Here is a 70,226-nt window from a genome sequence, read left to right on the forward strand (position 1 = left end):
TTAATTACATTGACTTGGCCGAGATGGGCATTGGTGAAAAGTGGTGACCCCTCACACTCAAACTGTCTGCAGTTGTGTTAAGTCTGCGCAGTCTAAAGTCTGTCAAAAACACCCTGCTGAGTTTTCAAAGAATGTTTGCATTGTAATCATTATATTCATCACAAAACATTCCGGGTTCCAGAAAGCCTTCTAAATGACACTTTAGACCAGAAGAACGAAACATAAGGAAGGAGCTCAATCAGAAATCACTTCAGTATCATCTGTTCAGACAGGAGACACAGAAAGACACTTCAAGTGCTTGGAATTAGCAATAACAAAAAACTTCACACAACAACATGTCGCTTCCATCTCTGAGAGAGATACACCTGCAGTCGACTGGGACCTCCAGTCAGACAGGTGAGAGAGACTAAACGTGAAAAGTCCAGATCCTGCTGTAAATGTTAAGGTACTTATTTGTGATGAAATTCATGCTATTTTTGGTTCATGTTAGTCAAGCCAGTGGGATTTTGTACAGTGAACTGGTACATAGAAAGGGAGGAGTCTGCAGTATTAAATAAGCACAAAGTGCTGATTCATTTGCTCAAATAAATACCAGGAAGGCTATGAGATTAGATCAGTTTGAGACATATGTTGCAAAATTGACCTGAATGCAGATGAAACTCTTGTGTTTGAGCCTGTTTTATCAACAAACAAAAAAAACAACAACTAAAGACTTGAGTTACAGTGAGAAACTTGATCTTAACAAAATAATTATATTAAAGTATCATGAAATATTGAAGCATCAGTAATGTACTTTGAGTGCATGGTCGCAGATGTTTCTCATCCACTTCATCCTTTTGAATAATCATTTGAAGGATCTTGACATCCTCTGGATTGTTACTCATCCGATAATTCAACGTATCCTCATACAAAAAGTAATTAAAAATGTTTCCGTGCATTTCTCTTTTAGGCATGAACGGTGAATGAGAACGACCTGGATAGTTGAGTTTTATGTCTGTGCACGCTGTGTAGAGCTCCCCACCCCCTCCCGCCTTCAAGTTTCCGACTTTGAGGTACAACCCTGGGATGTGCTGAAGGAGAGACGCGGCAACTGTCTCTCTCTTCTGGAAATTAGACTCATTGGGCAACAGGTACCTGATCCCTCTTGCACCAATGCAAACATGTTGTCTTGCATATTTAACACTCATCAATGCATCTCTATTTCTGCTTCCGCCCTTTGCAGCTGCTCACCGCACTCGAGTCTCTGAAGACCGCCGGTGTTGTTCATACGAATATCAAACCACAAAACATCATGTTGACAAGGCAAAAGCACCTCAGAGTCAAACTCATTGGCTTTGGTTCAGCCATCGGAACCGCTGAAGTTCAGCCAGGCGCTATCATGCAGCCTGCCGCATACAGGTGGGTTTTTCATTCGTCATTTATCTGTCTTTCTGACCTCGTGCCACCATGGTTATCGTTCTAATAATAGATGCTTGTCTCCCTCCCTCAGGTCTTCGGATGTAATTCTGGGCCTTCCCGTCTCAGAAGCAGTAGGCATGTGGTCTCTGGGTGGCGTTTTGGCGACCATGTTCCTCGGCAGCCTGCCATTCCCTCAGCGGCGCCAGTATCATCAGGTATGTCATCTGCTGCGCTTGGATTGAAGACAGCTTTGTGTTGAATACCCAAATGGAAACTCAATCTTTTTTTTTGCCGGATGTAATTCCATGTTCATTTATTCTTCATCCAGGTGAAAACTATGGTGGAGAAGCTGGGTCAACCGGAGGACACACTCCTAAGTGAAGAACCAGGTCTCCACAAGGCCGGCATGGAGGCTCAACGTACGTTACACTATATTGCGCTGCGTCAAGCTTGATGCATAATTATATAGTGTATAATGCAGGGTATATGCATTATAACGCATTATAACATAAGTGTGTTAATATGCATAATAGACATTGTTTTATAGAACGTATTACAGATTTTTCTAAATTTGGCTGCAACTCATGCAACTGTTAAAGAAACAGGTCTCAAATATATTCTGTTCCGTTTTAGACGGCTGAGAAGTACAAAGCACAAAAACACAGAGGCAGCTCAACCAGGTTCAACTGTCTGAATGACCGGGAATGACCGGAGGAGATTAGTCAGCCTCCTGAGTGCGATGCTGCGCCTGAATCCTCAGAAGAGAATACCGCCAAGTGATGGTCTGCACCACCCGTTTATAACTCTGACCGAGCCGGATGGTGAGGAAGTGGTAGCCCCTGCTGCCGACGAATCAAGCAGCTCTGATGTCGAAGGCCTACCTGCTGTTTGCTCCAATGCCGCCTCAGATGGTGCCGCTGTTTCAGCGCAAGCCCATTCAGGCGACGCTCCCGCGATGGATGTCGTTAATGACGTTTCAGCTGGTTACGAGGCCTCGGAGAGCACTGCCTCTGAACGTAAAACTTTTACAAGCGAGTTTGTGAGAGCAGTTTCAGCTCCTGCTGGCGGAGACCCAGACGCCGGTGCCTCGTACGATCGAGTCACAGATGCCGCCGCTGGTCCAGCTGGTGATGACGATGAAGCTGCGGTCTCTCCTTTGGCCACCCCTGTGGCGACTGACCTGTATGACGCTGTTTCAGTTGACGAAGCTTCGACCGCGCCGCCCATGACCGAATCGGACGAGCGTGCAGTCGCTAGTCCCTCTGAGTTAGGGGTGTCAAGTAACGAAGTACAAATACTTTGTTACCTTACTTAAGTAGAAATGTTGGGTATCTATACTTTACTGGAGTATTTATTTTTCAGATGACTTTTTACTTCTACTCCTTACATTTTCACGCAAATATCTGTACTTTCTACTCCCTACATTTTAAAAATAGCCTCGTTACTATTTCATTTTGGTTTGTTTTCACTCCGGCTTGTCATCGTTCAAAAACACACACACACAAAAAACCTCTCCGCCCCGTCGCCCACAGATACGTGCGCGCGCACAGGTGAGCGCTGAGCACACACACCAGCGGACAGAGCGCATCGAAAAATATGTCGCGTGAAAAGTAGACCGCTATATCTGCGTTTTAAACGCTCCCAGGGTGAAGATGGCAACAGCAGCTCTCCTGTGAGGAGCAGCGAAGTTCTCCTCGCACCGGAGCAGCTCTCTGAACCCGGAGCAGCTCTCTGAACCCGGAGCAGCTCTCTGAACCCGGAGCAGCTCTCCTGCTCCAGGTGCTCTCGTGTCTTCTACCATCAATTATTGTTATTATTATTGTTAGTAGCAACTAAATATGAGTAATTGTTTGCACAGATAGAACTTACACAAAACATTGTCTGATGGGGCAATCTGATTTACTTGAAAGTGATTGCAATTTTCTTTATTCTGTTATTTATAAAAGCACAGATGAGTCACACAATTATGTTATTTACAGAAAAAGTTTAAGAACCACAGCTTTAAGTGTTTGTGTTGGAGTCGCCGCCACCGCCGCCTATTTTGCACTGTTACAATACTTATAGGCAACTAGTTATCATGTCTTCCGCTCCATGAAACGCATGTTAATGCTCAGTAGTACACATATGGTACTTTAATGTATTTGCATTGTAATAAAATGTGATCATTTTAAATGGGCATATATGCAGCTGAAACGGGTAGCCTAGTGCATCCCACATTTTTCAACATAACATTTTAAAACAATATAGTCATTATGGCCTTTATAAAAATGATTGTTTCGGGGGAGGTGGGGTAGTGCACTATAGGCCCCTGAGACGTGGCTTAAGAGTTTGTCCTTAGTGGAAAAAAAACATTCCCCTTACATTACTTTTACTTTTATACTTTTAAGTAGTTTTTAAACCAGTACTTTTACACTTTTACTTAAGTAAAAAGCTTGAGTTGATACTTCAACTTTTACAGAAGTATTTTTAAAACCTAGTAGCTATACTTCTACTTGAGTAATGAATGTGAATACTTTTGACACCTCTGCTCTGAGTCCACCGACGCCAACGTCGGCTCTGATGGAGTCTCAGCCACCGGGTCCAGAAAACCGACGGGGGTCAGAAGATTCTTCGGCAGGATGTTTGGTCTGGATGGAGTCTCTGGCAGGCTTGTGTCTTCTGTTGGAGGAGTTTTAAGATGGGAGCGGAGCTGAGATATGTGACGTGTTTTGTCATTAGTCCCGACTTGTCTGACTCAAACCAAAGAATAGGTCAAATAGGGGCATTTGCATGTTTTTTTGCTAACGAGAGCGGGCATATTTTCTAATTACGAGGGCTGTGCCGAATAGTTCAAAGCTTCATTCATAACATTGACATTATAATTATTATTAATAACCTACAGAAACATTGCATCAATCCATATTTGTGTGACTTGTTTTACTACATTTCCACTGTGGTCAAGGACGGTTTCCTCTCTCGCACAAACCTTTAATGACAGGGCAATCTAACAGCACCATAAATTAACCACAAAAACACAAAAGCAGACGAATGCCATCACGTTGTTATTTTTCATTTTGATACTATATATAACAATGAGGTGAAGCAGGGAGGAAGCAAGCAAAAAAAGAGAGAGAGAGACTGAATATCACACAAAATTCCCAACAGGCGTTGCATATTTGGACACGAGAGGACCATTACGGTGGACAACCAGTCTCACGTTGAATCATAATCTTATCTATTGCATATTATAGGAAGGGGGTTTATTTTTCTTCCATTGGGACACGGTGTCCTCTAATGCAATTTAATAAAAAAAGTAGATAACAAAAATACTAATAGACATTTTTGGGTAAGCAGGTTGGAGAGGAGAGGAGGCACCTAATATACCAACCATATGAGTGCTGCTTCTAATCTCAGAGTGGTCTACTCTTTTTCATTTGCTCGAACTTGTGCTGTTGCCGTCCCAAAATAAACTGATTGCAGAAGGATTTAGACCCGTCACGAGTGTCACTGAAAGCCAAATATTTGCATTTATGTCTGCATTACATCAGCGCCCTGTAACATTATCCCCAAAAACCCGAAGGAGCATTAACATTTGATTGCGGCACAGTATTAACGGGCTGCACAGGGTCACGCGGCGAGTCCACGAGGAGACAGTGTCCTGCCATCATCTTCACTTTATAAAAAAAAAAAGTAAGCGGCCCCGAGCGCAAGTGGAAAACCACACCACCTCTCTTTCCGGGGCGTGATCACGGTGGTGATCAGCTCAAGCTGCTAATGTGTTGCTTCTGATCGGTACGGGAATATAACTTTTTGATTTAACCCGGGCCACACCCTCCCCTCCCTCCCTCTTCCCTCTCACCAGCGAGCTGTGTGCAGCTACTGACCCTAATCCCGAAACCGCTGCTGTCACTTCTGCTTAGCCACTGCCTCTGATTACTCTCTAGGGGTAGGCCGTAAAAACCCACTTTCTCCATTTTCCCCAGCTCAACACATGAAGCGGACTGCCGGTGAAATGTGATATCAGAGATTTCAAGAACATAGATTTTCCTTCTACCGCTGCTGCTGACACTCTTTGCCCTTACCCCCCTCGTGTGCTGCGTTCACTGACAATTTCAACAGCATCTGTGGGGCAACAAAGACGCCATATGAATTCCACAGGTGTGGAATTGCTTTCTGTGTTGTCGGGGGCATTTTTACTTTTTTTTTCTCCGTCTCTTGGCATTTCACACTTTTCTGTGTCTCACATGGAAGGAGCCATTTTGAAAGGTTCTTTATGAAAAAATTACATAGGCGTGAAAGATACTGTCACCTCCAGCAACCTTGAATATGTCTTTGAATTGTATGAGAATAAGTCGGTGGATTCAAAATTCCACGAAAACTTTCCTCTGTTAAAACGCGTTGCCTTGATCTCCATCATGGCACCATGTCTCGCGACAACAGTTTCACTTTATGCAGAAAAGCTTTTAAATTAAATAAAAGCTGGGAAAATGTCATATTTGTTTCGGGCCCTCAAGTTCCCTGACAAATAAAGAAGAAACCCAGGCTGATCAAAAACCACCCAACCATCGAGAGCATCTTTTTGACTGTGTGCCTTTTTTCCTTCTCAAGTCTTTAAAAGGGTCTTCTTAGTTAAACATAATCAAACTTTAAGAGTTTGATGATGCCGGGGGATCAAACAGATCAGGATATGTTCGGTAAACACTCAAGAGGAAGTTACCACAAAGCGGACTGAAAGCTGGAGGACTGTTTTTATCTCCTCAGTTTGCCTATGATGAATCATGGGAAACAACACTTAGAGGCAGAAAATAGTAGCCAATGACTGTATGCTTAATGGGAAGTAATGGTCTGTGTGTGTGTGTGTGTGTGTGTGTGTGTGTGTGTGTGTGTGTGTGTGTGTGTGTGTGTGTGTGTGTGTGTGTGTGTGTGTGTGTGTGTGCGTGCTAGGACTACATAACTTATATCCATTTGCACTAGTGCTCTAATGTAGAATGTATAATAACGTCCTTATGTCTAGACTCCATGTGCCTTCATCGGTCTAGTTTTAGCAGAAATGCAATGCATGGAGGAATTCACTGGAAACAGGATATCATGTCGCCGAAATTGGTGAGGCAATTTTTGCTCCAAGAGAAAAACTATATGAACAACAGGGCTGCGGCAGCATGGCTCCGGCTCTAACAGAGCTTCGAAATAAAAGAACCTTGAAGATTTTCGTTGGCAACACAGTTTAAGTTCTGTGAAGAAACATTTATAAGAAAACATACATATTTAAGGTCTCACTTTTAAAAGCCTGAGTGTCTTTTCTTGCTGCGATAACATCACAGCACCACGTTCCGTTAACATTAAGAGATTAGGTTATCTTCAGCGTCACGATCCAAATCCTATCCAACCTTAACTAGGGCTAAGTAAATAGTCCCAAGCTTCGTTAATCATGTTGACATTCCAATAACTGTTATTCATAACTTACAGAAACTCTTTTCACTCTCAAACACACAGAGACTGACCATATACTTGTGTTTCTTCCATTGAGGCTGATGACATCATTTTGGTTGGGGCGATTCAATGATATAATTAATAACAAAAAGATGTTGATTTGAGTAACATCCACCTGCATATTGCGCCAGTGATGAAATCAACCCATGTCATGACCATTTTAAGTTTTAAGTCAAGTCAACTTAATTAAAATACGGATTCTCCAGACCATGGAAAGAGTTGCCATAACGTACAGTGATTGAATTAATCTGTGTCACAGAAATGGATAAATTATTCAATAGATTAATGGACCAAAGTAAGTAATACAATAAATAATTAATCGATAAAAAAGCAATTTGTTTGGTGCAGCCCAAGACAAAAAAGACCAGTGGTTCTGAGACTCACTCCGTACTGGAACTAAAAGTGAAGATATTTTGGTCTTTGCTGCTTCAATTTGGTCTGTCCTATTTTAAATCTCTCTCTCTCGCACATCCCACAACTTAAAAAAAAGTACCATTGCAGTACCATTGCTGAAGCACCTCTTTAAATCCCTACCTAAAGCCACATTTTTGTCTGAGGTTGTAACATGGTCCTCAGGTGTGTGTGTGTGTGTGTGTGTGTGTGTGTGTGTGTGTGTGTGTGTGTGTGTGTGTGTTTTAAGGTGCTAAGACAGGCACAGGCTGAAATCCAAGGAGCTTTAAGCTTATTGCTTTTCCCCTACAGTGCAGTCATATTGCATATTGTTACAGCAAGTTCACGAGGCAGTGTGTGTCCTACACCAGAGACCCGGGGCGCCTCATGTTCAAATACACCCGGTTTGTTTTTTACATGCAACCGAGAGTCGACCGCCCGGCATTATTCGTGGACTGCATTGTGTATTGTGTGGGAACAGAAGGAACCCCGGCTCCTCCACGCCTTCTGTCGATGGAGGCCGCGCGCAATAAAACTCCCAGCGAGGCTCATGGGTAACAGTTCTCTCCTGTATTCACTTCTGAATGCGTAGTATCACAGAGTTCAAACCCAACATTGATCGGGGGAGCGGCAGGAAATTTGTTTAAGATGACAAAAAGAGCCTCGCCACCCCAGCTCCCAATCTAAACAGTTTCCAGGGTCGTTGTCACGACTACATAGCCGGCGCGAGAGGAAAAAGAGTGAGTGAAAAAAATAAAAGGATTTTTAAGAAAGGGTTTGCTGAGGGAAGTAACTAAAATATACATCACAGCATGCTGTGCTTTTGAGATCCCGCTGCAGTCTCGGGAGGTGCAGGGTGTGGGAGAATGGAAAACACACTCTTTAGTCACAGAGAGGCGAAACGCAAATGCTGCCGAGGCGAGGGATGGCGAGGGGCGTATGTACGGCGGCGGATACGGAACTAACGTAGTGGTGGTGCTGGGTGGCGGCGGGCCTTTTCGGTCACAGCGCCGAGTGGGATGAATCAGGCATGTGGCGGGCTCTTGAAATATTCCGGCAACCCCAAAAAATGTGCATAAGATCACAGGAACATCACAGTGCTGCATATTACCGAGATCAGGGTGCGACAATGAGATAATCTGCTTCCGGGGACGAGACGTTAATATGAATAACAATGTCTCTGAGTGTGCGTGAGCGCCGGCGTGCCCATGAATATTCTCTTTTGTTAATTGGGAGGTATTGCTTGTCAGCTTGCACCTTCTTAAATACGTTCACCTTTGAAAACACTTCGCCTGCTGCAATGCCTCTCTAGCTCACTCTGAAATGCACGCACACACACACACACACACACACACACACACATACACACACACACACACACACACACTTGAGTATCGTGCTACTTGTGAATCTCTCCTCCAATCAGTTTCCCCGCTCCCTTGTCTCCCGCATGTGTACGTGTGTTGCTCAAAACCACCGGAGCTGCTCTGTATTCCCGGCTCCCCACTGTGATGCAGAGGCTCCAGACTGAGCTATGACTCATCTGAGGGTGCTCAGCGAGATCTCCGAGGTCAGACACAAAAGAAATACAGTCAGACGGAGCGGCGGAGAGAGACACGCCAAGCGGAATAGGCTTAACGAGCGCGTAAACTGAAATCCACCGCCGGGGTCGTGGCCGCCACGCTAACACAACCTCGACACGATATCCCACTAAAAGAGGGCGAAGACGCAGAGGATGGAAGAGACCGAGAGAGGGTGGGAAAAAAGGCATTTATAGGGAAGTAAAGCATGCAGCATCGAGGTTCAAAGCTACCTGACCATACAAACTTCCCACTGTTTGCTTGGTGCCGCCCCGAAAACGATTTATTGTGGCCACCGTCAAAAATGTGGCCGCTGCTGCTGCATCGGAGCCTCAAGGGGGGGGAGCAAGAGACTTTAAAAAAGACGGACGTTGGTTGCTATCGCATGAAATGCCTGTTACATAAACAAGCTTCCAATTTGAGCCCAATTACACAGTGCTCACAAGGCCACAGGGAGAAAGACAGATCTCAGGGGGCAGATTAGGGATCACGGCAGCACGCCCAGCGCTCTCAGTAGACGCTGAACGCTGCCCTGTGATGTCGCAGATGGGCAAGGTGTGTGTGTGTGTGTGTGTGTGTGTGGCAGAGGTTTGTCTGTCACACACACACACACACAACGAGCGGGGGAACGCGCATTCGATACGATTCTGTGCTGTAGAGCCACATCTGATAAGGCTGTTGTGGTTGATCGTGGGGAACTGCGGGAAGGGAAGATAGCCGCAGTAGAGATTAAAAAAACGCTAAAAATGCTATTAGCCTTGATCCCCCTGCGACGATCATGAGCCATGTTGGACTTGAAGTCAGGACAACTGTCTCCACGGTCGATGACCGGTGTTTTAGACAACTGAGAGCTCAGAAATGAGATCCAAACGCAGATCCTACTTTCAAAATCTGGGGAACTCCATCTACCTCGAATTCACGAAGAAGCAGCAATGTGTGACGTCTTGCACATTTCATGCACATTGTACATGAAACTGCAGGGCAATGTGAATTATATTTGCATGGATTTAATTCATATAATACATACTATCAAATTGTACAAACCTGACATGTTCAATCAGTATGTACTGTGCACTAAATTAGCAAATAAGTATGTCATTACCAGCTGACGGTTCATGGGGAAGTGAACCCAAACGTAATTATGCGACAGCAGATGTAATTGAGCTACTTCCTGTTTTTCCTACAATGGCAAGTGATTACATGACAGTATCCGATCTCCACGTTGCCGCTCTCTTAGCTACGGCGTTGTATGAAAATTGTTGACCACAAATGCAGCGTTACCTCTTCCACTCATATATATATTATTACATATATTATATTTTCTAGTATTATTTTAAGGGAAATGAAACGTATTGTACCCCTTGGCTACGAGGCGTCATCTTGCTTGTTGCCATTTATTAGCGGACAGGCTACTGTGGGCCGGAGCCTACGACAACACAACAGTCAACACAGCTAATCGTTCTATTCACAGGCTGAACAATCTGCTCAACAACACTCGCTCTGCCAATCCCAAGCAAGTACGCTCATGTGTGCCACCCACCCCCCTAGTGAGTGACAGGTTTTACAGCTTCACAGGTCATGAGACCTTTAATGACCTCCTGAACTCAGTAAATGCAATGACCAATCTTCTCTTCTTGTCTAGAATAACGTCTTCCTGTCAACACAAGAACACTTATGGCTTCTCGTAAGTCATGATCTGACCTGACGCCGACCATTTTGCATAACTGTGGGCGACAAAGTGAGTGTGAATTACTGCAGGTGTGTATTCATCCGCTGGGTAAATAAAGTGTCGGCCAGAGCATCGGGTAAAAAAAAAGAACGTGGAAAAAGAGAGCTTGGCTGTCTTATCTTAACGCTGTCGGACAGTTTCATATGAAGCCGAGACTGGTTTTCAGCTTCATGTGAGGCTGCGTTTGTTGCTTTACGAAGCAAGATGAAGACAGAGAGGCGCCTTTCAATGGGTCTCTTGATTTATGGCGGAGAGTCTCCCGTGTGGGCGCAGCGGTGCGTTTGATAGCTCTGGGGAATGCTGGGAGTTGTCGCTTCTTGTCCAGCTTTTCTAATCAGATAATTCACATGTAAATGTGTAAATGCTTGGATGGAAACAGGCGAAAAGAGAGAGAGAGAGAGAGAGAGAGAGAGAGAGAGAGAGAGAGAGAGAGAGAGAGAGGCGGTGGATGCGCTTAGAGCAGACAGGTGTTGGTGATATTAACAGTAAAAGTAAAAGTTAGTAAATGTACAGTGCGGCGTCGGCCATGGAGGCAAAAACAACGTCTCCCCAGTGCCTCCAGAAATCAAATCAAACCAAGCCACCCCCCCTACATTCATTAACTGTCTTGAACGTTACATTAGGTCGGCCTACTCAACAGATTTAGTAAATCTGTGCAGCAGAGCGAGATGTGAAACATTGTTTCCGCAAACTATTTAAATATTAATTGGCACTCCTTTGCCAGCGATTGCAACGTTCTGATGAGCGGCCATTTAAATCAACAACATGGATTTAGGTTCAGTAGCGAAGGCAAACACAACAGCGTGGGACACAGAGAGAACAGACTCAAAATAGACAAATCAATTGTTAATTGCAATTATTTGTGTGGCAGTTAATTGTCACGCTACAATGCAACGCAATGCATCTTGGGGCAGTTGAGCATGTCCAGTGAACTAGCGCTGCGGTTTTTGAATTTATTTTTAGAATATTATTCAGTTGGAAAGCAACAAGTGACAAATGTTATGTCGTACATGTTCTACAGTTTAATCTGCAACGTGACTGGATGCTTCATATTACATTGCGAATGTTAAAGTGCTAATGTTATGGATAAAGTCTTGTTTGCCGTGGGCCCTATTTCTCGTACCTGGTTTACTGAGTAAGTGGGCTAATTTTCTAATTTGCTAAGATGGTGTAGGTCTGGCTTTTTGGTTTCTCGAAGCAAGTTTAGATAAATCACCATAGCAACACATCCACAGGGCAGGCTAATGAAATTCACTGGATAAGCTGGCCACTACCACCGAACAAAAAAGGCAGCTCACTTCCTCATTGATGAAGGAGCGATATTAGTTATATTAGTTTTATAGGGAGAGTTCTTCCAGATCGCCAAGATCCGTTCTCACATCCTCAGGACTTCCTGTACGCGGCGCAATAGATTTTTCACGCATCCTCCGTGGAGAAACCGAGTTAGTCTGACGTCAAACATCTCGCTAATTCAAACTGGATAATAGGACATTTGCTCGACTTTGTTGAGCCAGGTATGAGAAATAGGGCCCAGTAGTACCACTAATATCTTCAAGTGACACACCACAAATATCTTCAAGAGACATATATCTCCGCACCTCTCCACGCTACATGGATGAAGAAAAAACCCAGAGATACGGGGCTGTCCATCCTCAGGATCGTCCTCAAGGTTAAGGTTGAGCTTCAGGTGAATTTAAGCCAACTGGAGGAGAAGATCCAGTTACATAAATACTTACAGACTTAGATCTTCCAAGGCTATCAAACAGTATAAGGGAAAAGAAAATGTCCTCTCAGTAGAATCAGAAACAAAGGAACTAACTACGGTAAGAGAGGAGGGATAAATCAATGAACGAAGATGCAATTGCATTCTGCACCACTTGGCGTCTCTAATGCATGAAGATCCTTTCAATCCATAGTAGAATATTGCAAAACAGGTTCCTCAAGTCTGTGTCTTCGGCTATTCAAACCAAACTGGATCATTTATATGCAGCAACCTAAACTCAGGTTATATAATGATTCATTGATATTGGTAGGGAGCCTCGGAAAGCTTCTCAAGAAAAAACTGTGGAGAGTGTTAAACAGAGTGTACTAAACGCAGAGTGATTAAAAGGTTTGATTGAAATGTAATTTACGGGGTAATGCTCCCAATGGTCCACATTTGCAAAAAGCAAGGCAATCTGATTGACAGGGAAAGAGCCGTAAGAACATTATTATTAGCTGAGAGCAATTTTACTTTCATGTTTGAACCTAAATTTGAATAATTTCATTAAGGAGTAAGTACCATGTGTAACTTTCTCTCATACTGATATGTTTTCTAAACTTCAAACAAATCTAACAAATTGGTCTTATGATGTTAGCGAGGCACAGCAAACATTAAACCAAAATGAACCAGTTTTGATCGAATGTCATTTCAAATATAGAGGAATTAGCGCTTGTGCTACTGATTATACATTTTTTGTAATGTTCGCTTCAACAGCAATAATGCAATTGTAAAAATCTGATTTGGGGTAAAGCTTGTGAAGGTGATCCTTTGATACTATTTTTACCAGCAACAATGCTAAAGTTTGTCTCCATCTGTAAAACGTGTCATAAAAACAGTTCATGTTTATATTTAACTTAACACTCCCTGTTTACATTTTAATAATAAGAGCCACTAGCATCTTTAAGTGGACAGAATCCCTTCATTTGTTAACACAAGGCTTTATTCTGATACATTTCCAGGACTTGTGGAAAAAACAGCTTTTGATTATGGATTGTTCTTATTCACCAATGAACATATTTTAGTTTCTTCTGTTTTATGGACAGAACTGTACATATGATTGTGTGTCGGGGTGTGTGCAGTCAAAAGAGTCATCAAAAGAAAAAGTTTTGAAGAAAAATAAATTATTTTATGTATTTATTGGCAAGAATTCGTAGTTAGTTAGGATGAGATGTGATTTTAAAGTATATTTAATGTATCAGGTTGTGAAGGGTTATCTTGTAAAATATGCAAATGTATGCACATTTTATGAATAAACAGGAAACGGCGCAAAATTACAGATACATCTGTATATAACAGTATAGCATAAAAGGTTATGAAGTTACGGGTGAGAGTAAATGTACAGAAGAATGAGTGCCATCACACCAATTACAATGTTTATATTATCATCAGATATCGTTAACAATGCAGTCAATGAAACCTCAACTATTTCTTCAAAGCTACAATTGTATAATGTTCTTCTTTTGCATTATTCAGTAATGTTTTTTTTTTCATTCTGTATAACAACCGTAAATATTAGAATGCAAAATCAATCAATCACTCAGTTGATCAATGTTTTTGCCCCATCAGTTCAGTGAGGTGCAGCTTTACAATCTGTCTTTGCTGAAACAATCCAAGCTGAACCCTCATTTTAAAGAACATCCTCCTCGTCCACGTTTCTCCTCACATACAAGTCTCACACGTGCAATCCACTTAACACATTAAAAGAGAGGAGCGTCCTCGTGCATCATGTGAGGGAATGTCCTCGCTGTCTCCTGCTCTGCTGCTCGGTGCAGCTCCTTCGCACTGCGGTGGACTGGATCGCGTGTAATTGTGGGTCCACACCGCCATCTTGCGGTGACTCGCGGCAGCACAGTGTGCTTCGCGTGTTGCGGCATTGAAAGGGTTCAGAAAAAACCGTCTGAATAACTTGACGTTGCGGTGGGACTGTTTTACAGAAAGCACCGGCTCCGGACAGGTCAAACCTGTTTACCCCTCTAATGCAGTGTTTTTCAACCTTTTTTGAGCCGCGGCACATTTTCTACAATACAAAAATCCCGCAGCACACCAACAACCAAAAAGGTTACAAAATGTCACATTGTAGCATAATGCAGCATATATGGTAGGTCATTATTGCGCTGCCTACTGGCATGCAAGAGTATTTAATTACTAGACGAGACACTATATTGCAGGCTCAGACACTCATCAATAGCAAATTATTTGCGGCAACTAAATAATATTTTTTGGACCGATTAAGTGAAATTGGACATTTTCCCACGGCACACCTGATGATCTCTCACGGCACACTGGTGTGCCGCGGCTCAAAGGCAGCCACATGGCGCTTAGTGCCAGGGTGTGATGTGCAAAGCTGGAGGCACAAAGAAAGCAAGTGGGCAACATGGACAGACACAGAAGTATTTTCATATATTACGAAGTAAAAGTATAGCAATACTAGGAATACTGCATCTAAAATCTTAGTTTAGTACAGTACAAAAGTGTGTTCAAATATATTTAATGTACGAAACATGTACTTGACAAATTGGCCCGTTTTGGAATACGGTTATATATATATATATATATATATATATATATATATATATATATATATATATATATATATATATATATATATATATACATAAGTTTATATATATATATAACAACCGTTATATATATATATATATATATATATATATATATATATATATATATATATATATATATATATATATATATATGTATATATATATATATATATATATAATACATCATCATTTATGAAATAATTAGTATTTTGTATTATTCATCTAAAACTGCAAAGTACCTCAAGTAAAATGTACAATATTTGCCTCCAAAATGTAGTGGGGTAGACCTATAAAGCATCATTAAGTTGAAACAATTAAATACAATACCTAAAATTGCACACAGGTTCACAAACAAACTCCCTTGTGCGACCAGGTCCTCGCATGCTTTCGACAAAGTCTCATCAACTCCGTTTCAAAATCTCAAGGATTTTAGACTTCCATCTTCTTAGCAGGAGAGTAGTTCAACCTCTCAACCTTCTGCTACTGTCCATGTGATTGGACCACTATTGATATTCCATCAGGCTGTGAGAAGAAATGACATGACATTTTCACATTTCCTGTGCGGCGTTGCTAACGAGGCCGATGCTGTACAGAGTAACAGGCTCAGCAATAATACCGTCTGACCAGTTTTCACACAGAAACCATTGAATGAGTGCTTTTAAAATATCCAATGTTCCCTATTTAGTAATAGTGAGTAATGAAGTGTAAATCTGACATTATTTTATAACTTTGCGAAATTGTACCTTTGTCCTTACCGCACGTTTCAAATGCAAAACACTAAATAAATGCTCAGTCCTCGGAATAGCATTAGCACACAACGCTAACAGCTCCTTTGGTTGTGATGTCACGCATTAGCTCACTGTCCAGATTGGAGGGCCCGCGACTGGCAGTTTTCGGAAGCAACGACCACCAACACGGCTGCAATGACGCCGGTTTTGCGCAGTTTTTTCGGCTTTTCCAGCTAGCGCTACTTTGTAGTCCCTAAAATAACAATACATGAAAAATAAGTTAGAAATAGTCATAGGGAGACGGCGGCAGAAGGGAGTCAAACACCTCTGTCTTTAGTCTGCGAAGTCGACTTCAGCAATTACGATGTGTCTACTTCATTGTGTTTATTTTCTCCACCACTCTGTGAGAGAGTTTGGCAAATTAAAAAGTTGAACCAAGCTTAAACCCACGCAAATAGGCTGATGCAGGAGGGTTGGTTGTTTAATGACATTTCACATCTCATTTAACAAGTAACACTTTTGTAATTTCAAACTTTTGTAATTTCCAACTTTCCAAAGCATCTGAAGCTCCAACCATTTTGTGTTTTCATGGGTAAATTATTTCCTTACCACATGGTTCAATACGTCTGTATTCCATGCCTTTTCTGCATCAGGCTGTGGCGGAAATGTGTTTTTTTTTTTTTTAATTTTTACCCTGACCTTGGACTGTGGGAGTCCTAGCTAAAGCAATTAATATCAACTACCTGTTCATTTGCCTCTCTCTCCCTCTGCCTCAGTTACTGCTACTTCCTGCATGATTATAACAAGAGTCCCCATGTTAACCAGATAGGTAACCTAAAAACTTGTTCTCATCTCCGAATACACCAAATTGCCTCCTGTTCTATTGTTTGACAAAACGAAAAATGCCAAGTAGCTCATTAGCACACAACTAACAACTTACTTGGCTTTGTGACTCTTTGAGGGAGAGTGTCCAAATGTTGGACCTCTTCCCCATTTTTCCTCCTCCATGCTTATCAACCGTGCATGCCTCTCTATGAGTCACGATTCTTCAGAATAAAAGTCCTCTACTACTTTCATGTTTTACTGGGAGGGGCTACTGCATTAATGCAGCATGTTGGCTAAATGTCCGATGCACCCGGTGGAACCAAATATCTAACTGGGGTTTGTTGGAAACATTTAAAGGACTGAGCTTTCTCCGTAATTTGTTGAGATTGTGGAGCTTTGTCTTTAATATTCATATTCATTTCTTGCAGGGCATTGTTCCGAAATTTCCGAAAGCTGCTTGTAATTTTCATACTGGATGCTCTCAGGTGTTGCACTTTTGCCGGCCGTGCCTCTAGGCGAATGAGAGAACTGCAGGGATGCAGTCCTACACATATTGAGAGGGTGTGGACAACTTAGACAGTCCATTTATGATCAAAGCTGAGCAGAACACATTTCCAGTGGAGGATACTTGAAAAGGTGAAAAACCTGCACCTGTAATATGCGCTGGCCCCACTGATGAATTCTCCTTAAAGGGATTTCTGAATGAGATTGAATCAGATGAGGATCGGGATTTACAGCATGAGGATTATGTTGCAGCACCAGTATTTACACCCCTCTTTTCAATTTTGCCAAGAAAATGTTGTGACTCGAGGTTACGGGCTGAGGCTGTCTGACTTCACAATTAAGTTTCCTCCAGAGAAGAAAAAACAAATTAAACCATGTCCCTTGTGACGTTGACCTTTGTTTGGCCGATAATAAACGTGTGCAGCGCGTGCCACCAGTGGTTACTCTGATTCTACACTACTGTGGTACTTGCTGAAACAAGTGTGTCTTTGGTCTAAATATTTTATTAGATGTTCTTCTTGCTTTGTTTTGTTGCCACACACAGCAAAGCTTAAGGAATGCAAGTAGCCGTGAACCTGGCCTGTAAATAGTGAGACTGTCCAAGAACTCAAACAACTACAAATAATGAGCCCTTTTACAGCTGCAATCAGAGCTTTTCACCACCTCAACAAGAATACATGCAGTGAGTTCACTTATATCAGATTTCAAGTTAATGGAAAACCTCTGCTTCTTTTCAGATATGTGTGTGTTTACGATGATCTCAGATCATCCTCCCCTTTGGTATTCTGCTGACTCAGAGCTAAATGAACTCACATTCTGGGACACACATACACACACACCTGGCATGTCTGCAGTTTAGCTATGGTCCAACCCCGCTGCTCTTCTCATTCAAAAGTTGGATGATTAGGAGACTTTGAAACCTGCTTTGTTAAATCGTGATACAAACTATTGTCACAAATGAATCAGTCTTTACACACGTTAAACCTCTTTTATTGCTATCATCCATATTCATACACCTAATAAACATGCACAGTATTAGTATTTATTTACAACAGGTTAAGCGAAACCAATGCCTATATTAGCATGGCATATAAATACACTTCACATGAACATTTCCCAGGATCTGTGAGGTTGGCAGCCAACGTCACCTTGAGGCATTATCAGACACGTACCACAACGGAAAAAAAGGACAGTCCAACGGTAACCATTTTTCTGTTGCCCAAAGTTGCTCCACTTTATGCTCTGGCAATATTGCCCATAATGTTCTGTTTTGTGCAATGCGATATCACATCCAAGTTGCGACCGGGGAGCCGTAAGACAACTGATGCACTTGATCTTTCCGTGTGGATCAACTTCATCGCCCGAGGGAAAAAGACTTGGTTCTTGAGGTTCTTTGGCTCTGAATTGGCATTTGTTTCTCCTACCGTTCACTGGGAAGATGATCAAAATTACAACCATGGTGCTCTTTCGTGTAAAAACCTGACTGTTTTATCACAACCATTCAAAGGGTCAGCGCTCACCAACTTCCACCGAGCACTATGCAGCACGAAGGCAATCTGACACCGTCACCAATCGCTCGTACCTTCGATAAATTAGAACAACTGGAAATGAGAACAGAGGTTTGACCGTGCTCCCCGAATCAATTACAAATGGAAACTTTCAATAGCCTCAGTTTAGCATTTTATGATTTTTATTCTCCTCCATCATATTTAACTTAAATAAAATCAAGCAAAGCAGAGTAAATAAAAAGTTGCACTTGATAACCATGCGGGAAGAACAAAAACCAAAGTAAATCCTACTTTACTATTATAGTCAGGCAAGGAGAGCAATCAAAACGATCATGAGTTGATGACGTATTCCAACAAAAGGTAGATTAAAACATGAGAAACGATGCAGATAAAATATGAACGTAATCAGTTTAAAAGGCGATGGAAGATAAATAGATATTACCAATTTAGCTTATGTTCAATACACATCGAATGGTAGTTCTTGAAATTGAAATGGAGTGAGTGAGAGTGTGTGTGTGTGTGATTCTGATGTCACAGTAAGATAGAATACAGCAATAAATAAACATGCATCTCTGTTGTTGAAACTGAATCCTGTTTCCTGTCTGAAATGTAAAGTGTCATGTCCATTGACTGCATGCTATTTCAAAATGATCCTAACAACAAACATGATATTAACATTTGAAAACTAAAGGGGAAAAAAAGAGGAAATCAAATTGTAATCTTTGGCTCTTTGGTTTACATCACAGGTAGCAAACACACTGTTTGTCCTGAACTGACATACTCACAGCAAAAGATGGCATTGGCCTAAACAGCTGAGGAGACAAGTGATACCTCAAGCATATGCAGGGATTTCTTTTTCTCTATTTGGATAATGCACAGATGATGACATCCTGTTGAAATATTTGAGCAATTTCATTCATATTCAAATCACTCTACAATGTCTAACACATCTTGGTCTGACTACTGCTTTATGTTTTTACAAAAGCACAGTGAGAAACACAACCTGGCAGCCCATAAATAGCGCTGCATGCATCACTACTACATGGTACCTGTAAACCTATCAACAATGTGGCATCACACCTGCCCAATATTGAGACACAATGTGTTCAATACTAAATAAATAAATAAAACATAATGCAATACACAACAGTGAATAAATAAAGTGAAATGTATCACCTTAATAGACCGCAAAATTGGGAAATAGTTTAATTATAAAAATTCATCCTCTTACTAAGAAGAAATTAAAAAAAATTCTACGAACAGTTTTAAATGAGTAATTTTCTCGGTAATTTTAGAACATAATTAGAACAATTTAAAATGTCACTTAGTATTGACGATCACCTCGCAGGCAAGCAATGGCAGTCAGAGCTGTGCGAGCTTGCTAGCTAGCTCTTCTTAGCTAGAGGAACCAATGAGAACGTTTTTTACTTTACTCCGCAGGAACATTATAACAATAACCAGTGTTGGGGGTTACAAAGTCACGGATTACAGTAACGATATTACTATTACGGGGCTCTCAAGTTTTTAAGACAGGTAAGAGTGACATATCTCTCCCCCCCCCCCCCCCCCCCCCCCCCCGATGTGTGAAATACGATGTGTGGCGGGAGGGCGTGACTTAAAACCGAAATGCGTGACAGTCACGCTCAATACGTGACACTTGAGAGCCCTGCTATTATAGGTAACGAAGTAAAGCAACGCATTACACTCAAAATACTGGTAACTACACAACTTTACTAGACCTCAGTAACGCGCTTTCCTGCGTTACCCAAGACATTTTTACCAGTCCGAAAAGTTCTCTTTTATTGGCGTGCGAGTCACACGACACTTCCTGCATGAACAGTAGCAACAAGCTGCTAGCTAGCGCTGCTGCTGCTACTGCCCGCGACCCCTCTGCCCAAGTCGGGTGTCGAGCCTGGTCCCGCTACCTTCGGTGGTTTTCGGGGAGCTAGCAAATAAGTAAATAATCCATTCGTACCAACTATCCTAGTTGCTAACTGACGAGCATAATAGCGTTGTTAAACCATATAACAAGGAGAGGTTAGCTTCTGCTCTTTGCACTGTTCATTGCAGCAGCAGCGACCAGCGAGTTGGTTTTAAGACAAGTTTTAAGACAAGTTTTAAATCGACCACAGCGAGTTGGTCGATTTAAAATGACTTTAGCACAGTTTATGATCACGCCACCAGGAGCTTGCTGGTCGATTTTAGGGAATTTTAGCTGTAATTGAGAGAGGCTTTGCATTATTACATTATTAAATAAAAAGGGTGATTGTGGAAAATGTCCGTATGACATAAAAACAGAGGTTTGAAAAGTGTCATTCTGAAAAAATACAAATGTATGAAAACAAAAACCAAATAGTTTTATAATTGGCTACATTTTTTCACAACTTGTGATTTATATATTTCACTCTATTTAATCACATGATTAATAATCTCATGAAACCATATTAAACCGTGTAATTTATTCACATGTTGTAGCTTTGTTCCCTTCCTTGTGAAAGCACAGAGCAGATTTGTGAGATGGCAAGCGCCATAATACTGTTCAGGGTTGCCAGATTTCCAGAATAAAACGGGATCAAAGGCCACTACATTTATAGTGTCTATGAAAAAATAAATGCAAGCAAAGAGACACAGCACTGCTCAGTGAATTAAAAATAACTCGTAGAAGGACACAGAAGAAAGAGAGATTTCAGCGAGTGGAACGACCCTGGGAGACTGGTTTATAGATTTTTTAACACACTCTCCTTGAGTTATTTTTCCAGCTCCCTTGTCTCTCTCGTTCTTCCTTCCTCAGCCCTCCATTATTTTTGCTATTTCCCTCTAAATGTTGTACCTGCAGGCAGAAAGGGAAGATGAAGTCGTAAAGTGTCAATAATCATTCCATCACAACAGAGAATCAAAGTGGAATTTGCGCTCCCTCGGCCATGACGCCTTAAATTACAGCTCCATCTTCTGCACGTCCGACAGTAACGACCCGCACGAGAAACGAAAACACCACAGCGAAAAAGATGCAGACTGGACGATATGTTTCTGTGAGCGAAGTTCATTTCATCTCAAAGTGTATCAGCATTGATCGAATCTCACCCAGTCAGTGTCGGATGAGCCTATTATTTACCAGCTGTATAAAACTTGAAGCAATGACTCAGTTCGAGTACAAGATATTTAAAAATGGAGCTGTTACCCCCCCTCTGAAGACAGCCCGACGTGGGCAAGCTTTGCTCAATAATCTGAAAGCAGAAATTTGACTCACTCATCTCAAAACACACCGAAATAATGCTTATTGTACATACTGAACATACAGTAAAATACACCTCTTGGCAACACACACACTCTGTCTCGCCCTCTCTCTGGGACGCATGCTGCACTCTCGCGGATGCTAGAAGTACAGATAATAAGTCCAGTAGAGCAGGTTGACCATGACAAACGAGAGGGGGAAGGTGACTCTGGAGTAGTTGTCTATGTGGTGGGGGTTCTCCACGCGACAGCAATACAGGGCGTTGAGCACTTTGCGGACGGTGGCCAGAATGGTGCGGCACAAGTGGGGGCGCTTCGGGGGCGGCGCCTCAGGCTTAGGCTCGCTGCCCGTGGGGCTGGACGGGCTGACAGTGAGTTCTAGGGAGGTGGGCGCCGGGGTCGAGGCCACGGCGGCAGCGGCGGCGGCATCCATGCGTCTCTTGGCGCGGTTGTGATTGGAGATGGTGGTGATGATGCCGTTCATTTCGTCGTCTAGGTCGTGCATGTGGTGGCCGTACTGCAAGAGACCGGGAGCCAACCAAAAGAGTGAGTTTTGAACAGAGACACACAAGACACATCTGAGTGGGAGAGCGTGTGGCATCACTTGTTTTACACACCCCAGGTAGCTCGTGATGACACGACGATGACGATGACAATGAGCACCATTCGTGAAGACAATGACTGTGACCACAACACTTAACAATAACACAGCACATCCAGCGGGGGGGTCTCACCATGAGCATGTGCGCGTCCAGGTGAGAGAGGGAGCAGAAGTGGGCCACGGCGTACTCGATGAGTGCTCCGAAGATGAAGCTGAAGCAGATGCCCAGGTAAACGTCAATGGCCTTAATGAAGCAGTTGGCATTGGGCAGTGATGTCCGAGCTCCCATCATCAGCGTGGTCATGGTGAGTACTGTGGTGACTCCTGGCACGAAAGAAAAAACAGAGCGATTCGTTGCCAATTACGTGCGATTCTTTAAGAAGAAAAAAAGGTAATGTCACTTGAATCAAACAGTTGATGTGACAAATGTAATCAAACACACATAAATATGTAACGTTTAAGATTTAAATACTGCCTTATCCTTTGACATTCACAGAGAACTAATGGAGGTTTGTCACCCTGTATATAACTGTGTTTGAAAAGAATGACGACAGAGTGGGGTCCTCAAATAGATGGGGCTGCTGACAGAAATAGAAGAATCATTCTAGCCCTTTCTTGCCACGAGAGATGCACGACATTGCACGGCCTATTCATGACTCCAGTTTGTCCAACTCAATATACCATATCTGATCCTACAGCCCCAGATCAGTGTTTTCCAAACCCTTTTTTCTGGGAAGCCATTTTTTTTAAACCATCGTGACCCAATTCCCGACATTATCTAAACATCATGTGAAGAGCAAATTTGTGCATAAATGAACGTACCTGAGGATTTTTCCTTCATTTTCGCATCACCATATATTTTCTTGAACAGGTAAACCAGCCATTTTAAAAAGATTTGCATTTGATAGTTGTACGCCTCCGTTATTGAAACCTTCTACCCCTGTTAAAATACTAGTCGTAGTTCACAGGCTCAATCTCATTCCTTTCATTAACAATCATAATGTATGTTAGCTTTTCATATGTGATTCAGTGATATAAGTAGGCTACAATTATCACAACACATCACATGTGTACTGCAGATTTAATTAATTAATTAAAAGACGACGGAAGAAATTCTGCAAATGTATTTGGCGCCCCAAATGAAATCTCCCTTCGACCCACCAGTGGGTCCCGACTAGGGCTGTCAACGAATATTCGAAATTTGAATATATATTCGAATAGTTGTTAAAAACAGAATTTTGAAAGTGAAAATTAATATTCAAATGTAAAAAAGTATTTTGGAGGATAATTATCGTGAATCTGGCAACCCCGCCGCGACGAAGTGTCTTTTTCACAAACTCAAATCAGGTCGCCCTAGTTGACCTGCGTGGAAGATGGCGGAAAGTGCAAAACCCAGCTTGACCGCAGCAGAAAAAGTGATATTAACCCCGAAAAAGCTAAAGAGTGATGTCTGGAAACATTTCGGATTTTGGTCAGTTGATGGGAAACACTAAAGTAGTGTGTAAGCTATGTAAGCTAGAGTTAGCTTACCATTCAACGACAAGCAACTTGAGGCTATATCTCCAGAATGTGCACCCAAGAGAATATGGCATAAAATGTGGAACTACAGCGAAACAGCCACGTCTGGATACGTATTTTGCACCGTCTCAGCATTTGTCTCAGCATTAGTTTATTGTTGTCGTTCATTTAAACCGCTATACGCAGTGAGCGCGACGGTGCGGGAGAGAGAGAGACAGAGAGAGAGAAAGAAAGAGTGCGTGTGTGCGAGCGAGAGGCCGAGGTCTGTGGTCTTGGCCATTAGTTCATTTACTTATTTTTGTGTAGGTAATATGTTGTTTAAACTTAAATAAATTACCTAAACAATTAGTTATGTCTCGTTGTATTAATTTGTCCTGTTATTGACATGCCAAATGCGCAACCAGAAAGTCGAAGGGAATATTCGAACGGCATTTTTGAGCAATTTTGACAGCTTTAGTCCCGACCCATTCCTTTTGAACTACTACTAGAGATGACCAGAAATGAATACGGCCTCATCTGGAGTATCACGTATATCCTATGTCCGTACATATGAGACAAAAGTCCAGAATGCACGAAGAAACATAATTAAATAGCAGCAACAACACAAGAGACGAGGAGATAATCTGCACCGCCTCAACTGAAATCAAGCCCTTTACATCCGGTGTGCCACCAAGTCGGATATATAGTAGTTTTCTTTGTTTTTGACAACTTTGTGCCCCCTGAAGCCTACTGCAGTATAGCGGTGGATTTAATTCAATGCAACATCTATGTTTGGATGTCGCAACTCGATAACGACACGTGTCACAGATGCTCTCTTCAACCATAAGCCCTCGAAAAACCAAAACCCAAAGCAACATCTGTGATCATCTGTCTCTGTGTATTAGTGGTCATACAAATGACCGATGAAGGAGAGAAATAAGACAAACCACTCATCTCATGTACACAGCTCCTACGGTGACACACGGTATCGTCATACGGTGTGGTGCCAAAACAAAGCATTGTTTCGTACCTATACAGATACGAGCTGGAACGGAGGACAGGGAAATCCAGAAGGAAACCCATGAGAGGACAACGAGCAGGCTGGAGGGGACATAAGTCTCCAGGATGAAGTACAGAATGCTCCTCCTCAGCTCAAAGTGGAAGACCAGCTTCGGGTAATTGCCTTTGAGAAGGGGGAGAGAAGTCTGTCAGCGTACAGTACTTAATGACAGAAAACAACATTTAACAGCTGCTGTTAAAACATTAGTGTGGCCCTGGGGGTAACTCGTTACCGGTCTCATAAACGGCCTCTGAGACGGACGTGTAGTAGTCCTCCACTGTGTACTGAGCCAGCTGCAGGGTGTCTAAACCGCTGACGGACTCGTTTCCTCTGGTCCAGTAGAACATGACATCGTTGATGTTGTAACCCCCTGTAGGAGAAGGAGATTACATTTTTATTAGAGAAAAAGCTGCACTTTTATTTGATTAAAAGTGGCTCAAATGAATATGAATCAATATGTTTGATGTAAAGGACCCACGGAGAATTATCACCCAATTATTTGGTTCCCCTGCACAAAGACAGTCTGCTTTCAACTCATTGGTTTTGGTTTTATGGCCCTCAACTTTACTGTTTCGTTTCAGACTTATCGCTCTTATTAAGATTAGATATTCATTTTGAACATTGAAGAACAGAAGAACACAAATATTTATTATCTGTTTATAGTTTATTATGTAGAATATAAGAAAAAAAGACAAGAATAAACCAAAAATATAGGCTGTACAACAAACTCTCAATAACAATATAATTAAGCATTAAATATCCGAAGAAGGATTAGGAAGAGGTGAATACTAACTGTTTAATAATTAGTAAACGTATGAATAAAAAATATGCAAACCTTCACCAAACACACCCCAATCACATCAATCAAACCAAATGAGAATGAGGTTTGATTGATATGAAAGTTCCCCTCACCGACGACCCAAAAAAAAAAAAGTCTGATACAGCCAGTGTACATTACCATCCAAGCACCTAACAGCAGTCAGACCCTGTTAGTGGACACAGCAGAATATTTAGCGACTAAAGAGACAGATATGTCCCGGAGGAGTCGACCAGGCCTGCTAGAAGAACCGTGAATATCTGACTGATTGCCAATGTTTCTCTGACAGCCGTTTGCTGACAGGTTCACTATAAAACACTTCACCAGGTGATAAAACGCCAGTGTTATACATTAGATAGAACAAATACATTTACTCCTCCTGGAGCAGTTTCAGTGTTTGTGCAAGTGGAAACATGGCAAGCACTATTTGACTATTAGTCAAACTATACTACCACAATTATTGTGGTGATGGTGGTGGTGATGATGATGATGATGATGATGATGATGATGATGATGATGATGATGATGTAGAAACTGCATTAACAGTTTTTGCTAAACCCCAAAGTAGCAATTGAGGGAACAGCTGGGAATGTTAACGGCTTCAGCTATGCTAAAGTCTGGTCCTCTCATGGCTGAGTTGTTTGGGATTGCAACCCATAGTGGGTGGTAAATTCCCTTTGATGCTTCTTATCAGCACGAGAGAAGCATTTGGCAAGAACCAAGGGGAACGTGGAAACTCTTGAAAACCTAGTTGAAGGGGAGACACTGCAGGCAAAAAAATGTTATGCTCTGATCAGATGTTTTGGGGCTATTTTTTGCTTCCATAACGTGTCATCTTTCAGATTTGCGGAGAGAAAACTCCACAATCCACATTTAGGTCTTGATGTTGCTACACTTTGTCTGTTTGTGTCTTAAATTCACCAAAGTCATCATTAGGTAAGGCCTCATTTCCATATTTAAACGGAACATTTCAGAACTGAGAAATATATTAATATAAGTAATCAACTGTGGAGGTTTCATGGTGATATATATTAGTTACAATTTGACCCTATTATTGTTATTTTACAAAACATATCTATAAAGACTGTTTTTCTCTAAATTAGTTTTTTCTCAGATTCAGAATCTCCACAATTTACATACACCAAACTTTCCACTTTCATTCTTATCTACATTCTGAAAGTTTTTACAGAGGGGTGTGTTTATATATCATTCATAACCTGATTTAAACAACACGTTATTATTAGGAATACACATGGTGACATTTTTGTTGTATGGCTGTGCACAGTATGTTCTGATTAATGCATGATAAAATGAGATATCAAAATCCTCTCTGTAAAAACTTTTCACTGATATGTCACAAAATGAAACAATCATTTTCAACCTGTCTGTATCCAACATTCCGATTTGTTCTGGAAATGTATGCAAATTAGCACATACTTCATTAGATAATGCCTTATTAACATTTAAACATAACATACAATATAAAAAACAATTGTCAGTAATTTAAGTAATCAACGTTTCATGATAGTATTTGTGAGTTAAATTGTTAACCGCGTCCTGTCAGGTCTCCACCAACGCTAAAGTACCGCATGTTAGTGGTGAAAACAACACGACACTTTAAAGACTCTAAAATACGATGTTAATCTTTCATGTATGTAGCGACAGTCACAGTGGAAACAGAGCGGCCTCCGCTCTAACACAGCTTGACACGCAGAGATCCAAAAGGACTTTGCTAATGGAAACGCATTTGCGCTGCTCATGTTCACTTCTTCAAAGGGGGGTAGTGCAGAGAGTCCTGATGAGGAGCTTAACTCTCGCCTCGTGCCGTAACAGACTAATCATGCATATTGCACTGGGCCCCCGAGAGCCCTGATAACCCGAATAAATCTCGGAATGAGACGGCATGCAAAATGAATGAATGGTCAGAGACATGGCGGCGAAGTGTGGCAGAGCTTTTGATGGTACAGTGTCTCTCTATAATGATATTAATTTATATTTGTTGAGGATGGGGAAAAAAATAAGGAAAAAAAGGTGTGAGTCACAACCTCTTTGGTGTATTTTTCTCATTTATCTGCAGAGGGAGCAAGAGAATAAGAAACGCAAGCCGCAGCTGGAATAATACACCTCTCTAATGTGTTCTACAGGAAATGCTCATTTATGCTCCCGATTCCAACCCATATGGAGTCATGTGCTATTGACCGATGGTGAGCCATGGTGCTGGGAGCAAAGTCCCCTAATGAAGGCCAGTGGTGACTTAGTTGCTGACAGGTCCTGTGGCTTCACTGTCTTTTCTCTCTCATTGTACTTACTCGAAGAACTCATTATTCTCCTGACCTAAAGCCCTGACTGATTACTGTACAAATTAGAGACGCAAATGGTTCGGGACACGCTGTGCACTGGCGTGGAACGAGTCACACGGGGGGGGGTATGTTTGACCTTTCCATTGTCCCCTTAAAAACAAGTAGACACATCCATGATCAAAGAGAACAACAAGTTACAGTGAAGAGACGATCACAAAGAACTGAGACGACTGTCCTCTGACTTTTTTCTCTGTCATCAGAACGCAGTAAATATTTTACAACAATCTCAATCTAAACACGCCGCTCCCCCGCCCACGATGGCGCTCTCCTGTGCGCAGGATCCACTTTTGGCACAGCACTAAAAGAAAAATAAATCCTTCAATATGCATCTTCATAAAGAGACGGAGCAAAGAGGGAGGTAGAGATTGGAGAGAGAGAGAGAGAGCGAGAGAGAGAGAGAGACATAGAGAGAGAGAGAGAGACAGAGACATAGGGGAAAACATCAGAGATAGAGCAGCAGGATGAGAGAGAAAGAGAGAGAGAGAGAGAGAGAGAGAGAGAGAGAGAGAGAGAGAGAGAGAGAGAGACACGCAGATATTTAGCCTGGAATTATTGAAGCGGCAGAGGAAGGATCCATCATCCTCTCAGTTACCTAACTTTAACCTCCAGATGTCTTTTTGTCTGCTAAGTGGGACTGGAGCTGACTGGAGCTGCCGTTAAATGTTTTATTTGGCACTGAGGTCCTGGTGGGCTTCTGGCAGGGATCAGACTTAGCTTAGCCTGGCTGGCTGTCATTTAATAGCACAGAGCAAAAGCAAGCTGGGAAGCAAATACGGCAGATGAGGGATGGAGGCTGAGGAAGGTGGAGGGGGCTTTGTCTTCCTTCCATCCCTTGCACATCTCCCAAAATATTCTTGCCATGTTGCTCAATCTTAATTGCAATTTGCTTTACTTATAAACATATTACCTCTGCATTTCCACTTGAAGTCCTTGGCAACATGTCAAAATAAGACAAATCCCCCCACTTGTTTCAGGAAAATGTCAAGAAAAAAAAAACTTGGATCATTAAACGACTAATTCAGATTTTTTTTGGAGATATGCTTTCTGGCAGGAAGTTAGAAGATTGAGGGGTCTAGCTAACACCTATCTTTGACCCAGGAGTCCACTGTTTGTTATGTGAAACGGGAGGTCAACATTCATTTATTTGTCTCAAAACTTTGCGTATTTCACTAACAACACTTCTGTGGTTATTTGAACCCAAACAACGATATTTTCTGAAACTTAACTAAGTAGTTTAGTTCTCTAAACCTAACGTAGTATTTCACAACATTTTTCTCAACCTAACTAAGTAGCTATATTGTTTAAATCTAACGTAGTATTTTACGATCTTTTTCTAAATCTAATAAAGTAGGTACCTTTATTTTGAAATGAGTGGAACAGCACACGTGTTGCTGGCTTTCTTAGAGAAACACTCAACTATTTAGCGGTATCTTTTCGTAAGACATCACACGATTGATGAGGATTTGTTGCCAAATCCCATTGTATGCATTCTACAAGAGCCCATTAGCTTAGCTTAGCATAAAGACTGGGCGCAGGGCAGCTTGCCTCGCTGTTCCTTTAAGGGGGAGACAATTTTCCAATGTTCACGACTGTAATTTATGACAGACAAACCCACACAGGATGTTACTCCAACGTGACCGGATTTGCCCTTGCTATTTCATCCTGTGTGAAATATGCATGTAGTCTCTCTCTCACACACACACACACACACACACACACACACACACACACGCACGTACGCACACCACCAGCAGTTTAGAAGATGAGAGAAAGTGATCCTTTTGATCCTTCGGTTTGATCAGATTCATTTGACGTCGCTCCCACCCACCAAGTCACTGCCACAGCTTGAAGCTGCACAGTTAGGATTCTCTTTATTAAGTACGAAGTGTCCTTACAGCTCTCCAGTTGCAGCGTGCAGGTCTGCTTGTCCATGGGATACTTGGTCAGATCCATGTTGCATGCCACTGTGGTGGTGATCCTAAATAAAATAGAATGAAAAAGAAGTTGTTATTAAGGCAAGGCAAGGCAAGTTTATTTGTATAGCACATTTCAACAACAAGGTGATTCAAAGTGCTTCACATATAACCATTAAAAGCATCAAAACATAATGCAGAGAAAACAGGATTTAAAACAGTTAAGAAAATATTAAAACAGTCAAAAAGGGACATTCCATGTACGAGTATGGCTATAGTAAATATATGTTTATCTATAGATCTAGAACATTGGTTGCATTGTATAGATTGTTCATTATTTCCCTGCTTTCTGGTTGAAGTTCTGATGTGAATAATCGGCTGGTAAACATCTAGGAATTTAGACTTCTGACACGTGACTGCAGATATCACTTGTAAGGCTTTGCATTGCTTTAATGCTGTAAATCTGGCTTCTCACAATCACAATTCTAATCACGCATCACAATTCTAACAATGATGATGCCATTTTGGTTGTAAGTGCTTAATGTTGCCAGAAACCAGAAAACCAGAAACAATTAAATCTGGATTTGAGTCACATACTACTGTATCGCTTTTCTTGATAATATTACCAAATTGTATACATTTATATTGTGAACACAACTGTAAGGGAAATATAGAATCTATCTATCTGTATTGAGTCTTTGGATGCTTTCTACAATAAGCTGTAGCACATTGACTTAAAAAAATGTAGGTGGCCCCTGAGAAAATCTCTGAATTCTGGCTTCACAATATTTTTCATCAGAGCTAAAAACTGGATCCTCGTGAAGCATAAAAGTAGGATGCGTCATTTCTGACTGCTCAACCTTTAGCGCTGATCGCCTCAGTGCCTTCTCATGTATTCCCCCCGACACGACACTGAAACATTTACCACAGCTGTCCTGTCCTCAACACCGCATTTCTCACTCGGCTCTGTCCCTTCACAGCCCTAAATTCCCCCGAGGTAGCCATCCCTAACATGACAATCTCTTTCGGCTTGTTTTTCTCTGACTAGGCTCGACTCTCCGACTGTGACGCTTTACCCTGCCCCCACATTTCCTCTATCGGGGTGAAACTCCAGAATCTGTGCAGTTCTCTGTGTGGAGGCAAAGGTCCATGAACACACACACACACACAAACATAACAATGTCACGCGCTTGTTAGAAATGAAAGCATGAATCAAAAAACTCATAGACGAGCATGTTCACACTCCAGAGAGCGATCCAGTGCCGTGTTGATGTTTACAGTGCACAGAGACATGATTAACTGTGAGGCCTGAATGAGGCGAGCCGGAATACTCAACCCAATTTACTCCAACATGCCACCCACGTACATTTCTACCCCATGATAGTTACAGAGTTGCCATTAGAACTAGTGGGAATGTCTCTCATGTGCTCATTTTCTCTCTTTCATTGTGTAACTTACATGCAGTTCAAATCAAGGCACAAAAACAATTGAGTGGTGGTGATGGGAATCTCAAATCAGAACCACGGACAGCTCTTATACAATCCATAGACAGGCTGAGGTTGAAGTGCGTGACAAAGAAGCAGTGGGATGTGTAAATCCCATCATCGTCAGCTTAAAAGAGCCAAAGAAATTCCCTTGCTGGATCATCTATAACCTTTCTATCTATAACCTGTCTGCTTGGCCCGACATCTAATCGGAATGCCAAGGTGAGAGGCTTGCCAACAGCTCGTCAGATGCTAAGCCCTCGCACACAGAGCAATCAATGCTGGGAAGCTGCTTTACGGGACTCGCCGGTGCTTCGATGTATTGACGGATCGCACGCTCCTGCATTAGTACGATCCAATACCCAAGTAATAGAATTGACACAACTCCCTGCCTTGCAATTACATTATCTCCAAATTCAACCCACGCTTTCCTCCCTCAGCCAATTTCTCTTCCGTTCCCTTGCCTACGACGATGGTCGGATGGAACAAACAAACAAAAGCAACAAGCAATAAAGCACCGAGCTTGTGCCTCAGTCCCACCTTAACGCGTAAAGGACGGTTCCGTTGGGGAAGATGCGTATCAGCCGGTTCTCCACGGTGATGTCGTGGAGGAAGGACTTCTTGGAGTCGACGATGAAGGTGTCCGGGACCCAGAGCAGCTCCACGAGCCGCCCGTCAAGGCTCAGGCTCTTGTTGCCCTCGAACACCAAGCGCTCGTCTGTCCAGCGCTGGCGGAGGAATATGGTGGCGGTGTAGTCCTGCGGTAATTGGGGTCTCAGAGGTCACAACAGAACTAATAGACTACTTTAACAAGCGTGTCAAAAATAAGTGACATTTTTGCAAACCAAGCTTTCTCTTGTGAACCTGTATTTCATTAGTCAGCTTGTGGCTCTCTTTTTTTTATCGTTGGGTATTGATGACGTCAAGTCCATAAACTCCCTCAGTGCCTGAATCAACTGTAATCCACAGCCTTGATTCACATCAGCAAGTCTGTTCTGGTTTTGAGGAGAATGAACATATTTTGTGCTCCATTACATAAGTCCTGAAGCTGCATCATGTGTGGCTACGTGATCTATTTATTCTGTTGTGTGGCAACCAGCTGTGAGTGCAATGACGGCAGCCCCAGAGGAATGCCATCATCCACACTGTTTAAGTGAGACGTATCTCTCTGCAAATCAATATGTCAATAGCAAAATGGCTACCGTGCTTTGTTGTAATATAACACCATGTGTTATGGAGATCAAAGTTATACTGTTTGGTCATATCTGGTTTGGTTTAGTCTGGGTTTACATGGGCCACATTTTGAGCTGAAGAATATATGAATTAGTTCTTTGTCTCTATAAAAAATGTTCCCCTATATTCTTTGAAGCCACCAATATGTATAATAATCAAATATCTGGCTTTGGCACCATCTGTTCTTGTATTAGCGAGACTACGGATCTTATGTTAACATGCTCTAACAAAGCTAACATGCTGTTCCTTAATAGGTTCAGTTTATTATGTTCATCATCTCGTATGTCAACATGCAAACATTTGCTAATCAGCAGTTACAGCTGAGGCTACTGGATATAGCTTTGCAGATATTTAAAAAGCAAAGGATTGGACAAATGATATTAAACATGTTGATGGTGGTGTAAAAAAAAAAGCTTGTTCTTGTAAAGTAATGAAAAATCACAGTTTCTCATAGCCTCAGCTGACATCTTTAAATTGTGTGCTTGCTCCAAAACACAAAGATATTCAGTCAATGAAAATGAAGAAAGACGGCAAATATTCACATTTGAGAAGCTGCAGAATGACTTCAATTGTTCATCTTTTATCAACATTGTTGCTGATTATTTTACTCAATCAACTAATCGAATAAGTGACTGAGGGAATGAGATCTAATTTATTTTGATGCTTTTGTGACCCTTAACCCTTATTTTATCAGAATGGTTGTGTGATGTAAAGTGATGTGATTTAACTTGCGGGAAAGTTCAACAAAAGTTACTTTGAGTGAAGGATTGTTGTTGCAAATGATTTATTTTATTGTCATTATTTACTGGCTATGCTGCTGTGATAATGTCTCGGAAATTAATGTTTGACTAATGAAAACCTTTGTTCCAAGTATACATACCTCCAGGTATAAATAAGTTTAATGATTTCTTTGTTTTCCTATGATCACCCGATAAAACATTAATGATGATTGATGACTGTATATAAGTTTCAGTTTAATTATTGAAAAAACATGCAAGTGTACATTTGAAAGTCCTACAATATCACATATGTTCACACTGTTGCACAATGTTGTGTGTTTACAGTTGTAAAAAGATGTAACTGAGGAAAAGTCTCAGCGGGCAATCTTAGATTTTTTGGTCCAAAAGCTTTTTTAGACAGAACCTGATTTAATCAGAAGACTACTTCCCTGGTATTAGTCCCACCCCTCTTCCACTGTGATTGGACGGCTGATAGAAAAAAAGTGACAGTGATTAACGAAGCTTTTTATCCAAAGTTGAACATATTTGAGCTGTCGGTGGCCAGAAAGAAAAAAGCCAAACATGCTTGCGTGTAAAAAATATTTTCTTACCATGTTGATCTCTGAGATAGTGTCAATGCTGGCGATGTCTAGGCTCATACCCACTGTTACAGGACCATCTAGAAAAGAACAAACCATTACTAAATGTGCCATCTATTCTATGCTTAAACACTACATAATCCCCACCATTGAATATATGTCTGTGAGTGTTCATGCATACATACAGATGGCTTCGACTGTACATGTGACTGAGGGTTAGGGTTTTATGACATAACAGGGCACATTGAGAAGGCACAGGGATACACAGTGTTCTATAATAACAGTGTCTTGAAGGCAGGCACATTTAAAATGCTAAAGAGCCCACATTGCTGGCACATCAACAGCTGCAGTCTATCGAGTGTGAACCCCCCTGAGGGAATTAATTCTCAATGATTCGCCATCAAAGGGGGGTAACTTTGTCGTTCTCCTATGTTTCCAGTTTCCATTTTCCTTCTCTCTTATCAATCTTCATTTCGGTGGGAGACTAATGAGCCTGTTGTCATACTGCAGATATCTCTGTGTGTGCCGACTCTAAGTGTGTGTGCAGTTGCTGCATGCATGTGAAGCTACCGTAAGCAAGTGTTTGTGTATGTATTTACATGCATGTCTATGTTAAGACAACGATTTGGTAGAGACCTGTCAATCACAAGGTAGCCACGTCCTAAAACATAATCTGCTTCATGGTCTATTTGACTCTAAATGGGACCATCGTTTACTAAATGAACATCAGGCTCTATTGAAAAAAAATTGAAACTAGAGACCATAAACTCATGTTTACTGAGGTAATAAATTAAGTGAGAAGTAGAGTCATTTTCTCATCGACTTCTTTATAATCCGACTTCTTTTTTTGCAACCAGAGGAGTCACCCCCTGCTGGCCATTCGAGACAACGCAAGTATATATAGGCACTATTCATACACTTCCGCACTATTCATGCACTTCCGCATTGGCTTCCCTTTTCAGAACCAGAGGTTGCTGCCTGGTTTCCACCAATAAGTTACCGGTAGTTTTTGACCCAGGACAATTTTTCAAGGAAAAGATCTAAAAAGATTCGGCAAATTATTCCACTAACATATAAAAAAGCAACATAATCTTATCATCTAACCCTTAGTAAGAAAACGAATAAGCACATAACCTAAAACATCGAACTAATCATTTACGGTTACTTCTTCAGCATGATAAAACATTATTCAGTTTTGAATAAGGGGGAGCCAACCTGCTGGCGGTGCCTGGGGCTGTCTGGCCAGAGGATGACAGTGACGAGCAGTGAAACCTGCATCTCGCACCAAAATGTTGAAAATATTCTAACTTGTGTGCGGCTGGAAAAGCCAAGAAAACACAAAGCACGAGAGAGGGGCGAGTGAAGCATTTTTTCTTCTTCTCAAGAGTTAGGGAATTAATAAAATCAATGGAAGTTCTCACAGTGTAACACAAATACGTGTGCGTGGGTGTGTGAATGTGTGTGTCTGCAGAGCTTTTGCTGCCAGTGTGTGCCAAGCTCATGTTCCAAGGCTGGGAGGACTGGTGATTATGCTGAATGGCATTCGGCATGGTATAGTCCGAGGTGTTATTACAGATCAAACAGCAAGTATAACACTGAGATAAACTCTGCTTCTCTATTGGAAGAAAAATAGTCGCCTGCTGAAAATTGGAATCTAAATCACAATGTATTAGCAGCCCTGATCTTGGTTAAGCCGCTCACGGCGTTGTATTTTCACATTTATAAAGATATTAGTATTTGAACTATAAGGCACTCTTTTACCGGCCTTGAACCCGAATTCGCTGGTTTTCTTCTGCATGTGTTTCCTTATTACCATTGCATTACTTCCAAAGGAATTATGGGACAATATCAAAGATAAGCCTCTCATATCATGTTATACATATGCAGTAAATTTAAATGTCTGTATGTCAGCGTATATTACTCCGAAGGGACAGGCGAGCACAAAATTGCGATATGAACTCCTCTCGTTCTCTGCCAAACACTCATTTCCCCTGAGTGTGGTTGCATGTGTCTGCAGTTTCCTTACTGTCAAAGAAAGGCCTGAGGTACTTGTTGTATCCTTTCATCAGCCTGTGAATGGTAGGAGGCAGAATCTCTCCCTCCTTTACTTCTGCATTGAGCATGGAGTTCTCTAACAACCTGAGAACAAAGAGAGAGAGAGAGAGAGAGAGAGAGAGAGAGAGAGAGAGAGAGAGAAAGGAAGTAAAGAAATAAACACAGAGACGAAAATTATTTTGTATTCCTCATCCCGTCGTGCATTTATCAGGTGCATTCCTCCTCACTGTTCCCAGACATCTGCAGGGTGTCGAACCTGCTCCACAACAAACATTAGAAACCATGCTGAGTGGAAGAAAAGGTGGAAGATAAAAATGGCAACAGGAAGAGGAGAAGAAAAACACTGCTTTTAATTAATTTGGTTACCTCAAATTGAGCTGGTTATGTTAAACCCCCCTATTTTTGCCATTCACTTATGCCTTTAAAATTACCATTCGCTTTCATGAGACATGTTTTTTTCTCCGTTGTTTTTCAATGCTATCCTTAAAAGGCACATTGAAGTGTGGGAAGATGATTATATTGCTGGCAATTGCGGCGGGGAAAAAAAAAACACTCATTGCGCCTTGCCCAGTGGTGTGTGTATGTGTGTTTGTGTATAAATCGGGCCCTAAATACGGAAATGCCTGCTCTGCGGAGAAAGCCCTGGGGCATGTGCCATGATGTAAGAAGGAGCAGAGGCAAGACGGATCAGGCCATGTGCGGAGGCAGAAAACATTCATCTCCGTATGCTGGTAACGCCAGTTATATTCGAAAAACCCTGTTGCTTGTTGTGATGGAAAAGGCGGAAAAGCAACGCCCCCTTTCTGTTTTGTGCTATGAAGAAACCTCCTTTTGCGTTCCACTCGCTTTCCTGCTGTTTTTGATCTAGTGGAACGATGCCAGCTCCCAAAAGGTTAAGATGACCCTGTTTGTATATGTTAATTATAGAAGCGTCTCAGGATGGATGCAATGATTTATTGATGATAAAATGCTGCATGTAAGTTTTGTTTTCTGTAGGGAGACACAGCCTTTGCACTTACCACTATAGCAGCTCTGTGAGGCTGTAACGAGGGGCAGCAGTGCTTTGAGCTCAATGCCAATAGCATGGCAAGATGCTCACATATGACAATACTAACATACTGATGTTCAACAGGTGAGGAATAGGTTAGTCTGTAAGCACGCTAACATTTTCTAAATAACACTAAACACAAAGCACAGAAGAAGGTGATGGTTTGTTTTGGAGGTCATAAGTCATACGCCAATGTATTGGACCAAGTGATACTTTAGCCACATTATGGCCTGAGGGGAACAGGAGTGTCAAATGGAACAGCAATCCATTTATTTTTGAGGAATTTAACTCTGAACCAGAAACGTCAACCTGCTACTGAAGTAGCGCTTGATGAAAAGTTAGGTTGCCACTCGTTGGCCAAGGCCCCCTTTAGCATCTGTAAAGGTATGTGATGCAAAGGTCTTTCAGTGAAGTCCATTGTAAACCCATCAGCATCAATAATACATTTTCAGAGTAAGAAAATTAAGAGCAAGAAGGCCCACTAAGGACCAGAGTGAGGGGAGGTGGACGGGTCAAACAAACATAGGACTTTCCCCCCGGAGCCCAACGTTCATGTCCCATGTGGTTACTTTTACTGTCGTCGTTGAGTCACTTGAGTTACATAATAAACGTCCTTATTTCAACCCAACCCATGAAAAAAAAACCTAAGCAAATACTATTGTTGCCATAACCTAACAACGACTGTTTCACAACGTTAACCATGTATTACAATGTAAATCATGTGCAAACCTTCAACGTCAACATACTACGCAAAACGTTGCCCCAACGGCCAAATATGAGTAGAAGGCATGAGATCATGTTGGTCAAGGGATCTCCAAAGTCATTAGCATTCTTCCTCTTGGGATCATGAATGTCTGTACCAAAATTTCATTCTGATCTATCCAATACAGAATTTGTGTAATATTTCAGTCTGGACCAAAGTGATGGAACACTGCCATCCCCAGAGCCCTAATGGCTAGAAATGTGATTTCATCAGAGTGTGTACTACACACATTAATCAATTATGATTTTTCATTTTCATTACACATTCAACCAGTGCCCATTTTGTTTTAATAATGAGGGGTGCCATTCCTTCCTGAAATCATCCGTTGAATTGTCTGAGTCACATCTAATGATTGAGAATGGTACAATGATGTGTTAATCCAATTAATAGCCACTGAAAAAATACATTGGGAAATCTTGTCACAGTGAGTGTCCAAATCTATGAATCACAAAGTCCTTTTCATGTCTTCCCCATGAGAGGCAGGGCTGTGAATCCACCACACAGCCTAAGAGCCGAACTTAAAAAAAAAAACGGAGAAAAAAAAAGCCACAGAAAAAGTCTCCTACGCGAGACTCAGAACTTGTTTCACCTGACTGTGTCAAATCAGCTTAGACTGTGGGGTAACTCGCTCCCAGTGCACTGTTGCTATGCCGCATAAAGTCTAACTCACATGGCTCGCAGCCTGTTGTTTCAGCAGGCGGCAGACTCGGATGGGAAAGCCATGTTAGTGCCGGTCGTGGCAGCGCTCTGCCTCCGGCATGCTGCATTATCAATCTGGGTCGCCCTGTGTGACCCTCATTACATTCACAAAATGGTTTTGTGTCTGTGCGATTGTATAAGTTGTTTCTTGAAGCATTTTTCTTCTTCTCCAAAATGTGTGGATGAGGGTTGCATCGAAAAAATGAAAAAAATAAAACACGACGGACTGGGAATATGATAAAAAAAATAAAAAAGGAGTAGCATTCAAAGCAAGAACAGAAAATGGAATTGTTTAGCGCTTACTATTAGCGACAGAGCTACTCAAACGCAGCGTCTCCGGCTGGAATGTGTGCCAAGAGCTTTCGGCTCCTCTCACGCTATCCATCCCTGCAAATCCCCAGGCACTCGAACTTTTGGCTGTCTAAACCTTCACCTGCAGACGGGGATGAGACCTGAGCTCTCCAACCTGCCAAAACAGTCGCAATTCACTGAGCCCTGACAATGGGGAAAAAGAAAAAAAAAGAAGAAAAGGATATTTAATCCTTCCAGAATCACACTAATACTATCAACTCCTCCTTTTTATGTTCGTGCAAGGCGGCATGATCGTGAACACAAGAGGACATTTAGGCTGCGAGACACAGTGGGAATCACACGCAACCCTCACCCTGCGCGCGCACACAAACAAACAACACTCATATTTATGTACTGTAGGGTCCCTCTCCCACCCCTGATGAAAGCGCAGCCTGCGGAGTGCACCGTTTCCCAGGATGCACGCTGACAGCACCGGACACACCTGCCCACCAGGCTGCCCATCAAGAATAACAAGATGACACGTCGAATGCCCTCAACTGAGCTGAGGAGGGCCTCTGCCATACTAAGTCACAAGCTAGCGCTTGCTCTCAACACAATCGCAAAAAACATATATACAAACATATATGCTTCCATTTTAGCTGCCATATTATACTGTACATTATACAGGTTATTGCAGAACATTTGAATGTACACTCGTAGTAAACTATGACTATGTAGTAAAGCATGAGTAATATATGTATTTGTCTTCTTGCAGATTCTGCAGCTTCGCTTTACACTTGTGACGGCCCCAGCTGGGTTTCCGCCCACAAACACATGCGGGTTGCTCTTAAAACGCCCCGAGTGTGTCTTTCTGCCCACGCGGACTGACGGCCTGTCCAGGGAGCCTCTGACCCGCCGCGTGCCGAGAACGACTCCGGGTCCGCTCACACCCTCGAACGGAGCAAGCTGCATCCGTCAAATGGATGGACCAGTGCATCGTTTTTAACATTACATTTGACATTTATGACAAGCTAATTAAGTACTTAATTAAACCCAGAGCCTGACAAGTGCTCTCCGTTGGACACCAAAGAGATGCAAGGTGATTTAAAGAACGCACGCAGCCGATCAGCACTTCGACTACCGGCTCACGCGGGAATGTCGGGGTGAGCAGCAGCTGATTTCTGAGGGCTTAATCTGTCCTGCCGCTTCGAACAGTTCTACATTATCCACTCAGACACATGACACCGTGGATGTAAACAGCGTCTTGTAACAAGCTAATTGGCCGGTCCTCACCGATCGCTCCTTGGCCCCTTCAACTCGGTGGGAAGGAAGTGCCAGCAGGAGACAATGATCGGTGTGTCTCTTTTGGTCGCAATCAGAGTCTTCTGTTTTCTTTGCTAATGAGCCCTTTGGTTTGCTTCTTGTGCTCCTGCTTCTCTCCTTCTCTCCTTGTTCTTTAACTATCTCCCCCCTCATCTCTCATTTGTCTTCCCATCTCTCTCGCTCTCTCTTTCTCTTGCTTTCTCTCTCTCTCTCTCTCACACAGTATTAACAATCAATGTCAGAGTTGCTTCACTGTGCCACAATGAAGATAATTAGTCAAACTATTACGCCCGTCATCTGACTGCTGACTATACTGGATGAGAAATCAGCATGAAAACACCAGTAACACTTACTCAGTAGTCACCAAAGGAAGGAAGAAACCAGAAACGAACCGCCAATTAAAACGAGCCAGTGGTAGTAAGGCACAATCCAATAGTGTGTAGCTTGAAAGATTATCATTCAACATTTAGAGAATGTTTTAATTTGCTTTCTTTTCAAGAGTTCCTCTCCAGGCAATGAAAAATGTAATAAGTGAAACTGAAAAAAGACTGTAAAGGTGAGTAGAACAGAGTGCACACAAAAAATCGGACCGGCCACCTCCACTGCCACAGGATGGCCCTTGGGCCGACGTGCTCTACATTCTATGGCCTGGAGGCTTGCCTGATGCTTCTTGTGTTTTGATGGTGGATTTTTTTGTGGGCGGAGGAATAGGTTAAGACAGAGCAATACTGTACAGGGATCACAGGGTGGTGTGGAATGAAGGACTCCAACCCTGTGGGGGGAATTCGCCTTTTCAGATCCTGTTTCATGACATAGCCTCCCCAGATACCATCACCATCCTCCCACCCCCCACGCTTACTCCTTCTTCCCAATCTCTCAAGGCGTCCGCCTGGGTAGCACTTGCACATTTCATAACAGATTATTTCAGCTGAACACTACCCCTGCAGAGGGCTGAGTAACGCTCTCCGTGGACCCCCTTCTCTCCCTCCGACTCCCAACTTGGCAGTTTGTTCAACTGCAACCTGCTCCTCACTCTCCCGTCATTGATTCATGCAACTCCCTGTTCCCCAAACTCTCTGCTGCAGGAATCCCTGCAGTCATTCGCATTCCACAAAAGGAGCACAACATGTGTGTTCTGTATGCGCACATGGAGCAATTTGATTGAATATGCCCCTATTCAGGAACATGCGTAAATCAGATGAGCATGGTGGGGTTTCATAAGGCTGCGTATTTTTTATTTTTTTGGTGCCCCCAGAGCATGCACGGGTGCCCACGATGCATTTTTATGAGAAGAGTTTGATTTGTTGCAAGCAAATCAGTTCTATAGACTCTACTTTTGGTCATATTAGTTTAGTTTCTTTCCATGTATTAGTAAATGGTAGAATTGGATTGGGATTTGTTCTAATTATGTGGGTTATGTCATTAATATTTAAATAAGGTCATATATGGAATAATGCACAACCTTAGTTGACCTTTAAGGGCAGAGAATCAAGCTTATTCGTATCAACGTGATAGCTAAAGACAAGTGCCTTATATTTTACAGTCACAGATCAAATGAAAAGCCATAGAAATCACTTTGTTTTCTCTCGTGGCTTTCTTGTACAGTAGGCCATAAGTCTGAGGAGGCATCCATTGTCTAGTGACAGGCTGCCGGAGAAAAAAGGTAGCACACGGCTTTAGCTCATTCCTCAAGGTGTGCTGGAAACGTTCTCCCCACACTGGATGCTTTGCCTGTCAGGTTGCATTAAGCCTCTTCTTTTCTTCTTTTTAGGAGTATATTCTTTTTTTTCCTTCTTTTTTTTTGCCGCTGTGAAATAGGATTTAAGGAAAGTCGCTGCTGCTCTCATAGACAGAGATTATTCTCTCGCTCATCAGGGACTTCACAAACGTCCTCAGGCCCCTCGGCAGCCGCTCTGGGCTCGGAGATGCAGAGGCAGGCAACCAGGCAAATAAAAAAATTAACCTCTTCCTGAGTTCATGTCGCAGGCTTTCGTGGATAAAAGCAGCTGTTTCTCCCTTTCATGCTGTCCCAGCATACACATGGGAGAATAGAAGAACTCCCCTCTGTCAAATACAGAACATTTACTGTCTTCATAAGCCCACTGAAGTTTGAATCTCAAAAAGAAAATGGGAGCTGTGACATACAAAACATGTGACTGTGTTGATGATACACTTTAACATGGTTCTGGCTTCTTTAGTCTCATTTATATATATTCAGCAGTTTTGTGGCTCATTTTGCTCATTTTTCATTGCAATATATATTTAATGTGTTTTTTTTTTTTATAGCATCTGGTTAAGGCAAAAAGTTTATTTGGGGCAAGATTTTAATGAGACATGTAGAAGATATGACAAAATATCCTAATGTTAACCGTTTCTGGCTGAAGCGTTCCTCACACATGACGTGTCCAAGGACCGTCGTTGAAATCTGGCAATAATTACATTTTTTACAGCTTCTGGCGAGGATAAATGGTAGCTTTGCCGATTGTTTAAAGAAAACATGCTTTTCAATCCCGCCCTGTGGGTTTTGGGGTTCAGAGAGTTAAAAAGATGATGCCTGTGGTAGAATAATCTTGGCAAGTTAGTTGTAATTAACCAGCAAGAAGAAGAAAAAAATCATTACTGTCTTCCATTTTGCCTGGATTACAAAGCGTAACAATCCTGATAGGTTTTTCTTTAATGCTAAAGTACAATTTATTCATCTTTACAGATATGGATGTAACGTTTTTGCTCATACCATTATAATATTCTGACCTCATTTTCATTAATAATACATGCAGGCCTGGAAACTCTGCTCTGCTGATAACTGAGAGTGAGATTTGTCAATGAAGTGCTCTGCTCCATCACCCAAGCCAATTAAGATGAAGTATTGCTCACTTTGCACTATCAACTTGTGATGCCCTCGTGTGTCCACGCGGCGTTTAATCAATTACACAGCCGGCACAATCAGAAATGACCCGGTATCCTGAATCAGGGCTGCGACAAAACTGGATGGATTATTTGTGTGAGCTTTACAGCATCTCCGTGTTTCAATTGTGTTATTAACGCGCATCAGCCGCTGCTTTTATACGAGACTGCTCTCCCCGGAGGCGGTTTGTCGCTTCAGGAGCTGCAAAGTTGTATCTGTTGGAATATGTTGTCGGACTGCTAAACTGCATCTTGAACAAAAAAAAACACAAAATGATTTTTTTTTTTAAATAGAGACATATGGCTGTCGCAGCAACAAGCGGTGCGTGGTTTGACAAAATGCTCTTCAGCGAGTTTCTCGGAGTGATTAAAAACAGCTTTCGTGATCCCGCTGCGAGACAATTCCAGCAGGCATTAAATCAGCTGGCCCGCTTTCAGTCTGATGTTTATAGATCCAAACTCTTGCTCACCTCTCTTTGTGCAGTAACAGTGAGTCTGAGAGTCAGCCATGAGTAATTGATGGGATGTGTGCACAGTCTCCTGAGTGGCTCAACTTCGACGCGGTGGCTGGTTGTCATGCAGACGAGCGGGTCCCTTGCTGCTTCCCTTCAATGCTAAAGAAAATAATGACCGGCACTGCAAGATAATGAAATTTTCCTCTGACTGAAAAACACTGATGCAATTTGAATGCCTTTTAGGAAAATGTTTTCAGTGACACAAAGTAACTCAGACTTCCATAGTACAATATGTAGGTATATAGAATCATGAGGGCAACCGCTGTGTGGGAAGTGACGGCGCTCATCCCTTACCCGCTGATTTTAATTAGAGTCAGTGTCACACTCGCATGACGGCAATGTTAGAGACGACTTCAAAAGGGATTCATGAGTAGCCAAGCAATTTATCCAAGTTCCACATGCTCTTTCAGCGCAAAAATTAGGGAAATATGAATATATGCTTGTATGGATGCCAGTGCTAGAAAATACATTGCTCTTCTATTATTGCCATGCTAGCAACTCTAGGGAAGCTACAGTCTCTCAAAAAATTGGCAAAAGAAATGCAAATGAATGTGTGTTTCCATCCATTACTGTTCAGCAAGTATTAAGAGTTGGATAAGCGGCTGTTAATGCAAATTCTCCAGTCGGCTGCCAATAAACCATTGCAAAAGAAGAGAGTGCAACAAGATTAAATGTAATTAAAAAAAGCACCAGTCAAACCCAGGCGGCAACCTCTACGTCTGAAAAGAGAAGCCAATGCGGAATGGCCTTAAACTTGCGTTCTCTCGAATGGCCATCAGAGGGCGACTCCATTGCAGTAAAAATAAGTCTAATTGTGTAGAAGTCTATGAGAAAATGACCCTACTTCTCTCTTAGTAAATATTATAAACATGAGTTGATGGTCTCAATCACTAGTTTCAAGTCTTCTTCAATACAGCATGATGTTCATTTCGTAAATCATGGTCCATTTAGAGTAAAATAGATGACAAGGCATGGTTACTGGCTACCTTCTGATTGACAGGTCACTACAATGGCGTTGTCCAGTCTGGGAGTTGTTCGAACGTCAACCCTTTCATAGTGTGTTTTAATTCATGAAAATTAATCGTCACCTTTTTGGTCATCTAAAAATGTCTTATTCAGCGTTCAGTTGTTATTTAGCTCTCGTGTCACTTCTGGTTTAAAAAAAGATTGCAATGACTAAAAACCAAGACAGCGACGGACAAAAACTAAGATGCCGACAACCAAAAAAACAGATGATGGTAATGGCTAAAAAGGCAAACTCACAGCGTCACGGTGACTATGTCCACTGCTTATATACAGAGTACATTCTATGGTCAAACATCAAACCATATAAATATGGCCTCATGGTTCTTTTGTATTGATTTGAGCAAGCGTACAGTCTCATCGCTCCACACAAATAATAATAATACTTTAATGTTATCTAGCGCTTTTCTGAATACTCAAAGACGCTTTACATAGAATAGAGACAAACAGAACAAAACAACAAATGGAAAGACAAAGGAGCAAACAAAACAAATTGAACATTTTTGGTACAAAAGAAAAAAGGAGAAGCTGCAACGGAATGAGTCATGCAGTGGAGGGTAGGGTGCAGGGGTTAGCAGGTGGGTTTTGAGGGCTTGTTTGAAGGATGATCGGGTGGGAGCCTGACGGATGTGGATGGGGAGGGCGTTCCAGAGGGGCGGTGCAGCAGCTGAGAAGGCCCTGGCGGCGCTTGGTCTTTAGAGTGTTCACATCGGACCTGACACAAAGCTGATGTTTTTGTCACTTTAGTTAAGCGGAAGCTTGAGTGACATTTAAATCACATCCTTCATGCACGTCATGATTTATTTGCCAAGTCTCTTTCAATTGCATTCTGTCACGTTAGTTATATTAATTTTTCTATCAATAAACCAACCTTTTCAGCCCTGTCCAACCTTTGTGTGATATTCTGAGCTTTTCTCGAATTTCTGAATATACTGTACATTCACATCAGGATGACATTTAATTAGTTCGTTGATCCCATGGTCTTTAATCTAACACTACAATCAGATACACTACAATTTTAAATTTGTCCAATATGTGTGTATTGGAGAAGACCAAGACGCCATGCAACATCGTAAAAATTCAGGGTTTGCACGTTGGTGTTTTTAAAACTAAAGCTCTTAAAAACATAAACATCGAAAATAATATAAAAACGTATGTCAACTTACTTTTGTCGACGCCAAAGTAACAAGCATGCTAATGGATGCCTCCACCGAACCGGTCCACACCTGGCATGCAAATTCAGAACCATCTGACAGCAAGGTTACTGTGCTGACAACAGTGAGGTTTGTGACATTTGTGTCCAACCTTATATGAAATAAAACAACATGCTAGCATCTTGGTATGTGTTTGGATGTTGATAATTATTAAAAATAGAGAGCTAATAAGAGCTGCTGCACCAAAATGTGGTTGCAAAACACACCGGCACTGCATCTTAGACTGAACCATGGAATAACACGAGTATTATAAAGGAAATGTATTAAAAAAAAAATTTTTTTACTTTTTTTACAGGGCTATAGTCACTATTGTTGAGCAAGAAATATCTGAAGATCAACCAGAAACCAACATTTACATTTCCCCACAGTTGTCAAGTTCACGACACCTCCTCCATCACCACTAGCACTCTAATTAAAGGCTGTCACAAGTGAGTCCGTCAAAGAACACAACAGTGGTGGAGAGTTGGCAGCAGTTTCGTCACATCCGTAAGAGAGAACATTAAATCAGGTCCGCGGGGTATTCCAGTTAATCAAGCAGCACTCAATAAAGTTTTTTTTTTGTCAAGCTGAAACATTAAGGTATGGAGACTGAAGATATCTGCAGGGCGAGTGTAATACAAGTTTAATTATATTCTGAAAAAGCCGCCAACCTACTATCACTGTACCGATTAATTTTTTTAGACAGGGATTAGAACTGCATAATTCTGTTTAATACTCTTTTTTTCCCCAAGCTTCGATGCATTCCTTATTGAAATGGTTTTTACGATCTTTATTTGGGGGAGTTTTTCCTGATCCGACGTGAGGTCCCGGGTCAGGGATGTTATGTATACAGATTGTAAAGCCCTCCGAGGCAAATTTGTATTTGTGATTTTGGGCTATATAAAATAAACTGAATTGCATTGTGGAAGAGTTATCATCCCAGTTACGTGCTGGATTAACGTTCCACACCGCACAAAGAGGGCATTTGTATTCTCTAAGAGAAACCTTGAGGAGAGAACATTGGGTTGAAAGCTGAAACGTATCCTGTGCTCCAGCTCAATGTCCTCCTAATGTGAACACATGGAGGAGACCTTTCAAACTGCTATATGTTTGTCTACAATGCTTTTCCCTTAAATCAGATGCTCACTGTATGTATTTGGTCATCATGTTGAAATCGCCCGATGCCAGGGTTTTGAGGGTTACTTTAGCAATGTATTCGGATACAATTAATTACGTATCACAATGGAAGAGTACTGCAACTTGATTACTTTATGTTACTTTTGGATTACACAAATGTCAAATATGCAAATAAAGCCAAGTAAAAAGAAGAAAAGTTACATTTTATCATTATTTTATATTTAAAGCAGAAAAGGGGAACAACATCATGATCATGATCATCATCATTAGTATAGTGCAAGTTCAGCTGTGGAAAAGCTGGCATCGGCCAAGGAATCAAGGGCTTTGAACCATAATTTGCAATAACTTGCACTGTACTGTGATGTTTCCCTTTCTGCTTTACATACAGAATAATACCCAGTGGAATTATCTTTTCCCCTAACGCTAGAGGCCATTGTCGTGATGAGTTGGAATGTGTGCCCATGTGCATGCTCCTACAAAATGATGTTCCCATTTAATTAAACTGTTCTTAATTATGTTTAGAGATAAATCTATTCCCTCCCGGATTACGGTGGCAGTTTTAAAATGTTTTAAACACGTGGTTAATAATTTTAAACTAAACTAAACAAAACACACAACAAAATGACTTGGTTCTGTTTGGAATAAAACATCAGGGTTTGGCCTAAAAGCACAATGTTTGTTTTGTTATTCATCCTTCGTAAATTAATTTAGCATTGAATTCTGTTTTCACACGGGACACAGCGGGACCTGTGTTGACTTCCGCACAGTATCGTTAGAAACGTACTTAGGGTCAAAATCTGCAACAAAATGCACAATGCAGTTTCTTTGTATGGTAAAACATATATTTTAGGAGGCCTGCATGGTAGTATACCATTTTTTGTTTTTCTTCTTTATTTTCAAATTTATTTTTAAATTCTAATCCTGCTAATAATCACCATATGTATTTAATGTATCAATAATCTGATAATGTATATTGTTCTGCAACTGTAATGGAATAAAGTTATCTTTTTTTTATATCCTGCATTTGAAACTTTAATCTCCAGGGTAGCCGCTACCAATCACTGACCATGTTAGCTTATCAAGAGACACCCTTGTCCTGAGAACATGGGGGCAATATGTTAAGAGTGATTCTTCACTCTGAATGCACCAAAAGAGCAGATCAGGCAACTGTAACAATTTATTTTGGTAAACAAGCTGGAAAGTGAGAATCATTAGTATCTCTTTTATCAGATGTGACTTTTTTGATGTTCTGGTTTTGGTAAAGGGCAACTACATTCTCCAAAACCTGTACCAACACACCGAGAATAAACAGTGATATCATGGAGACCCATTCTAGTTTACCAGCTCATCAGCCGAGGAATATAAACCTTCAGACACTAGAGGGAAGACTCACATCCGCGATGCCATATCCTCATCGCCATATATGCGATGAGGATATTTAAAGTTTGAGAAGCTCAAGCCTTTGTGGATAAAACCATCTTCTCAAATCTTCTCAAGAGTTTGTGGTTTGCTTTGTAGGACATTTGTCCATTCTCACAAAAGTGTATACACAACAGTGTTGGACAATAAATAATTACTTGGTAATGTGTCACAATAATTATTTCAAAAAGTAATTACAGCAATTACATGACATTTTAAAAAAGCGGTGTTATTGGGAAGGTCATACTGGGTGTCGCAATGTTTGTTGTCTTTCCAGGATTTACCTTAGATTGCTGGTTGATATCAGGTTGGTCCCTCTGCTTTGGGCAGACTGGTCCAGTAGCTATTTGTTAGCTTGAAGCAGAGGCTGGAAGTGCGTGGATGACAGCTATCCTCCACTAAAGAGGAGACATGTGCCATCCATGCAGTAATTCTAAGTGGTCTAAGGCCGGGATTACATTTGTCTTTTCAATACAACTTTTGTGATCGGATGTGTCAACGTGCTGTACCTCACTGCGATCACAACTCTGGCAGAACGGGTCGTCCTTCAATCAGAGGATCAGCGGTTTGATCCCCAGATCAGTCAGTCCATGTCAATGTGTCCTTCTGCAAGACAATAACCCCAAATTGCTCCCGTAAACTGTCCCTACAGTGTGAATGTTAGTTGGTCCTGATGGACAGGTGGCATCTTGTAGCCCCGTGCCATCAGCGTATGAATGGGTGGATGATGACACGTAGCGTAAAAGCGTTTGAGTGGTCGAGAGACTAGAAAAGCTCTATACAAGTACAGGTCCATTTATTATTTACCAACTCAATGCGAGCCAGACTGACTGATCAACACCAGATGCGAGCAGGACCTAATCTTCAAGCGAATTTGATCGTTAAGTGTTACCTGTAACCACGGCAAAAATCAGGTTAGGATGGGAGAACTTCTGCGTTCAGCCAATGAGGCTAATGTTACGCTAACTGGCAATGGGTAAATAACGCCCTGAAACCATAGGGTGGTTGCTTGTTATATTGTAATGGCAGAGGCTGAAAAGCATGTACATCATTACTTTGGCTGTTGATTATTAAAGAAGGGAAGTGACTTTTTCAATGAGTAATTTCAACGATTTCTTGGAGACCATAGCAAGAACATGCTTGGACTGATTATTCAATATTGAGTGAAACGGGAATGAAATTCCACAGCTTGAACTTCCCGTGCTGTAAGATGATTCAATTGCTGTGAACTTTATCCTAGCATCATCAACCTGTAAAACTGTTTTGTATGGACGACTGAACGCAGCTATCAGCGTTAGAAAGAGAGGCTCCATTGGTGAGGGAGACACAAAGTAAACCTCTATGATCTGGAGTTTAGCTATCAGCGAACATCCCTCTTAAGGCGAGCATGTACTTTCTTTATTAAATCTTCTTTTACACAAGCTCTAAGATTTTAAGAGCTCAAAGGAAAGCAAAAATAAGATCTTGGTTAGTATTAATTAAAATGACACTACAAAGCGTTATCGTGGTAATAAGAGCCTTATCCCCAGCTCCAGCTTTGTAGTCTTGTAATATGAAATGGACCTCAGAGCTTTGGACGAGCTCATGCACAGAAACTGTAAATACTGTACGGGCTTATTACTTACAATGGGTACTGACTCGCTTATCTCAATTTCATAGAAAGAAAAGAAAAAAACACATTAAATACCTTGGTATTTTTTAATCTAATGCTGTCTAAGAAATGTTGAGCTAAACTTTCCAGTTATACATATGAGACGAAAGTTTATAACCACTGCACTCAGTTTAAGATATGACAAAACATGTATGTTTTATTCAATTCCTGCGATTAAACATAAGGCTAAATACAATAAGTGAAATACTCTTTGGGAACATGATAATTAATGTAAAAGGGAAAATGGATCATTTGCAGATAAATCCAGAAATTATATTCAATGGCACGCAAGAACCGCTCGTATTAACAGCTGTGTCATGTATGAGTGAGTTAAGGCAATCTGCAGCAAAGGGGAAAACACCTGTTTGATTTCAAATCATAATGCCTTAATCTGAATGAATTTGGAGTTTAAATGTAACATGGAAATGTGACTATATACTGCCAATATACTGAAGCTTTTTTACATTTCATTTTTAGTGGCATATTTCCCCACAGCAACATACAGTTCAGAGTGAAAGAAAACTGTTGTGCAGGTCGCTGTGGTACACCTGACAGTGACATCATCCACTGTAGGCTATAATATTCATGTGTCTAATATCTCTGTGATTCTAAAACCACTTAGTGAGGTTTAGGAAAAGTCTTGTGGTAGGGCTTAAAATCAAAACATCACAAGTACAGAAAACACGTCATAAACATCACAAACATAAAAAGAATTCAACAACATTAACACCGGTCTACTGGGGGAAAGTCCTGGGTTTATTTGACCTACCGGCCTTAAGTAGTTTTACTTAGTTTTTATAGTACGTCACTTGCTCTGAGTGTAACATATTCACATGAATGCTGATTAGTCATGGAACGGTTTGTTTCAGAAAGACGTTTTGTTTGTCCAGTTAAGGGAGTCCGGTGCATTTAACCTGGAACACTGGTACAAACAAAACTTTAAAGATTCAAGTAAGAGAGTTTCAGGATGGGAATACAACAATTGTCTTGCATGAAGCCAATTACGTTTTTTCTTCTTTTTTTTAATCTTCAACGCCAATGATTGCTTAATCCCTTCTTCCTACAGTATCTGCACAGGGCAATAGTATGGTTATGGTTAGAGAAAGGTCATGGTTTAGGCAGCACTTGATTAAGGTTAGGGAACAATTTGGGGTAGGTTGAAAATAAGCAAACAATTATTGCAGCTGGTGTCCCACAAGAAAGTTAGAAACACTACTCGTCAACCTGACTTTCAAAATGACTACAGGCACACCATTTCCTACATTGACCCTGGACATATTATTATTATCATATATTGTGAGGTGCTGAGTTGTCCAATATGAACAGAATTCGTTGGGATACTAAGATGTGAACCAGCAGCCAGGAAAGAAAAGTCAGAAAAAGGATCAGGCATGCTAATTAAATCACAAAATTCAAATGACTTTTATGGTTGAAACGTCTAAAGACTTATAATCTTGTGCCCCAAAAACATCTGTCACATTTTTCATCTGCAGCAGGGAGTGAAACCAACTCCTCATGCAAATTTTATATCATATAATTTGTGAAAGAAGACTCAGCTTGGAGGAATTTGTTTAACCCTGTCAAGAAACGACAAAAAAGCATTTTCCCTATTGTTTCACAAATCAGAGCGATGGTTAAGTGTGTGTATTGTTCCCCATATCTGTTCTGCGTTGCTCTCACAGAAATGAAGAGGTCAATGAACACGTGCAGCAACAGCGTAGAATAATCAGGTCTCTAACGAGAAAATGTCTGGCAGAGGGGAAAAATATAAGTGACAATGGTATCATGAGAAACCGCTGTGAAAATGGAAATGGCAGAGAAACCCAACAGCGACGAGATATTGCTACAGATAGGGGAGCTACAATTAAACTTAATGAACATGAAAAACTGGCTTTCAGTTTACTCTGCTGCAGAAAATGATAAATGATGGATTTCAAAATAGGCGAGGAAAAGGGAATTTCTGACAGTCGCTGCAGGAAAGACAAAAGAGGATCTTGTGAAATTAAAAAGAACTTCAATTGCCTCCTTATTTAACTTTTTCTTTTAGTAAAAAAGCTCAAATACTCTTTATTAAAGACCTCTTCTTTGACCCGTCTAGCAAATTCTTCAACGGTAAGAAACTGTATCTCTATTTTTAACACAATAACCCATCACAAACCTGGAAGCATTGAGGTAAATCGCTGGATATTGCAGCATCGGCTATCTGGCGTTTCCATGGCAGCAGCTGCAATAACGGCAACAACCGTGGCTGCAGTTTAAACCCACTTTAGTATGAGAGCTAAAGTCCGATTTTATGTGTGTTTTGGCTTTCAGTCGAGCATTAAAGGGGCTGTGGCATCGCCTCCGAAACGTCAGCGGTGTTATATTTTGGCAACCCTTGACAAGTAACATCAGCGTGAGCAGCCTCAAGCATTAACTTGTCAAAAGAAGTCAAATCGAGCATCACTCCTCCAAATCAACGTGCCAAAGCACATGTCGGACTCCAATCTCAGTTTTGTGTCTTTTTGTACAATCTCCAGGAGGCTCACGGTTCAACAAACCTTCAAAGTCATGTCTGATTCTGAATTATTGGTGAAAAATAATCCCCAAACCCAAATTTCCTTTTAAGCAACAACTTTAACAACTCTTCAAAGACATCATAAACAAATCTTCTTAATTAATGAGTGACAGTAAAAAATACTCCTTATTCCCCTTTTCGACAAAGAAATAACAAAGTGGAGGGTATAATGATCTCAACAGCCAATCATTTCTCCTCATGTTCCCTTTTGTGGAACACAAGACAATAGAGTCACGTAATCATCTGAGCATATGGGGTACGCTAATCTCTTCACAGACAGTCAATAAATTTAAAAAAAGCTGACATGAAATAGATTTCTATACAGGACAAGTCATGTCTCCCCAGTAAAGGAGAGAAAAAGCATACTGTAAGCCTTTAATCTGCCTGTAATAGGCTTCAGAAAAAGACATGAGTTCAGTAACCGGTGCTGTCAAACCATCGCTTCCTATATGCAGGCCGATGGTGTTACTTTATGTTATTTAAGCCTCTATTGAGAGAGATTAAAATAGAAATTAAGCCTCATCACTTCGATGCTGCTGCCTGGGTTTATACATGACTTGCAGAGGAACGCAGTTACATTTGGTTACACAATTATGAGTGGATGCATTTTAAAGCCTGTGGCTGTTTTAACAAAGACAATATCAGATAAGTATAATAATAATAATAATAATAATAATAATAATAATAATAATAATAATAATAATAATAATAATAATAATGGTTTACTGCCTCATATGAAAATTAGTCAATTTTTTAGATGCAAAATATTTTTCCTGATTTCATCCTTTCTATTTTGTACTTCGTTTTTGTTGACTCCGAAGCTGCCAGGGTTTTCTACGAGCGCCACAGGATCGTGAGAGGAGGAGGATCTGAGGCTGGATTGACACTCAAGTACTTAGCATTGTGTCGTTATTGAATTCTGCTACATTGTTGATATACTGTGTCCTCAACATGAAGCGAGACATCGATCTTTCCAGGCAAGGCATTTGTGTCTCTGCGAGCCTTTTCTGGTGGATGAAAGTGTGACTTTCTTGACACTTTACGAGCTTTCGTTGGCTGCGAGGTGAGGGTCCTGGCAGCTTTAGCATTGCCAAGGTCATGGGGTGTCTTCATAAAGCTGCTGGGTCAATAATGTCACTGTGTATGTTGGGGGAAATGGTTGTAGCCCATTTGTATTCCACTGGCAGAGGGCAAGCGGTGTTTCCTAATCACTAAATCACCGAAGCTATCAGGGCTCCGGAGCTGAACACATCATGCTGACAAGGTTTGCTGATGGGCTGCGGGCCATGATAAATCTACTTTCATATCACGCAGATCATATCAATTACACAGTGTTGTTTGTTACCATTGGCAATCATTGGATTTCCATCATTACATTCCACAAGATTAGTTTACTAAATTAAACAGACCAGATTAAAAAGAAGACCATTTTGATTTATTACATTGAAGCATCTGTGGTAATATATATATATATATATCTTGGATTGGAGAGAAGATTTGAGGACATTGAGAATTTTTTCTTTAAATAGCATATACCAGGGTTTGGCAGGTGCCAATTTTGTAATGTTTTTTAAAGGTTGAAAACAGTCAGTTTTTTTTATGAAACCACATCGAGACTATCTCCAACAGATCTTTCATCTTATCATCCATCTGGCAAAGTGCATAGCAACATTTTTAAAGAACATTTTCTCCCATAATCCGGACATTGCAATCGTACACAAAAGCGCTATGAAAGACGGCTGCCATCATTATGAAAGCATTTACATCTCAAAGGAAAGCACCCGAACAACCTTCCACCAATTTTGTTCATCGTCAATGAACTTCCTGAGTTCCTTCAAATTCTGAAGGAATTCTGAAGGAATGCCTCCCAATCAGAGGCAGAGTAGAGCGGGTCTTCACGGGTGTTAACCTGTTGAGGCCAAGGGTCCCCCTCAATTTTATATCAGGAAAATCAAGAAAAAAATCATGGTATAAATTCCTCCCCACCCCCAAAAAAAATGTTAGGTATCAAATTAAGAGAGAGGGCAAGCTCAAATTGCGGCACCGGCATCTTGTACAGGCACTTCCTGTGGCACCGCTCAGTTGCCACAGCGCTGGAGGCACATGCCGCACGTGCCGGAGGGAGGTGCCGCGGTGCCAGAGAGAGATGCCGCTGTTCCGGAAGCTGCCACTACTTTAGAGGCAGCATTTCCGGTGGCACGTCTCATGTGCCGCGAGCTGCCACTACTTTAGAGGCAGCATTTCCGATGGCACGTCTCAGGTGGCGGGGCACTTACGAGTAGGGTTGGGTACCGAAAAGGAAAAAAACGAAAAGGTACCGGACGTGTTGGAACCGGTGCCATGTTGGCACCAGTTCCAACACGTCCGTTACCTACCGGACCGAAAAGCAACGCAGATTTTGGTGCTTCCTTCCGGTGCCTGAGCCGATTTAAATACTTTTTTTTTACACTACTCTGTAAAGTTGCACGGTATATAGATACTAAAAAGGTAGCGCGGTACCCGCACGCTAAAAACGATTATTAAAATAGCGGATCAGAGCACACTTGCTGCTCTGCTCTCTGTCCGCCTGCTTGCAGAGCGGGGCTCGAGGGGGCGGAGCTTCCAGCGCTCACACACACACAGCGCGCGCACACAGAGATCGCTGGAGACACGAGCATGAGCTTTTGAACGTCCGTCCTTGGCTTGCTGGAACAAATCTCTCCAGTTGATATTAATGATGACGTGTAGTCCAGTAAAGCAGCAGTTTGTAGAATCCAACAGTGTCTGAGTTCTGTTGCACACGGTCCCATCAGGCCACCTGACTGTTCTTTTTTTAAATATATATTTTTATAGTTTGAAGTTAAAAGGTTTGAAGCTGCAGTTTGAAGTCAAGTGTTTTGTATGTGCTTATTTATTTTTATCTATAGTATACTTTAAACAGTTCATAATATTGTTCAATTTGAAAAAAAAAAATTGCCTTGGCAATAAAACAGTATCGGTTCAGGCACCGTTTAGGCACCGGTATCGTTTTAAAAGTATCGGTTTAGCACCGGTATCGGAAAAAAACCCAAACGATACCCATCCCTACTTACGAGTTGCCCCTCGTGTGCCACTAGTTTTTGAGGCATCTGCCTGTGTTAGAGAGAGCGGTGCCGCAACTTGCTTAAGGTCCTGGAAGGTATATATTATCAGAGCTACCAACTCTCACGGTTTCGCCGTGTGACACATGCTTTTGCATGTTTTCACACGCACTCACGCCATACAACCAACGGCAAAAAAAAATTCTGATTTTGGACCGAGGCGCGTTCCTTCCAGCGCGCGTTTCTTCCAGCACGAGTTCGTTCCAGACGCGCGTTCGTTCCAGGCGCGCGTTCGTTCCAGGTGCGGGTTCGTTCCAGACGCGTTCGTTCCAGACGCGTTCGTTCCAGACGCGTTCGTTCCAGACGCGTTCGTTCCAGGTGCGGGTTCGTTCCAGACGCGTTCGTTCCAGACGCGTTCGTTCCAGACGCGTTCGTTCCAGACGCGTTCGTTCCAGGTGCGGGTTCGTTCCAGACGCGTTCGTTCCAGACGCGTTCGTTCCAGACGCGTTCGCTCCAGACGCGTTCGTTCCAGGCGCGCGTTCCGGACGCGCATTCCAGGCGCGCGTTCTACCCAGCTTTTGATCTCCTTCTAATACCTCATTTTTTGTTATTTTATTTATGTGTTGATTTATTGTTTTGCTTTAAAAGGTTACTGTTTAAGCACTTTATTTGTTGCACTTTTTTGTTTGATAATGAAAAATATTTTTCCCTAACTAATCTTGTGTCATTTTTTGCTGAACATAAATCATTAAGTGCTCTTAAGAATACAAGTATTAACAATATAGGTTAGGTTTCAGTTAAGAATTAGTTGAATACCATTGTAATAAAAATGTCAATCAACCTACCTTGGTCAAATCTTAAACACAGGTCTATTAATTAGGCTATATTGTGGTACATAGACAGTCATTGAGGCACAACAATAGTTTTCTGGTTGAATGTTTAGCTCACGTCTAGAAGGCCGCTATGGCAGGTATTTGTGGCCACAGCTGTCATCGCTGCAGAATAGATTCAAAAGATGTTTTGGCAACTGCCTGCCACTATTTGTGGCTTCTGGTGAGATGCACAGATGCACAGTTTAAGGATGTCAGTCGTTTTGCATTCATTTGCAAGGTTCTTTATCATTATTTTTAACAAGGCATCCAATACACGTACATTGTACATTGTCCCTCTTGAACAAATAAAAAGAAAATAAATACAGTTTGTAACAAAGGGAAAATTAAGAGCACAGAACAGCCCTTTCCCTCCCTGGCGCCAAAGAGGCAATCTAGGAATGGTCAAATATAATTTGACCATTTATATTTAAGACTGGGTGGCGACTGGGTGCCCAACGCCTACCTTTACCGGTTTGAAGGGAAACCTACGCTACAGAAGATATACACATCAATGTTCAACGACAAATCTGGTAATTTAAATATTGATTATGTAAATAGTGTTTGTCATAAAACGTAGCTCATGGACATATCATATAATTCAAGCTCTTTATATACTTTCATAGACTGTATCAGATGATTTATAACAAGGCGATGTTATATAAGGTACAGGCAATTTCTTTCACCAGGGCAACTCAAGGTTGTGATTCCATCCACACCTACTGTCCGCTGTACTGTTGAGAGTGTTGGAGGGAGACACTGAGCCCCATTAGAAGCCCATTGGTAGTAATGCTTAAGAAGATTAAAAAGCAAGGCCAATTAAAAAAATAACTTAATAATATCAGATAAATATTTACTGTTGTTACAGTAAATATAAAAACAAAAAGTTGTTGTAAACAAATGTCTATCTCTACATACAGTCATAAAAGACAATGACAAATAAGCATACTTAAATGTGGAACATAAACTAATAATGTTTGATTTCATATAATTTACAGGGTGGCAGTGCACATATCATTAATATTACTACTACTAATTATTATTAGTTCTGTTACAGTAGGATATTATGGATTGTATTAATTATAATAATACAAAAATAAAGACTTTGTACATAACTTGTAAATGCATACCTGGTTTATTTCTCAATTACAGCACAGTCAATTAATTTTTTTGGTCTGATTTAGCAAGGAGTTAAAAAAAATGAATGGCTTGATTAAAATTGACAAAAGAATATCAATTATTATGAAGGCTGTATGACATTATTCACATTACAATACTTAAGTCTAGTCAAAAAATGAATAGTCCTAGTCCGAAAGCTAGTGGCACCTCTAGTTGTCACTAGTTGTTGTGGCAGCTTGCCACAAAAACTAGTGGCAACGAGAGGTGCCACAGGAAGTGCCTATACGAGGTGCCGGTGCCACGATTTGAGCTTGCTCATACTGCAAATTAAACATAAAAATCAGGGCTACAATAATACATAATCCCGATGGACAACCGCTAAACACAACTCAAACAACAAATAGGATTAAGGGTTAGGGTTAGGGTTTTAGGGCTATGAATGACCGTACTACCGTAAATAACAGACCATGTACCATGCACCATGACCATGCACTATGCGGATAAAAGGGATGTTAAATATTGCTAAATTAATCAAATAAATGTTCCTAAAAGTCTCCTTCTAAAAACGCTAAGCTAAATAAAAGGGAACATCTGAAACGATTGCATGAGAATCTATGGGGCAGAGCCGCTTGGTCGTCAGGCCCTGGTCCAAACTGTCAGGTGCTACGCTATGATTGGACAGACTTAGCGAAGGGGCAACTGCATTTTACCCATCATCCTACCAACTGGGGTCCCTGCAGGTGTCACTTCAGGTGCTTTATTCCATGATTATAGTCAATAAATGTGTACCTAATGACTTCATATCCTTGTTTTCTGTTTTTAAGAACTTTAAAAAAAAAACATATTGGGTTACTGTGGGACCCTTATTAAAAGCACCCAAGTCCACCTACACAGTTTAAATCGAGACAAACTATTTACTGAGGTCATGTTTGCCAAAGGCTTTAATTTGAATCATCACACACTATCATCACACACTCAGTTTATCTTTGTTGACAAAATATGCAAATTGCCTGTAACTTTCCGAGAAGAATTATGACAAATCTGTTGATTTTTGCTCTACAGATGACAGAACATACATTATTAACACTAACAATGTTTTGGGAAGAAATAACATTTCGCTATGGTTGTTTCTTACAGTAGTTTAGTCTTCCTAAGGGCCCCAGTTGGTTGTCCTTGTATGTTAAATATGTTGGTAAAATGAAAGTTAAAGATATATGTTTACAAATTGATAAAAAACAGAGATGACTTGTACAAATGTATTTTCTTAAGGTGGCCTTGACTGACATGCATCAGTGTTTTAATCTCCACATAGCAGGGACTACAGGGTCATTATACATACAATAGACGATTCACTCAAACCCAACAATGTTCACCGCAAAAGTGATCTGCCTCGGAATCTTTGAATGCTCACAGATTCATGAAATTAATTCATCTCTGGCATATACAATAAAATAATGCATTTGGCAACATACCAGTGTGGCATGCAACCTGCTCCAGCACAGTAATCCCACACCTGATTGTGCGTTATACAGAAAACATTGTATGGCGGGATTCGGCGAGACCCCAGAGGGTTCGCCTTATCTGAAATGTGCGAAGTGTGTTCGCTGCTTTGAAAAATAAACCGCGAGAAGGGGAGAAGCTTCTCTTTCACGGTGACAGACAAATGTGCACCAAAACATCCCATCATTCTCGCCGTGCGACCTCTGCAGGGATTATAACACCAATTGTATGCGACGACTGATGCAAGTGCCGCTGGATCCTTCTCCAACTGCTCCGCTTAGCAGCGCCCTTTGAATGTGCCGATGAGATTTCGATGCTTTCTAGTCTGATGCATGGGAAGTTGTAACTGAGTATTGACGATCGAGGGGGAAATGATACAACCGAGATTGATGAGATAGAGAGCACCTCTATTTGTGTTGCTGCGAATTAGAATGGGACATGACTTGATTATGTACCCTTGCCTGTAGAGACAGCTGTGTGTCTGCAGCTCCCAGCGGCTGCATAGCTGCAAGCACTCTCACCTGCTAATGAGGAGGATGGTGAATACGGTCCCTCCAGACACAGAGAGAGCCATGGCTGCCGACGGAGTGGAGACGCCAGGTGGAGTTTATCTGCGATAGAAAGCACATAGAGGACAACAACGTGCAATTTAGAAAGACGCAAGTGACGATGGCAGATTCAGGAAATATGGATTTTGCCCCTTCTAAAAACCAAGCTAGTTTGATGCATCTCAGCATGGATGTAAGATCGTACCAGTAACGCCTATATCTTCATCTTTTTCAACCTGAATCAGCTGGCTCACATACACGGCCTGTAGCCACCCTTTTTCTTATTTCTGCAGTTCCACAAATATTGATGTTGTCAGCCAGGTAACGATGGTTTTATTGCTGCCCCTGGTTTGGTTGTCTCCGCTCGAGTACTGACAAGCTCGAGGGCCATTCTCTCAACAGCACAATGACCTCTTGTTACTGACTTTACCAAAAGCCTGACACTGCAAGCTCCAAAAGTAATAAAGCATATTGCATTTCCTTCAAAGAGAGTCATCTTGTCGCCTACATCTCCATGCTCCCTCTCGCCCTCTTCCCTCGTTTTTTAAGATGAAAGCAGACAGAAAACCTTCAGAGACCAGAATGAGACCTGACTAATGTGGGCGGCAAGCTGGGCTGTGAAAATATTTAATGTAGAGTTAAAAGTGAACTTCTGGGGCTGTGCCGTTATAAGTGACTTTACAGTGGTGTTGGCTTGAAATACAGTAGGTCCCATGGTGGTCACGGTAGCTCTTTGGTTATACAATACACAGGCATTATCACTGACATCTGACAATGGACTTATCCACCCTGCCTTTAATATCTTTATGTAATCACGGTATAGTCTCTAAGCTGCTTTGGACAGATGCAGACCACAGTAACAAAACACAACATGTTTAGTTTAGCTCTGTGGTCAGACATTTCCTGACATTAATTGTCAGTGCTGCGGCTCTGCACACAGGCTATATTAGGATAATAAATTAGGATATAAATTAGGATTTGCACACAGCGACTTTCTGTTTGTGCCTTTGCTGCCAACTTTGTCACAGACAAATGGACTGCAGTTAATAACATGAGTGTCCCTGAAGAGGTGCAGAAAGAATTTTCAAAGTTTGCAAACGCTGCAGAGAAGCTAATTCAACAGCCATGCATTATATAACATTGATTATGTAATATAATATCAGCAACTCAATTCATCTAAACAACACATGCAATCTAACATTTCATTAAAATTACCCAGATATATTCTTACGTGCATCCACACTTAATCCAATCTTTCTTTATTTATAGGATTTATTTGGTATATATACACTTCCTCTCTTCCAGCTCTTGTGGGAGCTTTGCGTTGAAAATAATCACCAATGTAAGGAAGCGACCCAACAGTAGGCTACATGCTGCGTGTGTCAGTCCAGGAAAGCTAAATGAGTAATGCCATTATCACCACCATGTGAAATTATTTAAACTCCTTTCAAATTCGCAGCTGCTGCTAAAGCAATATTATTGCGATGCTGTACATTAGCAAGAAAATAAAAAAACAAAGGTCAATCAGTATACTTCCACTGCGTCTCTTTCCTCGCTGACCTCAAGGACTGAGCAAGTGACTGTTATCTCACACCCCCAGAGTGCAGTAATTCAAGAGTGCATCACATCTCAGTAATTTAAGCAGTATTTTAACGAAGGATGTTAACAAAACAAATATAACTGTGTTACTTTTGGACCAATGCACTAGAGACAGTGTGAACTCAAACAATGGGAATTAGTGGGGTATTAAGTATTTTCAAAAAAAAATGTAAGCGTAACACAAAATACATTTAGATTTGGTTCTGCTACAGAAAATATGAATTGTGATGATTTGTACGTTAAATATTTCATTACATGTATTAGACATTCTGTTCATCTTCAACAGCACTTTATGATTGGGCCCTTACTGTAGTCTGCCATTATAAATGTTTTTTTCAGGGTTCAAGGTTTTGTCACTTCCATGTGTAATTTAATTAATCTGTCACTGTCTGTGGATAACGTCTTGAGCCATGAATAAAGTAAACAAATTACACACAGATTTCAGACCAGTTGTTGTTGCCTTACTTCACATTTACAGAACCCAACCTCGGACCACAGCACCATTTGTAAACGCATATGGATGAAAAACTGTGCACATAAAAAGCTGACTCTTGACTACGACTGTTTTCACCCTAATCTTCAAAGTACCATATATTTGCTTACTTGTTATTTTATGAGATGAGGCAGGGATTTATCAGCGGCCCAAGGTTAGGCAGTGCTCCAGATATTGCACAGATAGCTCCACTCTTCAGCCCATGTTTCTCTTTTAAATCTGCTCTGCCGGCAGCACGAGCTCGGTGACCATCATGATGACGGACCCTCCAACGTGGGAGGATGGGTAATAGCCCTCCAAAGTGAAGCCTGTCTTTCAGCTGTGACTCTCACCGCTGGCAGTTTGATTTTAAGCTGAATTGAAAAGGGCAGTAGGAAATATAAAAAATGTGTCAGGCAGAACTGACTCACTTCATCTCATTCCCTGGATTAATCTCCTTTTGTCGCTCTTCGAGATACTTATTCAAGGCACAATGAGTCACGTCGATAACATGTCAACCTTTGTGGCCTTCAAGCTGCTAGCCTGTGCCAAAATCCCCTCCTCCCCCCAGTTATTCTCATTTCTCTTTCATCTTCAATATATGTTGGCATACAACATTGTTTACGTGTGTTAACAGGTCAGCTAGCTCACCAGACGCAAGACTTAGACGAATGCCCACAGACCAGCCCACCTACCGTCCCCCATATCATTAATAGCTTTATTTTCATTGGTTGCTGGATTACATTTCACCCAGATACAACAGATACGTTTTTCTGATTGGCTATTCGTGTAGCCCATTTCTTTTTTTGATTGGCTGATGAGTGGCAATCCCTTCCAGGGGATTCGGGGGAGACGTGCTTGATTCCTCCATGGTGAGGGCAGCGCGACCAGGTCATATTTGTGCGCTGCGGCACATTAAATAGCCTAGAGTTTTTTTTCAGCGTGAGAAATACGATGTGTGGCGGGAGGGCGTGACTTAAGACCGAAATGCGTGACAGTCACGCTCAATGCGTGACACTTGAGAGCCCTGTAATTACTTTCTTTTGTTCATGTTGTAGTGGCCTTCCGTGCAGGAAAAGAGTTTTTAGTTGTTCATTTCATGGTTTTGATGAAATACAAGACAAAATGACAACATAAAAAAGAGTGTTTTTGGCTAGTTAACCAAAGGTAACCAGCAGGCACTTGAGCCCGCACAACAGGAAAAAGGAATATTATTTTCTGCTACAAACTGGTGTCTGGTTAGCTAGCCATCCTTGTCTGCGACATGCTAACATATTGTATTTTGTCAAGCTAAAAGCTAGTAATGTTAGCACACCACGTGTTACAATGCAGCTGCATTCATTAGCTGACATATTTCAGCTAACGTTAGCTTACCATGATAAAACCCCAGACTATTTTAGAGACTTACCTGATACGTCAATATGGCTTCCCTGTTTCCACATTTACTAATATCTGCATAAAACAGACTAAAGTAATTTACTCAGTGCTGCTGCAAAGCTGCAACAGGTCTTTCTGACAGCAGACATTTTGACGTTCTAGCTGGAGAGGCACAGGTGTAAAGAGTTGAATCAATGATGCTTGATTTGCATTACAGTCTGGCCCTGCTGTTGAGGACAGTGCCTCACTGGATTTACAGCGACACCATTCATTTCAATTCAGTTTATTTTGTATAGCCCAAAATCACAAATTACAAATTTGCCTCAGAGGGCTTTACAATCATCACATACGATAATAATACACATTATTAATGGTATCAGGTGCACAGGCACTATATTCTTCTCTTCCCTAACAGCTTTAGCTGCTCTGAGAACAACCTAGAAACACATGAGTGTGACGACATCATAGTGTGCTTCATGCACACATGATATTGAGGCATTCCTCCTGGCAATACACTTTTAATACAGTTCAATTATGTTACATTTCTTTAAAGGTTCCGCAAGTACATCGGAGCAAAATATCTTTTGAAGAATCACTAATATGATGGAATAGAGGAATGGAGTATTTCACTGTCTGGTAGAGTATCTTCCTCTCTGTCATCAAATTATCTTAGTGAGGTTGTCATTAGAGAGAGAGAGAGAGAGAGTCTTTAAGATTCTTGCCACATGTCTAATCAACATTTCTTGTTATGTAAAAGGGACTCCGACAGAGATTCTCTCCGTCTCGCTTTCTTCCTGGCTCTGTCTCTTCCTCTCCCTTTCTATCACACCAAGGCAATGTCTCAGAGAAACATTAGGGGCTCTATGGACTTCGTCGAGGCGGAGGCCTCTCCTCCCCTGTTTCATCTACGGGTTTAGAAGTCTCTATGCAGGCTCTGAGTGACTTCTACTTCTCATCATCTCAGACAGGTCTCTGGTGTCCATCGCGCATTATTATTGGGATGCGTCAGCAGTATTGCCGCTCAAAGATACTGTACGGGGAGGAGATATGCAGGCGTGCAATTACAGCAGTGGTGAGGGCGATGGGGATGGGGAGGAGGAATCGGATGAGATGGAAAAGCCATAAAAATGGAAGTTATAATGATGAAGGAGGGATTATGTTTAAAGGAATAGTTTTTGGGAAATACCCTTGGCGGTATTTGCCTTCTTGCCAAGAGTGATTGGAAGAATGTTACCGCTCTGATGTTTGTATGGTAAATATGAGGCTACAGCCAGGAGGTTTAGGGTACACATGAAAAGCTCCCTAATGAACACTTATACAGTTGCAGTTTTTTTAGCACCCTTGGTTCCGGAAGTGAAAGTCTCATTTATTTCCCCCCGTAGACCATGTTACACAACAGTTGCCGCACTTCCATAGCACGAATAGACAGTGAAACTCTTCCGGTTTAATCATCAGCAGAAATATTAACATATACGTTAGAATGTTTCAGATTCTTTGATTAAAAAGTCAAAAGGAACAAGACTCTTTACCTGAAATCTGGTAGAGTTTACCACTGTGGCGAGGTGGAGCTAAAGGTTACACTGTTGACATTAACGATAGCAATCTGCATATAAAGTTATATCACTTTTGGACGAATTCCTAACAGCAACAACAAACACAGGACTTTCACCCAGGAGGCTGCTGTTTGTTGATTTATTTAAATGTATGTCCGTAACTTACATACTGCAACAAACATACTTATTGTACACCAAACCATGATGATTTTCCTAAAGCTAACCAAATAGTTTTGTTGTGTTTTTCTTTTCTTTGGTTTCTATTTACAATGGAAACGTTATTCTTAAAACTGCGAACGTAGAGAAACATCATTGCGAAGTTTAGTTGTACGGGAATGTCATTTTGTAGGAATGGCTTTTTTTTTTCTTCATACCAACAGCATCCAAGGCTCATGGGTATTGTAGAATAACATGGCACCATTTAGAGACACAGTTAAATTAAAGGAAAGACAGCACTTCAATCAGCAAGACGGTAGCAATATCAGAACCTCGGTTTAAATAATTATAACGCTATAACATTAGCCTAAATAACAATCCACTGCAAGATATTGTGCAAAACTGCCTGAAGAGCATCTGTTACATCAAGACCACACCTCTGGGCGTTGGCCACATTTCAAATGTAATTACTAGCAATCCTTGGAGAAAAAAGAAAAAAGAAAAGCCTGAGGGAAACCAGTTGATCTGAAGACACATCTGGACACTGTGACAGCTCGAAAAAGGACAGTACCAGAAGGACTCGTGCCATCAGATTATATTACCGATGGCACGTGACACTGTGCCACTGAGTGAGGCAAGATCCCCTCAGACAAAAAACAGATATGCAGACTGCAGCCACGATGCACCTGCACCTTTACCGCAAACGAACCCTAGGGGTCTATAAATGCTTTAAATTGATGAAAAAAAGATATCAGAAAGTGGGGTCATAAGGTCTGCCACCTGACACAAGGGATGTGCTCCAAAATGGATCGTTCCAGTAGAACAAGGCATTGCTTCTATTTAGCTCGACGGAACCACAGAAAACAGTCAATAAGCAGGTAGAAGAAACAAGCAGAAAGGAAGACAAATCAATACAGAGAGAGCAACAGCAAACAAGGTGGACAACGCTGGCACATGTCCAATGAGGCACAGCCACTTCAATGTACTGTTTTTTTTGTACTGTATTATTCCATGTTGTCCATCTGATGGAAATAGAAAATATGGCTCTGGAGTTTTGATGATAAGAGCCTTTTCCTTTATCTCTACACATGTAAATCTCTCTCCTCTCCCTTCCGTCTTATGCGTCAGCCGGCCTGTGTAAACTGCGAGAGCTCAAATCTGAATGGGCAGCTGGCAGTTTATACCCAGCAAGTGAACAAAACAAAATCTGCACCAATTAAGCGTGCCTTCACAATCTGTGCCCATTGCACTGATTGCATGCGTCGTCACTGAGGTAAATGTAGTTTGAGAAGATAGGAGAGGACACCCGGGGGGAGAGACTCGTCTGGAGGCTTCACGGCGCATCGGTCGTGATTTTGATTCGTTTTTTTATCACAGTGGAATGGAGGCATCACTTGGAGCATTGCTGTGTGTGTGTGTGTGTGTGTGTGTGTGTGTGTGTGTGTGTGTGTGTGTGTGTGCGTGTGTGTGTGTGTGTGTGTGTGTGTCGACTTGACAGCTTAACTGTCTTTATCTGATGCAGAGCCGCTGGCTGAAGGTTGGCCAAAATAGACGTCACCATTGATAAGAACTACCTATAAATGTGAGACTGGCTTGTTGGTGTCTGCAGGCTGTGTGGTTTAACCCCGCATTCATTCCACACGCATGTCTCTGCATCACCCAGAGGGTCTCCATTAAATTCAGCCCTGACTTTCACCTAAATAACTGACATCCTTATAACTCACCCAGTGCCCAATTAAAGGCTGCAGCAGGTTCAACTATTTGAATGTTGCTCCTATTATAACTGAGGACCCCCCCCCCCCCCCCCCTCCTCCCCCAACAAATAAATACATAAATAATGCTCCTGTGGGGGAAATCATTCATCAAATAACTTACTTATTAACCTTCTAACTTGACACTGACACCGAGAGAGAGTATCATGTATGTGCTGCTGCAGCAACAACAGCTTCCACAGGCAGAATTAATTGAAAGCAGCATTTAGGAGGTAGGACACAACAACACACACACGTGCGCGCGCGATGACTACGCATGAACATTTTTCGAACAGATTTGAGATTATTTTCGGATCTAATAAAGCAAAGTATTACACACACGTAAATATTACATACCCCATAAGTTGGAATCGTCAGACTTATCCCCCCCCCCCCCCCCCCTCCCCCTCCTGTCCAGCCAGTATTCGCTATTCAAAGGCGCGCTGGTGAGAAAAGGCGCACGAGAAGGCAACAAACGTCTCCGAAATTCGACGCGCAGCAAAAGCGAACATGGTGCCATCCACCGTTTAAAAATAGAAAAGAAAAAGAAAGTCAGCCGGGTTTATAAAGTTACAAATCTGAACTTTACCTGGAACTGCCGATCGCCGTGAGCCTGTCACAGAAATCAGCGCATCCTGGAAATAACAGTCCGTATACCGGAAGACAATTCCCCGTCCGATCAGTGTGGTCGCAACCGTGACTTTCCATCCAGTCTTTGTCGAAGACGGCTACCTGCTGATCCGCGCATACACGTGCCCGCGCGAACAACTGGTTGTGCTCCGTCAGCGGATTCCCATTAAGCACTGTGGGTTGGACGCGCCGCTGCGCAATGACGCACGCCGTGGACTCGCAGCTGATTTGGAGTCTCCAAAGCTGCCCGAGATGAATGTCCAACATGTCCGTCGTGATGATGATGATGGTGATGTCGGCTTTGCATCAATTGTTCTTCCATTACAGCATGAAGTTTTTATGCCACAGCTATAACCGCGGAGGAGCTTTTAAGAACAACGTCACACAAGACAAACAGACATTTAGTGGATGCACAACATCTTTTAAATCAAAGAGATCATATAGGGGAATGATAGCATCCACATTGGAACACTACACATTAAGTGTATTACCAATCCGTTTTCTATGTTGGTATCTTGTAAAAATCAAGTGACATTATTCTTGTTGAGTGCTTCACATCAGCACTTGAATCTATTATACTTTCTAATCACATTCGGAGAGAGACAATCACGGGTCGCTCTAAAAGGACGCTTCGGGGCTACAACTCAGGATGGAGGACCTTTGTGCCAAGGTGTTCCTCTCTGATAGATGAAGCTAGACAACCCTCCCCGGGCCTCAGCTCTTTGCCTCTACGTGGGCGCGCTGGGAACACTCTCATCCAAAACACCCCAAGGGGCGTGATGGGCGGTCAGTCAGGCGGCAGCTGATCCGATCTCAGCTCATATGTGTGCCGTAACCATTGCCACTCAGTGTCGAAGTGGTTGCATAGAGATGGGCTCAGACCATTCAGCTGAAGCATGCTTAAAGTACAGCAAACCCCCTTCTGCCCTTGGATGTATTAGGCTTTGCTTCCAGGGAGGCTGGGGCTCTCCAGCTCACCCTGACCCCTGACCTTAGTGTGGGAGAGGAGAGACAAGGAGAAGTTCATTATGTTGAGGTATTAAAATTGATCTACAGCATGCCTTTCAAAGAGGCAGATGTACTCCGGAGGAATTCAATTTGTTACGTTGAATCAGGGGTGGCCAAACTTTTGTGTTGACCATATCTAAGGAGCCACAGGCCAAACTCATATAACAGGTATGTTTTAACCAGTGACACGGTAAGAAAAGTTTCTAGACCACAAAAACAAATTGTGCCCCAGAAAACACATTTTCTGTCAAAAGAAATATGCAACAAACAGTTTAATGTTTCACATTATTCTTTCTTGGTGTGCCCACATATTACCAAAAAGTATTACTTTAATTCAATACTTTAAAACTCTAATAAAGTGCATGGACTTGCACATGCCAACTTAAAAAATAGTATGATGCTATTTGTATATCTGTAAATAATTAAAGTTCAAACAGGCAAAACATATCGTTGTTTGTCCATGGCCCTTAAAAGATAGCCATAGCAATGTAAATGTAAGATGTAAATTGGTCTAATAATCAGATGTAACAGAAAAGGCAGAATTGATAAATTACTAGTTTCTGTTCCATGACAGAGACAAGACAAAGATAATTCTACTTAATTTAGTGAAAGTCCAGTGTTTAAACTAGGACGTGCAATGTACATACCGTGTCATTTATTAGAAATATGCTCAAGTCATATTCAACATGGGCAAATTAAAAACTAAAATGAATGTAAAATTATTAAAAATAAAATCTAATAAAAAAAAGTATTTTGTTCAGAACGAGTTTGACAGTCAGAGGAACTGACACTTAGCGACCTCATTGACACGTTGTATTCTTTTTTTAAACTAATTTACACTTACAGTTGCCAAGAGGTGCTAAACAATTTAAAGGTCAAAAGGATGTGACCTGGTAGCTCATACTGTACAAAGGAGACATCTTTAGCCTGATTTTTGCCCCGCACTTTTGTTCCATGCTAGCTGTCTGTCTGTCTGTCTGTCTGACTGTCTGTCTGTCTGTCTGTCTGTCTGTCTGTCTGTCTGTCTGTCTGTCTGTCTGACTGTCTGTCTGTCTGTCTGTCTGTCTGTCTGTCTGACTGTCTGTCAGTCAGTGTTCTCTGTCTCCATTTTGAGTTGTACTTTGCCACAAACACTGGTAAGGGGAGAAAAAACACTTTAAGAAGAGATATGAAGAAGCCCCAACAGTGGCTTTGGTTTTCGGGGTTTCTACTCAAATATTAGTTTTTTTTTCTTGGGAACCTCCTCATGGGAACCTCCTCAGGCATTTACGTATTATTAAAATAAAATAGCTTTGAGTGGTCACAAGCCAAAAAGTAAAAAAACGATGCTTTGCGATAGTTGTCATTTTGTTGTCGGGAGAAAAACATTTAGCTGATAAAACTTAATAAAATAGAAGAATAAAGTTTGGTGCTGTGGCTATTGAGATCTTGTTACTGCTTTTATAAAGCCAGCCTCTTCATTCATCCATCTCGGCGGTCCACAAAGAAATAAAAATTCACGTCCAGAGACGATGACACCTGCCATGTCGTGCTGTCTTCGTCGCGTGTTCCAGGCTTAATAGCTTCTGAAGATCCTTGAAGATCCACCATGGGACCCATCGCCCTATCATTCTTTATGCAAAGAGGAATGGACAGGTGAAAAAGATGAGGCTGCTAACTCGAAGGCCATCGTGCTCTCAACCTTTTCCTCCAACAACAGGTGATGAATCTCTCCCTTATATCTTTTCCTGTCTCATTTGAATCCCAGTATGTGCCACGTCCATCTGAGCCCTTATTCATCAGGGTTACATGGCCATGCGCATGTTTTATGCATGATTTATGTGGGGCTGTGTTCTCCGAGTTCCATCACATAGATCACCAGAGGAGCCCGGATGAAAGATGCACCCTGAAACAAGAGCATTAATGCATTTGTCCAGTGATCTCTTGAGCTCTCTTGGGGTCAAGAGCACGATCCGTTATGCATATTCAGGGAGTTACAAGCTTCTTAATATGTAGAGAAGAAGATATTTCTCCAAGTGCGGCGGTGAAGTAAGTCTTTG

At 41.6% G+C, this 70,226-nt stretch overlaps 1 protein-coding gene across 1 annotated transcript; it reads right to left on the minus strand.

The window, feature by feature from the left end:
• Nucleotides 1–21,827: 21,827 nt before the first annotated feature.
• On the minus strand, nt 21,828–59,667 carry LOC306747257 (gamma-aminobutyric acid receptor subunit pi; the record flags this gene model as incomplete). Its single annotated transcript, XM_079230295.1, has 9 exons — nt 21,828–22,202; nt 22,420–22,610; nt 24,814–24,966; nt 25,076–25,213; nt 29,916–29,998; nt 31,958–32,175; nt 33,981–34,048; nt 35,995–36,107; nt 59,615–59,667. 9 exons carry the CDS (start codon nt 59,665–59,667, stop codon nt 21,828–21,830), a joined length of 1,392 nt encoding a protein of 463 aa, XP_079086421.1.
• Between the last annotated feature and the right edge of the window lie 10,559 nt (nt 59,668–70,226).

This window comes from Taurulus bubalis, assembly GCF_910589615.1.
Source record: "Taurulus bubalis genome assembly, chromosome: 14".
NCBI classification, from domain to species: Eukaryota; Metazoa; Chordata; class Actinopteri; order Perciformes; family Cottidae; genus Taurulus; species Taurulus bubalis.